Genomic DNA, 58,869 nt, shown 5'->3' with positions numbered 1-58,869 from the left:
TATGGGTAGCTATCAAGCCAGTGTTCATTTTCATCGACCTCAGCAAAAAAAAAAAAAAAAGAGGAAAAAAAAAAAAGCTTGAACTAGCTTAGAGTGACAGGACTGGGAAAACGAGAGATGGTTTCTTCAGCACACTTTGGGGGGGAAAAAGGGACCAAAAGTTATTTTAGGCTTCCTCAATAGATTGCATGTGAAGTTGCTTATTAGAGTAAGAGGCTAATAATAAATGAAATATGTATTGTCTTTACTATGGCATCTGTTTAGGAGTTGTTCAAATCACTGCAGTAGGGCTCTGCAAATAAAAATGTAACCTAACATCATGTATCTAATGTACTGTATCTTTATCAGTGATAGGTGAAATCTGGAATAACAAGTGCAAAAATGGAACAATTACCTATAATGCTTTGTAAAAAGTTTTTTCCAGTAGAAATCATTCTTGTCATTTTGTAAGACAACCCTACAGTCCACCTGTTTGTAACTTTTTTAATAAAATAGATACCTGTATTACCAAACTGGGGTGACTAGTCTGTGTTCAATTTCTTCTGAAGTGGGCTGAATAAACAAGCCTCTTATTCAGTAACTTTTTTTTTTGAGGTACTGGTTATTCCAAACACAGTAGCTACACCTGAATTGTCATGGATTACAACTTCTAGCTCAGGGAAACTGTGCAGACACCCCTGCTGGGATGGCATAAAGCGCTATCTCATGCGGTGAATAGAGAAGATGGGGTCCAAGAGCTGCAGTGGTGCTTCCGCTCGCAGGCTGGTATGGTGAGGCTTTGTTCAAAAGTATCCATGTTTGTCTTGTCCAAATCTGTAATGTCCTTATTTTTCATACAGGCTTCTGCGTTCATAAAGGTGACAATGGGTAGGCGTCCTGACATCTTACGGTGTACCTGTAGCTACTCTCCCTCACAGTAACCCTGAACCGGCATCTTTCCACCACACCATCCAATAAGCACACTTGGAGCTCTGTCTCAAGAGAGGTGGAATATTTGTCTACACAACCTTTCAGCTGAGAGTGCTATTTGATAGCCATTATCTTAAATGCTCAGTAAAAGCCTTGAATTTGCTAAGTCAGTGATTGAATCATCTAGACTCTATAACAAAAAGTGCATCTTCCTCAGAAATTAATGTCTTGGTACTGACCCTTTATATTGCTTTTGTAACTAAAGCCATGTATTAATGTGAAATGTGTTTTAAACTTCAAAAAAAATAACAACAACAAAAAAAAACCTTGCTACTTTAGCAGCACCTTTGGTTGTCTGCATTGTGTCGGCAGGCAAAATCACCTAGCACACTTAATGCTTCTCTTCCTGGTAAAAAGTGTTAGCCTTATCTTGTTGGTAGGCATCCATACTGTTCCTTCCTGCTCCTCAGACTTCCTCACTGAGACAGGGAAATAATTTCCATCTCAAGGGAAAATGATAGAGAGGAAAGGTAGGCTCCCGTTCTAAATGATCTTGGAGTAAATGTATGCTTCCCCTAACCTCCTCCTCTCAAGGAGTGTTGCTCTGACTAGCACTGATGCGTCAGCGAGTGTGTTAGCTGACAAAGGCTGATGTGCATTCAGATGTAACTAGCTGATTGCTCCTTGTCTATGTCTGTTTTCTCATGCAGTTTAAAAAAGACATAGTTGGGTGATAATATTCCTGATTCTCATGGCACTCCAGTGTAACTAAGCTGCTTCCTCTTCGCACTCAGGCCAGGAACTGATGACAAGTGCAACCAGTAAGTCCCTGGGACTTCACAGCACTGGTTTGTTTCAAGGTGACAGTAGAATCATTGGGGCTGGGGTTTTAAGGAAGTGTGGAAGATTTATGTTTAAGGCCATTATATTTCAAAAGTCTTGGAGCTGAGAGTCAGCTCAGCTACTGCTGTACAATTGTTGAGTAGCGTCCTTCATAAAACAGGTGTGAGGGCTTCATGTTGTTTTAAACCTGGGCTAGCTGGTTTAGAGGGCTGTATAGATGGGACTTCATAGGCAAAGCATTATTTTTGGTGGAACAGTTCCTGCTATAAAAGTGCCCGTGCCATGCAGAAAGCTGCCCGGTGTCCCACTTCTCCTGTGTGGCCAGGACAGGTATGGCCCCCAGTGTATTTGGAAGGCACTGGCTAACCACAGCACAGGCTAGAGGACTCTCCCACCCCGCTCCCATGTAGCAGGGTGACACGTAAACGAATTGCTAACGAGGGCAGAGCTGGCCTTGCAGCCTGGCTGGCTGCACTGGGCTGTGAACCAACAACCGCATGAACCCTGCAGTGGAGACGGCCCTAGGAGGAAGTACACACAGGGTACCCGGAGTGGGTGGGGTGCGAGCCGGCCGCCACACCTCGTGTCGGGTAGCAAGCTGTTATCTGCCCTAATAGGCTTTACTGTAATTACAGTTCTGAGCTAGGTGGAAGTGTCTAGCCTTAATTAAAATGAGATACGGGTTCTAAACCAGTGTCTATTGACCTGTTTGAGTTATCTCTGCTGAAAAGTCAGCAGTCCTGCTAGCTCGGCTTGCTGGTAGGCGCTTCAGTCGTTTGTTGGTTGAGTCACTGCTCGCTTAGCAGCTGGAGGAAGTGTGCGCACAGCTATGCGGCTGCGGGCAAGTTCAGTCAAGAGATGAGGTGGCTGTGGCCCTGTGCTCTGCACAGTGTGAAAGTGAAATAATAAAGGGTGCTTCACTTTTAGCTCTGCCTGGTCAGTACAGCTGTGAGGAGCAGAGAAGATGGACTTTCAGCTGTAAATCAGCAACTGTGTTTTTCAATTCAAAGGTCAAATCCTACCTGTAATTATTTCTTGGCTCTGTTGAGGGCAGCATTGAGCTTACAATAGCTTTGCTGGCAGCACTGATACAGTTCAACTACAAGATCGTGGGGGATAATTTTTTTTCTTTATGGAGCCAGTGTATTTAGCATGGAATCAATCTTAAAAGATCACCCCTCGAAGCTGTGGTTCTCCTCATGTCCCTTCAAAAAGTCCAGAGTTAACTGCAGAAACTGATGGGGAAGAGTCTCTTGTGTTGCAGGAACCAAAAAATACTCAATGAAGGGAAGCATTTGCTGTTTATGTTTGTTTTCTGATGTGTCTGTGCTCTTTGGCGTTCTGCAGGTTCTGTTTGAATGTGCTTTCTAACAGTGACTTACTTCCTCCAAATCATATTTTCAGTGATGAAGCTTACATGGCATTTGAGGCTCTGAGACATTGCTGGCTACTGGGTAACCTCAGATCTTAATTAGAAGAAAAATGTTAATTTTGGGGGCATAAAGTGAAGACTGCATTAAGGCTACGAGGTGCTCAGGCTTACCTGGAATCAGATGCACTGGCGTAGTAGAATAATTTTCATATTGCATAGTAGAATAATTTTGACGTTTCATTTCTTGAATGTAAATAAAAAAGTGGGCTAGATCTAAAAATCAAAATGATTTTTTTTCAGATTTATGAGAAGTCTTTCATACTTTCGTAATACCACGATAGAAGTGATTTAGACTTCTTATGCTTATACGAAATAGAGTAATAACAATTGACAAAATAAATAAGTGAACACAGTAATTCAGATAGTCAGCTTTCTGGGAAATTTCTGGCTCTTCAAGTTTCTTTTTTTTTTTCTTCTGCCTCTAGGCTGACTATTTTCTCCATTTTTCTGTCCTTAGAAGATCTGCCTTGACATTAGATTTAAATTATCTGGTCAGCCCAGAAAAGAGAAGATATATTTGCTGTTTGTAACATTCCTTAAGGGCTACTTGTCCCTTTGGGAACTGGCAGATAGGATCGTTAATTGTCAGCCTGGGATTCATCCTACCACTGTAAAAGAACTTAGACAATTAAAAGCAAATTAGGAATGTCCATGTAATCATCCGTAGCATGACCACTCTGGGAAAGCAAGAAGAAATAAACAGAATTTTCAGCAAAGCTGATTTATGTTGGAAATCAGAGAAAAACCTCTCACTGGATGGCTGACGTGCTGGAGCAAGCTGCATTTGGAGGTGATGGAGAATTTTTGAAGTCAACACTGGATAACCATTTGCTGAAGGAAGGAGCATGTGTGGTATGTGTGGCTCCTGCCTCAGTATGCTGGGTTGTCATGTGGGATCTCCTGAAGTCCCTTGCAGCCCTGTATTTCTATGACCTCAGTCCCATTACTGATCCTGGCACTGTTTTCCATTTGATGTTCCAGGAATTAGCACAGACTTGCCAAATGCCTTATGTTTAATCTCAGTAATGCAAATGTATTTTCTAATAGGTTTGAATAAAGATTTTAGCTTCAGGGCCTGTCCTAGGGTCAAGCTGTGGTTGGAAGTACTTTGGAGTCTGGCTGTGAGTGGTTTCTTTTGGGGAAAATCTGTTAGTTACCTCTCTGAACAAACATTTTAACTATGTAGGCCATTTCTCTATTAACTGTCAGCACGCTATCTCGGGCCATCTGAATTGTTTTATCTTGTGGCCAAAATTAATGATTTAGAAAGATTTTATGAATGTACCCCTGAAACTTTTTGCCAGTCATGGTGTAGGAATGTTTCCTGTTCTTTGAAACACGTCTGTCTTTCAGCTTCCACCCTCTGCCAGAAGGCCCTGGAAGAGGAACTGTAAAACAGGGATTGCCTTTGATCACTACAAGATTACCAAGTTCCCAACTTCAGATGGATGCTGCTCTATTGTCCTCTGCTTCCTGCTGTGAAGAATGGCTTTGACTCAACTTCAGCTCTGCTTTGAGCTATATACTTGGAATTTGGTGGGCCTTAATAGGACTGAAGTGTGATAAGGGTTTTTAAAGGAAGAACAAAAGCACAGGAAGTGAGTGGGAGAAGAGAGACTACCTGGGAGGGAAACATGTTAACAAAATGCAGGATCAAGATCTATATGGTGAGATGGGTCTGATCCATTAGCCTGGAGGCACCTTGAGAACACGTGCGTTTCTTTGCCTAGATGTAATCAAGGCTTACTCAACCAGAGTTAGTTGTCTCCAGCCAAGAGGGAAACCACATCTGTCATGAAAATAAGCAATATAGTTCCTTAGAAGTCCATCCTTTTCTCTAGAGTTCAGTGTCTTCATCTGGTACTGCAGACTTAATTTGACAGCTTCCTCAGAGTCAGCCTTTAGCTGTAGGATCCTTCCTGATGATGATCAGCAAAGGAAGCTGCCTTTATTACCTGATCACCTTTCATTCCCTTCTGAAGAGTTGCTGCTGTTTATAGTCTCCTAACTCTCGATCGCCAGAGCTGCGTGAGCAGAAGAGCAGACACTACCCACCTGTTATTCAGGTTTCTGCAGCGTAGTGCGTATGTTGAAATCGATATTCATTCCTAGCTGGGGTCTGATGTTTTCTCCCTTTGGGGCGTAAGTTGGGAAAGATCTGCATGCTACCCTTGGAGAGCCCGAGGGGGAGGATTGCTTGGTTTGTCATCCTGACAACACTCACAAGGACAGAGAGCCTAGGCATCCTGAGACCTTGTCACAGGACCGCTGCATTACAGGTAAATTTACCTTGTTGACGTGGAGACATGCAAGTGGACCGTGAAGTATTCATGCTTGAAGCACATTAAGGATAGTACATCCTTGGCCGACTTTTTGTACTACTACATAGATGTAGGGAGATGCATCTCCCCAGCCAGAAATGACTGAAAGCTGAAACACTGAGTCTATGGAGGAATCAGTGCTCCTTTGACTTGATATGTTCACGAGGCTTTCTTTTTCTGTATAAATTGCTTCCTTGTGTCTTGGAAGCGATCTGCTAGAATTAAACATCACTGAGTGCTTTTTATCTAGCTGTGCCGACAATGGAGCACAACGGACGCATTAAAAATGAGATAACGTCGTATTCTGGATAATACCAGAGTTGTACCATTATTTAAGTTTCTTACACAGCATTAGCATAAAGCAAGCTGCCTTCTTCACTGCCTGATAATAGTTTTTACATAGCATCTGAAAACCGAAGAAAAGCTAGCAGTATACATCAATGCATGGTAGGTAGTGTCATTACTGCGCTGAATCGCTCACCTGTGCACACCGAGTTGTCACCTGTGCTGTCTGGTTGTTGGGCACAACAACCACGAGGGGGAGCTTGGAAGCGAGGATCGGTTTCCTCCCGGCAATGGTCTTTATAGCGCGGGGCTGTGCTCTGTCCCCGGAGAGCAAACGCGGTTGTGTACAGGTTGAGAGCAGAAGAATAACTGAGATAAATTTAGATTTCAGGACTTTGGTAGCATGGTCAGAGTATATCCTAATAAGACTTCCAAGAAAGTTTTGCACTTAAAGTTAATTTGTCTATTGGGTGTCTGGAATTGCAGATCACACTCGGAGACTTTTTGTGCGTGATTAAGGGTTATTTTTCTTTTCCTATTCTATTATTACGTCTTGGTAAAAAGAGTTATTTACCTCAGCTGCTGAGACAGAAGCAAAAATGTGATCAGGAGAATAAGATCTGATATGACTGCTTCCTTGGATATCAGAAATTGTCAGTGGAAAAAAAAAAAAAACAAAAGCAGGAGGAGCAGGGTGATTGACTCTTAATTTGACTTAGTGCTTAAATAAAGCTGAACCTACTTTTTCTGGTTCTGTTTGTTTGTTTTTTTAATTGCAACCTGGTCCAACAGCTGAAACGTCAACATGCTTCTTACCACGTCAGGGTCACCCTCTGCTCCCACGCAGACAGACGCCTGCAGGTTGTGATGAACACAGGTCTGCTGGTTTGGCTGGGATGCCTGCCTGCAGGAGAGCTGCCTGCACAGAAGCTGGACCACTCCGAAAAGTCCTGTCCCTTGTTTATCTTGCAATACTTCCCAGCTGAACACTGATGCAAATAATTCATACAGCTAGTGCGTAATTGTGTCATCACCTGCCCTGGCACCGCCTGGTGAGAGACTGGCAGACGGCACAATTCTTCCTTATACTTGTCTTCATTTCCAGCCTAACGCCAGGGGTGTTGAACATCAGTCCTCTCGTCAGAGTTCAGGCATCGAGGCTGGTCCCCTCCTGCCAGCCTCATCAAGTTTTGCAGACAGAATATATTAACGTTGATGAACACCGGGGTGTCTGTGGAGCTTCTTTCAGTGAGTAATTTGTGATGTTGCGTTGCCATAAGTACAGCTCTCAGTGGGAATTTTAGCAAGAAGAGCAGTCACCAAGCATCTGAAATACTACACAACCTTTTCTTGGGTAGGACTGGGGCAAACCGGGGGCAAATTACACTGCTGCATAATGTCACCTTCTGGTGTCAAAGCAAAGCGTGGCCTGATCCTGCTGTTGGAAGCTAATGGGCAAAACCTACCTAAAACGCAAAATTAAAAATGCAACCGTTTCTACTTTCCCAGCAATTACTTATGAGTAATAAGTTACAGCAGAGTGATGTCAGACTGTTTAACTGATGTTTGGCAAGAAAATTTGATGGAAATGCAAATGTATCATTGTTTATTATATTCAATAAATAGAATGGTTCTGGTGCAGAAGTTTCTGGAAGGGCAGGACTTGGCTGGTCAATTGTAACTGTTGAGATATGCTCAAAATATAATGACTTGTGAAATCAATGAAAAATAATAGTCATTGTTAAAACTTTAGGGAACTTTTTTTGTTTTGGACCAATCACTGATATATTTCTGAGAATAGTCCTGTTTGAGAAATGTCAATGAATACCGCTTTGGCAGATGTCCTTATGATCTTTTCTCAACAACAAATTAACGAAGTATTTATGTACAACCTTCTTAATCCAGGGATGGGCCTGTACTTTGACAGTGTGAGGTTGCAGGGTGGCGGTGCGCTTGCTGGCAGCCTCCCACTGAACTAGCAACATAAACGCTTTCCTTTTCCTTCCAGTTGCTTCCCCTGCCCACACAGGTCTCCAGTTGTCATCATCAGCAACAGGCATTCCAGGAATGGTTGCATCAATTGGGAAGTCTCCTTACTAATGCAAGACTGCAAGCAGGAGGCATCTGTGCTCATGCATGGAGTCAGAGACGAGGCTGGCTGAAAGGACGCAGCTCATCCTTTCCTCGGACCCGTGGCAGGGCCCAGTTTGCTTGGACTGTCTGCTCTAGTATTTCCCCTGCCTCACAGTTTACAGGTCTTTCTTAGCACCTAACTCAGATCTTTTCTGCAGTTTCAAATTATTTCTTTGTTTCCCTCATAGCTCAGGAGCCCAGCCGGCTGGTCATCCTGGCATGGTTCCGCATATATCAAGAAATAGACCATTGCTGTTTCCTCTCTCTTCTCTTTTTATTTTTTATTTTTTAAAAACAAGTTTAGTTCTTTCAGACTTTAGTTTTTGAAGTTACTTTTTTTTTTTTTTTTTGGGGGGTGGGGGTGGGGGTGGCGAGGTAAGACATTAAAATAAATAAATAAAGCAGCTCGTACCTAAGCCAAGACCCCAGCATAGAGAGCAGGAACATTGCAGGAATCCTGTTCCAGAAAGAAACTTAACTGTTTTGCAGTATCCGTGCCCTACCTCAGGCTTTTTAACCAGCTGGTTAATGAACTGTGCTCCTTGTGCCTCACGCTGTTCAGCCAAGACTTCAGCTTCACCTGAGCCTGTGGCCAGAGGCGGCAGCCAAGCCACTGTGCTGCTTCCTCAAGGAGCTCCCTGCCTGGGTGGAAGGTCTCCGGCAGCTCCGTCTGGCACGGTCATGCTGAGGAAGAGGCGATCGGTCCTCTTTGGGAGGTCTGCACGTGACACTGCCCCCTTCCAGTGACACAACGAGCATGAATCCTGGGCCGAGGCAAGCACTAGACATTCAGTCCCGCAAGGCAGTGACCAGACACTTGGCACAGCCAGCCCCTTTCCCTCGCCACTGGCAGAAGATTACTTCACCTGCTTTGCAGAGCAGAGTCACATGGAAAAGCAGATTAACGTCAATGTACATATATTTATTTATTTATTTATTTATTTTGTCCCAGTCAGTAGAATACTAACAAGAAGTTGGTTCTGTAGGTTTTTCCTCTCTGCAGCCCAGAGAGCAAGCTGAGCATGTGCCCTGACAGGCTCCGTCCCACCATTGCCAGGAATATTTGGGAAGTGTAAGAGGGACCACAGCAAATGGCCCAGCTGCCTGGAGTCACTGACAGTGGATATTTCAGTGGAAATTGAGAAGAAAGCAACAAGCAAAATCTCAGCAGCACTTACTGTGGCTTTTTAGCTTTGCTTTGAGTCCCCCAGCACTGGGAGTGGTTGGGGCTTTTTCCGGGAGCAGCAATAGTGATCCCCTGTGACAGACCAGTGGCTGCCTTTTGGTGCATTCATGTACTCACTGCCTCTTCTTTCTGTGAGCGGGGGCTCCCATGCTGCCGTCATCCAAGCACTCAGGGAAGGGGACAAGGGGCAGTCAGAGGAACAGGGCAGAGAATAGGGTGGAGGAGGGCACGCCCCAGGCCCTCCTCTGCCTCCCCAAGAAGGGCTCCCACGGCATTTTGGTTCAGCAGGAAACATTTCTGGGGTCTCTGGTGAAGTCCATCAGCCCTCCTACCAGCTTCACATGCATCTGCTGGGCGGATAGGGCCTGACCTACCAAGAGGCTCGCCGCACCAGCCAAACACAAGACTGCTGGCGAGCCAATGTTTCAATGCAACTTAACCAGAGCAAAGCGCAGGTGATGCTCGCTGCTCCGTGACTTCTGCAGGAGAGCTGCTCCCTGACCCTGCTGTGTAAAACCTGGGCTCGCTTTGCCCTCACATTTCTCACCAGGAGCTGTAAAACTGCATGTTTATCTGACACTGTCTCTTCCCCATTGTTGTGACGCTTGCAAAGCTGGTGCACAGCCTTCTCCCCTAGCGACAGAAGCATCATTCACAGGGGGCAAGTATCCTGCAGTGTAGTGGTGATGTTCAGACCAGGGGAGGCATCAGTAATTTTTTGACTTGGTTTTAGACATTCCTTTCCTTTGCTGCAACCTCCACTCCACATCCGTGACTGCAGCCTTCTGCATCCAGCTGAGAAGGAAATTATTTATGAGCGAGGAGTCGGGGCTCCCTGCTCACAGCACTAGGACGCCGCGCCTGCTGCACACTCAGCCACATGCTTGAGGATGCTGCATCTGAAAGTCCAGTTCCTGGATGACGCCCAGAAGATCTTTGTAGTTGATGTAAGTGGGTATGATATTATTGGTTTTGTGCTAATTAATGAAGTCATTTCTACTCTGCAGGATTGCATAGCTCTCTAATGTTCTCTGCTAGCTTCTGGTTTTCAGCTTTGCAAAGCAAAAAGACAAAACAAGCAAAACAACCAACAAACAAAAAGCTTAAAAAAAGCTCACAGTGCTGATTGCTAAGTGTCTTTCAGCACCAACACACTCACTCTCTCCTCTTATTGGAATTACTTATAAAGAAGGAGGAATGGCTTTTATTTATCTGGTGTTATCTTTTGGAAATCAGCTAATATGAAGTGATGTTCTTGACAAGTGCGGAGTTCTCTTATTTGTCTGGCTGCCAGCATGAGCATTCAACAAGGAAGAAAAATCTGAGAACAGAATAAAAATAGCAGTAGTTAAATAAACTACACTACCTGTGGTGAGAAACATCTGTATGCTCTCTTCTTGGGCATTCTGTTGAAAAAGAAAACTGGTTTGGGGGATAACTGAGGGAAAAAACTCACTGTGTCTTGTTTTCTGTATGACAGTGTCCCAAAACACACTGTCATTAATAATTCTTATTTAACAAATACTAGCTTTGAATATTGACTGCTGGGATGTATTTTAAATGTCAGGCATCAGTATCTATGGTATTAGATTTATATATATGTGTGTGTGTGTATAGATAACTAAAACTAAATGTAATGGATGTCCTGTCTATGTGTTAGAATTACAAGTGTCATTGAGCAATTGCTGTTGGTTAGGATTTGATAATCACAGTAGCTAAACAAATTAGATAACTCAGGTAGATCAGTTCTAGTCCTTACCTACATATCTTATGGGACCAGTGTGTTTTATAGATAACCATTTTTTTCAAGTTCTTTTACGTTTCTTAGACATTCCTGTCCTTTTTTATAGCATAGCCTAAGAACTACTTGGTCTCAACGTACTGTTCAGTTTCTTTGCAATGGCAATTTTGCACAAAAGAGGATTGCAAAGGAATTTCATCTCTTGGACTGGTATGGAAGTTGTCTGATTTAGTTTAATTAATGTATCGTAGACCTGGAGTCTGCTTAAAAATCAGACTAGTCTTATTTTATTTTTATTATTATTATTATTACTATTATTATTATTACTATTACTATTATTATTATTATTATTTTGTATCAATTAGATCAGGGCACAGTAAAAGACAATTTGAAAGATGCTGCTGTTACAACATTGCTGCATTTTATCCATCTCTGCTTTCTTATTTCCCAAAACACTTACAGTCCTACAGCTCAACACAACATGTTATTGCAGCAAATGGCTTCCATTAGAGGGACTCGGAGCTGATTCCTTTTTTAGCAAGGAAGGGTTGTGGAAACCCCTTTTAGGCATTCTATGCGTTTCATGCTGCGTGGTTGCGATAAATGAGTAGCTGAATTAGTGAGGTCTCCATTATAACAGGACCGCTTTGGGCTAAGTCTTGAGCATACATTTCAAGCAACTCTTCCTAAACCTGACTTTGGAAAGCTCTTTTCAATGGCTAGTACTTCAGTATAACGGCTGGGAGAAAGACAGCAGAGAGAAAACACGGTGGGCCTGATGCCTTGCGCTCACCGTGTGCATTTGTACCTGCCTTGCATGGGTATGGCAGCTGCCAGCACGTGTGGCCAGACTTTTGCAGGTGGCCAGGACTGGTACCCTCCCTGTGGCCACACACCAGGGCCAGCTCTGCTAGAGGGCACTGCGGCTGCACTCCCCAGCTGGCAAGTTAAAATCTGCTGGGGGTGTAACGAGGTGATCCCAAGGCAGGGGAAGGCATTAGCCTGGTGCTGGCACATCCCTGCATGCTCCAGTGGGCCCAGCACCTTGCACTTGGGAGGACACTGGGATGCCCTGCCCCAGTGCCCTGGCACCCAGACAGCCCCGCGTCCGCATTCACTGGCCTCTGGCACTGAGAGGAGACCTTGCAAAGCTGCCTCCCTACTTCTGTCCCCAGCCCCAGATATCTAAAGCTATGAACTGGCACGTGCTCTTGCTTATAAAGCCACTCTTCTCTCTGGAAAGGGTTTAAACAAAGCAGCCCTGAGCCCCTGGAGCCTTGAGAGAAGCACAGAAAGAGCATGATCCACTTCGCAGCTTCACAAAGGCTGGGTGTTCGCAGGGTTCGCATCTTTGCAAGCAGACTTTGCTACAGGGCAAGATTCATTGGGAAGGAAAAAAAAAAAAAAGAAAGAAAAGGGAAACCAAACAAGCCAGGGAAACTAATTGCTGGAACTGAGTGAAGGACAAGGTCTCCCTTGGTCTCATGTCCCTTCTAATGAGAAAAGACTGGAATTTTTGAAAGGAGGTGCATAGAGCTGGCTGCACGCAAGCTGGTTCAGCAAGGGGGGGTGGGGAGCACCGGGGCTGGTGGCTTTTGGTCGATGGTGTTGCACACCAACTGCAGCCACACAGAAGACACCAGCATGGCCAGCGTGGGGGGGGGGGCATCTCCCAAGGTGGTGGGGTATGGTCACAGCAATTCACCCCCCCAAAACACATTGCTGGGTGCAGCGACAGGAAAAGCCACTGAAATGTGGCTTTGCCCTTGGAGCACGTGTGCTGCCAGGAGGTCCTTTGGAGAAGGCTGCGCATGTCCCTGTGCATCACACGTGCAGCTGTCTGTTTCTGGACATGCCTCTCCATTTCATACCCTGCTTACAGCCCCATCTGCTCCCAACATGTAGAGGAAGGGTGCGTGCAGCCCCTCCTTTCTATCGGCCTCACTCCTGAGGTTTCTGCCTGTGGGTGCTGCCCTGGCCCTGCAGCATCATTGTACGCACCACCAGTGGCACATTTAGGCTGGGACGTAGGTTCCAGTCCCGCACGTCGCACGCCTGCTTTGCAGTGCAGCACTGCCCCGTCTGCACGCGCCAAGGAGAGCGGCTCGCTGCCCGCAGACGTGGTGGCTAATAACCTGGTAGGAAATGCTTGTCTTCCCTGGATGCCTGACAAAGGCCAAGGCCTTTCATGCTGGAAAATTCTAGCTTGGAAATCAACAATTATAATTGTTTTAATTACCTCTGTGATCTAGTAATTTTGAGGAGAACCGGGAGTGCTGCGGAGCGAATGCTGTTATTACGCTATCACTTTTCAGCAGCCTTACAGCACGGAGCTAGCAATTTCACCCAGGGAGAAGCTGTGAAAGGCGGTTATTAGCATGCAGCCCCGCCAGCACCCTGTCCCCTCCCACCCCTGCGCAGGCCGTGCAGCACGACTCCCCTACCCCACTCCTAGCCCAGCTGGCCTTTGCACTGGCCACTGCTCATTTCTGGGCTGCTTTTCCTGGGTTAATGATTTAGGAACATGGATTTTTGCTGGGTTTGGTCTTTTCCGTGGTCATCTTTGGGGTTTTCTGGCCTGCCAGGTCATTCCCCAGCTGAGTCAGGCAGTGTGGTGACAACGCCAAATGCCCTCCAAGTGTTTCTGTTTCTTGGGTGTACATAAACCTGGCCTCCCTTATCAGTGTGTAGTGCCACTTAATTAACATCGCTGAAGTTCACAGATGACCCAGGGCCCAATGCACAGGATCTCTGCAAGGTCCAGTTGCTGTTAATTACCATTAATGGCAGCTCATCCTGGTCATCCGCCTGCGGGCTGGCCGCACTGGTGGCGTGCCCCGGTTTGCAGTTACCTGTGCACCTTTGCCTGCCTGTCCCTGGTCCAGGCAGTGTGTCTGTCCACAGGCTCCAGCCAGGGACAGAGCTGTCCCAACGGCTGCAACAGGCAAGGTGAGACTGAGATTTCTTTCCTCTTCCTTCCCCTCCTGATTTATTAAGTTCCTTAATAAAGGTGAGAAGTGGTGGGAAGGAATCTGACTTCCAAGAGCTGACGTAAATGTCATACAGCTGCTATCATCCTGCCCCACATACCAAAGCCATCAGCATTTACTGAGTAAGGTTTTGCTGTGGCACAATTTGGAAAAATCCCACAGCCTATCTCAGCTGAAGGGAGGGGGCTAAATCGTCTTCCCAATCTCCCTGAAATCCTCTCACCACTGCTGTCAGCATTGCCTAACCTGCTGCTTCCCTGGTGTGTTTGCTCACTAGCAAAAATCCTGTGGAAAAGGGCTGTTTAACCTCACCTGCAGCCACCTCAACCTGGCGGAGAAGGAGTACTTCGGGCTGGAGTTTCGCAGCCAGGCCGGGAACCACGTGAGTGCAGTTGCAGCACGGCCCCATTGCAGTGCCCACAGCCAGGCAGAGACAGCCCGCACTGCTGCAGGTGCTGGAGCCTCCACGAAATACTGGGTGGAAAATCAAAATTGGAAAGGCTTGCCATAATGCTAAAAAAAAAATTGGAAATGGGAGTCACAAGCCATGACCTGGTCGGCAAAACCGTGGCGACAGCCACAGCCCATAGGGTTTATCCGTAACTGTCTGTGGCAAGCAGCGCAGCCCCAGCAGGACAGTTTGTGGCAGTCCCCAAGCTAGCCAGTGTTCCTTTGTGGTGTTCCAGCACGATGCTCCTGCTTTTATTCCCACTGCCCTTGTGCTGTTCATTCACCCAGTTCATTGCCTTATTTCAGGTCTGGCTGGAGCCACTAAAACCCATAACAAAGCAAGTCAAAAGTAAGTATTTCAAAAATAAAATTCATCTTAGTCGCTACCAGTGGGGGCAGATTTGTGTAGTTTCTTGTGCTTGAGGACGGGAGCTCGGGTTTTCGGCATTTACCTGAGCTATCCATATGGTGTGAAGCTGGGCAGAATTGTTTGCAAAAACAGCATTGTCCACATAAAATCCTGCAGAAACACCACTGCCTTTGCAATCTGCTTTTTGCACCATTTTAGGCCTGAGCTGTTAATACCCTGACAGCTTGGCGGAGGGGCAGGGGCGGCTGTGTGCATGCGCGCGTGCATGTGTGTGGATGTCGCTGTGCTGGCAGAGCAGTAGGAATTGCTCTCTGAGTGTCCTCCTTTCCCCTTTGCAGCTCTTAGCAGCCCAGATGCCCACACAGCGCGAGCCCTGTGTAGAGCAGTGTTAACCGTGTGCCTCGCAGGTGTGCGGCGACCCCGCTCCCCCGCAGCCTCCAGACCCCCACGCCGCTGCACAGTGATGCAGCGCAGCCTTACCTGAATCCATGGCCCGTGTTAACACAGCACCTCTATCAGCCCATTTCCACCCCCATAATGAACTAAACGGTATTTTCCCCAAATACATGATGACTAGCAAGTGGTCAAGAGCACGAGGCCATGACCCGTGTGTTTACAAGGGGGAGTCCCGGTGCCATCCCGCGGTGGCCTGGGATGGTTGGTGCCTACACAATCGCCTCCCTGCACTTTGCCTGGGGTTTGGCTGCTTGCTCTCGCCCATCCCACAAACCAGCTTTGCCCAAATGGCCTCCCCTGAAGCTGTTGCATCCCAAGTGCTTGCAGGGCTGGGTAAAGCCCAGGGCTTTTGCTGAGGGTTTAACGTACAGCTTCTGATGGCTGCTACAGTGGGGCTCTGGTCACACTTCAGAGCAGCACCCACAGCGCTGCTCCAGTGGGGACCCATGTGGCAATCCCGCTCCTGGCGGGGGCCTTTACAATTTAAAGAAATGCTGGGGCATTTTTTCTGGAATAATTTTGAGGTGTCCGACTCCCCGTTTGCTTCCATCCTGGATGCCAGGGGTTGGGGCATGCTGGTCCTTCCAGGCAGGATGGAGATCCTGACGCTCAGGGCTTCCAGCCCTGGTTTGTAAGTGACCAGGGTAAGTTGCTCTGTAAGGAGACAGCATGTGTGAAAAGAGTTGTAAATGTTCTCAATAGGCACATAAAAGAAAACTTATGTAGATGTTGTGTTTTAAGATCCTAAGGAGGTTCTTTTCAAATTTATGGTGAAATTTTTCCCAGTGGACCCTGGACATCTGAGAGAAGAGCTGACCAGGTACTGTGTTTGTTCTGGTCCTTCCTTATTGCACAGTCCTATGTTTTTGCAGTTGCAATGCATGTGTATAAAAATCCTCATCTTCATCCAACCAAACCTGTCTGTTAGCAATGGTAATTCTAAGTATTGCCAGAGCTCTGTGCTTTACAAAACAAAACTGCAAATAGTATCTTGGTGCTCTATTTTTATATAAAACCCACTTGAAAATCAGCCATCTTAAGAGGCTGCAGTGTGTTTACTGCCAAACGTTTTAGCAGTTGAGCACCAAGTCTGACTTTGCTCAGTCTAGCTCCTGCCTCAAGCTGTGTTCTGAAAGAAAAACCTTAATTTTATTTTTAAAAATGACATTGCTAGCTCTTACATTTCAGAGAATGCATTGCAAACAGGAACTAAGAATAAAACCAATACAGTGCTTCTGCAGAACATTAGCCCTGAGAGGAGACACAAATGCCCTCTGAAGCATAAAGGAATGTTAGCTCTGAAACCTATTAATGGCCTTTTAAACGGCAGGGGCATGCTGCTCATGGTGGTGCCCAGCTGTACCCTCGTGGAGGGGCCGCACACTCCTCCTATGACCCCCCCCCCCCCGACCTGCATCCCTTGTGTTGGGGCACAGGCGAGCACTGGGACGGGCATGGGGGCAGCCTGGCTGTGCTGAGCTGGGGCCTGAGAAGAGTCCCCTCTCAGGACAGCTCCTGTCCCCTGCACAGGTATCTCTTCACGCTCCAGATCAAGAAGGACCTGGCGCTGGGGCGGCTGCCCTGCAGTGACAAGAGCGCGGCGCTGCTCGTCTCCCACCTGCTGCAGTGTAAGGGCAGGCACATGCCTGCAGCAGGGGGCACCAGGGCTTTGCTTTGACTGCATGGCAAGGGCTGCTCCTAACCCCACTCTCCCTTGTGCCCCCCACAGCTGAGCTGGGTGACTTCCACGAGGAGACAGACCAGCAGCACCTGGCCACCCACAGGTACCTGCCCAACCAGGAGTACCTGGACAACAAGATCATGCACTACCACCGAAGGCACGGGTAAGGGCTGCTGTGCACGGGTTCCTTTCCATCAGCACACAGGGCCAGCAGTGGCATGGGTGCTCAGCACCCTGGCATGCACACATCCAAAATGGTGTCTTTTCAGCCCATTTCAGCAGTTGCTTTTTCATTCTTGTCACTTCCCAGTGTGTTTGTGTCTCCAGGGGGAAGACGCCAGCTGAGTCGGACGTCCAGCTGCTGGACGTGGCCAGGAAACTGGAGATGTATGGGATTCGCCCGCACCCTGCCAGCGACGGCGAGGGGACGCAGATCAACCTGGCCGTGACACACATGGGGGTGCTGGTCCTGCGGGTAAGCTGGGGGCTCAGGGTGGGCTCTGCAAGGACATAACCTCCCGTTCTCAGCCTTCTCCCCTCACCTGCTCTAACCCCTCCCAAATCCCTCGGAGCAAGTGCACCCTAGCAAACCTCGGGCAGGGAGGTGATGCTTTGGGATATCACCCTGGGATCAGCCCCAGCACCTCTGCCAGCACTGGCTGCACACTGCTGTGCCTGCCTGGGCTCTGGCAGAGCCCTGCTGGCCCTTGTCATTGCAGGCACAGCCGTGTAAGCACCACAGGTTACATGGCTGCGTCACATGCATTCACCGTATAATCTTCCAGCAAAAATAGCCACCTAATGTCTGTGCAATTACATAACGTTGTAATCACAGCATAGCTGAGGAATAAATACAGACTTCCTCGCAGCCGGCGTGAAACAGTGCTTGCCTCCCACACTGACTAATTTCAACCTGGGAACATCTTGCCAGAGCAGAAAAAAATCCTAACTGTGGGTCTGCTGTTCATAATTAGTGCTGCCAGACCCAGTTATTTATTCAGAGCCATAAACACCCCTCGTGTGCATGCATGATTAGAGCATCTGTGAGCCCATGAGAATCTGGGCTCTCCCAGAGAGCTGAGAGGGTCTCAGTGCCATAGCACGGGGTAGCACAATTTTATCTGTTCCTGCTGTGATACGAGTGTTGCATGGCTGCATCCAAATTGATGCATAGCAGTAATGAAGGTAAGGTATGCTTGCAGTCTGCTTAAGAAGGCGTTAAAGGGTGTGGAAATGAGCTGAGCTCTGCTGCGCTTCCCATCTCACTTCTTTTGGGAGGCAGATTCTGCATTAACACCTCACCTGCCCTGTGAGCTGGGAAGGATGGGACACTCTGCCTTGACCTCCGAGAGTTTTCTCTTGGACTACTGCTGTTTTACAGTTAGCTTCATTAGGCAGAGTTCAGCCCTGAGCCTTAATTCCTGCTCTTGGGATCAACTGATAGCGAACTGAGGGTCAAATGCTAAATCCCCATTGCCTCTTCCCCAGGCCCAGGGGCAGTGAGAGCTGTAGAAATGGCTCATGTGGTGTCCTGAGAGCCCAGGTCTCGGCCAGTCATATTTCTGCATCTTGCCCCATCCCGGTATAACTGCTGTGTCCGTCCTTGCAGGGCAATACAAAGATCAACACATTCAACTGGTCCAAAATTCGCAAACTGAGTTTCAAGAGGAAGCATTTTCTCATCAAGCTCCATGCAAACATTTCTGTAAGTAGGTCTCTGTAAGCTGCTAAGGCAGCTGCCCAGCTCAGGACTGCGAGGGCACGTGGCAGAGCCTGGCCCAGCGTGCCCCTGACACCCGCGTGCTTGTCCCTGGCCACACAGGCACTGTGCAAGGACACGCTGGAGTTCACCATGGCGAGCAGGGATGCCTGCAAGGCTTTCTGGAAGACGTGTGTGGAGTACCACGCATTCTTCCGGCTGTCTGAAGAGCCCAAGTCAAAGCCCAAAGCCCTTCTGTGCAGCAAGGGCTCGAGTTTCCGCTACAGGTAAAGTCCCAGAGGAAAAGCCCTGGTGTGCAGAGGCTCTGAGCCTCCCCTTCACATCTGTCCTGGCTGGGTGCGAGAGGCTGACGCCTGACAGCTGCTTCCCTGGCCCTGCTGATGCCACCCCGGTCCTGTCACGTCCCCTCACCTCCCCCAGGGTGCGGGGCCGCCCAGGGCTGGGCCGATGGTGCTGCTCACACCTTTTCCTCCTTGCTGCTGCAGTGGGAGGACACAGAGACAGCTGCTGGAGCACGGGAGGAAGGCGAAGATGAAGAGCCTGCCTTTTGAGAGGTACTGATGGCAGGGAGGGGGGCAGGACTGAGGGGTGTGTGGGGGGGCATCCTGGCCCTGCATCCACCCATGCACTCGGCCTTGCAGGAAGCACCACGCATCCCGCTATGACGAGAGGCAGTGCCGTTCTTCCCCGGACCTCCTGACAGATGTGTCCAAGCAGGTACGTCCCCGCAATGTGCACAAGAGGCAGCCAGAGTCCAAGCCACAACCCTGGCTCTTCATCCTGCTGCCGGCCCTGCTCTGCTCCCCCTGCCCGCCTGGGGCTGAGCAGGATGCCCACACACCCTTTTATTCCGCCAGGTGGAGGAGCTGCGCCTGGCCTATGGCAGCCGGGGCTCCTTCCGCGCTGCCAACGGGGTGCACACCTCGGAGCCCACGCTGGACAGCCGCTGCTGTAGCTCCACCACAGAGGTGACATTCGCCGCCGAGCTGGAGCGCTCCAAGCCTGAAGCAGCCCCCGTCTTCCTGCCCCACTCCAAGAGCAGCTCCGCCTTCCCCCTGCTCTACGCGGAGCTGGAGCTGGAGCGGGCGTGGGAGCCCGCCGACCTCTTTGGCTCCAGGAACCCCTTGACATCCTTTCGGCCCCACCACAAGTTTGCCGGGAACAGTAAGAGCACCTCGGTGGGCAACATGCGGGAGGTCAGCACGAGGCCGCTGGTGTACACAGACGTGCCATGCCCCCAGCCACTGGCCACCCCGGCCCCGCAGGTCCTCTTTTACGTAGACAGGCCACCACAGCCCCTGTGCCACGTGCAAACGCCCAGCCAGGAGGCAGAAGGAGCAGCCGGTGGTTGCATCCCCACGGCCACAAAAACACCCAAGTGGAGCCCAAGCACTGCCTGGACGGGGGAATTACAGCACGAGGCTTCACACAGGGCTGTGGGCACCAGCGCAGCCCCAGAAGGGGGGAGCAGGTCGCTGGCTCGCTCCTTTGATTATGGCCTTCAAGAGCAGCCTCCCAAACGGTCCTGGAGCCAGTCGGACATGAAAACCATCCGCTTCCCCCACAGCTCGGAGTTCAGGCCCCTGGGCCCACGCCCTGCCCTGAGCAGCCGGAAGGCAGGAATCCTACGGCACGCGCTGGCCCAGCAAGGGCTCACGCCACGGCCGCGGCACCCCGCCGAGCGCTACGTGGGCAGCAGCACTGAGTCCAGCGACTCCGACTCCGACCTCCTGGCCGCTGAATACTGCTCCCTGTACGGCCGGGTGCTGCGGTCGCCCATGGCTCGGGTGCGGCTGTCCTCTGGCAGCCTCCAGCTGGAAGAAGAGGATGAAGAGGTGTCCTGCGCGACCGGCGCTGCTGAAGAGAGGACTTCCAGGGGGGCCTCCAGGTACTTCACTTAGGTGCCTCACACCGGCTGAAAGGAGCCACAGGTGGCCAGGACTGATCCGGACCCACAGAATGGTCACAGTCCTGCTTGCAGGGCTGCTTACTGCTTGCGAAACGTTGCGATGGACTCATGTTGTGTGAGTGCTCTTAGCTGTAGAGGAAGTGTTAAGGGACAGCTGGGGAATGTTCAGAGGTACCCATCTCCTGCATCACACCTCGAAACTGGTGCATCTCTGCCACCAGGCTTTTCACATGCAGGGGTCCAGCTTTAGCCAGATGGGCAGGGACTCTCTCTTAAGCCCTGCACAGACACTGCATCCAGTCCAAGCAGGCCACGCTCAGAGCTCAGCCACTCAAGTCTTCATCAGTGAGGTGGAAGAAAAGAAAAAAAAAAAAAAGAAGATATTTTATGGAAGATCTTAAACATTAGTTTTTCACAACTCCAGGGAAGCCTGATGGTGGGAAGAGTGTTTGACGCCCATTGGGAGAGGAGCAGGATGGTCAGGGGAAGCTGAGCAGAGATGTCTGCTCTTGGAGCTGTCAATGGCCCAGCACAGAGCCTCCTACCTCTCCTTGCGCCACTGCTGCAGGAACACCCAGTCCTCAGGACAGGGTGCCACACATGGGGTACTCTTTGTGCTGCTTGGAGCCATGTAGGAAGTGAGCAGCTCTGTCTTGTCCCTGGCCAGTTTAGGGCATTATCCTTCCCAGGAAATATATCAGCACTCGTAAATCATTAAGCAGCATCTCACTCTGAGCTGTAGTAAGTGGGTTAATGAATGATGATGTATAGCTCCACTCTTCTTAGGCCTATTAGCTGTTATTTTCTGTCAACAGCCCCACAGCCCAGGCACCTCAGTGTCCTGCTTAAATCTGGGGGGAGTGAGGCATGCAGAGGATGGTCTTGCTCCCCCAGATCAGGCCTCCACCAAGCAGCATGGGTAAAAAGCTCTCAGGAAGGGGGCAGGAAAGAGAGGCAGCTGGTGCTTACCCTTTTGGCACTAGGAAGGCTGCTGTAACCATGGTGCTTCTAAACGTTCCTGTTTGCTACATGAATGCAATGTTATTTTTACCAGGGCCGTTTCTAGTTATAGAAGAGCAGGAGAGGGAGCTTCTCACCACCCATAGGGCAGCAGGAGGGAGATTACTTCTTTATGCATTGCTCCCTGAAGTGAAAAGGCATAGATACTTCCTAGACGTGTTTTTATTACAAAGAACTTATTACCCTAAAAACACAGGCAATCTACTCTGGAAACAGGAGAATGATGCTACTTCTCTAAGATGTTTAGAGAAGTTCTTACTACTTTTCTTTAAGAACAACTCTCTAAAACTGCAGGACATGACTATGAGGAGAGGAACAGCTCTGTAATACCTATGGTTGAGAAAGCAGTGCAAACCACTTGAAGGGATTTCAGGAACAAGGAAGCTGGGGCAGGGATGGAAAATAAGTGTGAAAAAAACTAGGTTCATGGTTACTGCCTCACTCTGTGCGTTGTTGTCTTTTGTTTTAGAAGCTGGACAATAAAATAATAATAAAAAAAAACAGTTGTTCACACTAGAGTTTTCGTTTCCTCCATTTGGATGGGGCCCAAGCTGCTGCAGCTAAGGCAATCTGCACCTCAACCCACCTTCCCCTACAGCTCACAGCCCCCAGTCAGCCCTCATTGCTCCACAGAGCTGCCAGGCTGCTTTCCCTCTGTGCGTTCATTGTCTTAGAGGCAGCTGAGACTCACTGAATGCTGCTGAAAACAACCACATTCTTGGTCAGCTGCCCAAAGAAATGTGTTAGATCAACAAGAGAGCACAGTTTGCTTTTGCTCCAGGTTATTCTGGGCTGAAGAAGTTGTGAACTACCTGGACCCCACATGCTGCTCTGGGACTGGCACACGTTCTGGTGAATGAAAAAAAGGAAAAAAACTCTGCATAAATAGAAAGTTTACTTTCTCCATGCTCTGTATCTTGGAAACAGCAAGAACTGCCATTCAATGCAGCATTTAAGTATGGCAATCTACATGCATGGTGTGGTAAGGGGAAAAAATAGCTGTAGTGATTCAACTACAGAATTTACACATAGTCCCCAGAGAACATCCCTTAAAGGGTTATTATACCTTAAGCACACAGGCAAACCTACAATCACTGTTAGGTCCTGAAATCATGTGGAGACATGGAAGGCTGGCCCAGGTCAGCTTTACCTTGAGCATAGCCCAGAACAGACAAGCAGCCTTACTGGGAGGGATCAACGTAAAACTACAGTGCGCAAACCTCCAGGAGTTCCTAACTCCAGCATTCGAGACTGCTGGGGACACTGCAATGAGATGGAGAAACAAGGACTTGGGAACTATTTTTGGATTTTTCCATTGACTAGAGAGTACTGGGGCACAGCATGTACGCTGTGACTTAGCGCATCATACATAATGGTCAACAATAGCAGAGGAACAAAGCAGTCCTGAGTAAGCAACAGAAATTAAGCTAAAATCATTGCATAAGCCAGCTTTGCTGGGACTGACTAGAATAAAGGAACAATCTCAGTAAGCAGCGGCACACATGCAAAGGAACAACCAAAATAACCCTTGCATCAGTCCTTCCCTGTGGTACCTGTATAGTCCCTTCTCAGCCCTGTTCACCAAGAGGCAAGAATATTGAGTGTGTTTCACTAGTAAAACGAACAAAAAATACTGAGGATAGAGAGATGACATGGACTGCTGATGGTGAAAGACATATCAGTACCTGGGAAAATGCAAACTTACATCCCTCAAGCAAGCAAGCAGTATTAATTGGGTGGGGGCACAGAAGCATTATAGCATCAAAACATTAAGCTACTCAGTGCATTTGGACTGATGTAGCTGGGGCTCATAAAATGCATCACTTATAGATAAAAGCTAACCTTGAGATTTACATGCAAGATATTCAGTTGTTTCTTTAACATATAGGTGTATGTATTAAGTTACAAAAGCATCAAAATGTACACAGTATATAAAGAACATTAGTTTGGAGCAGTTCTAAGGTTCCAGCAAATTTAACTAATTTCTATATTAAGTGTAACTTCATTTATTGGAAAGATGTGAAATAAGGCAAGCCGACATACATACCATTAAAACTTTGTAAAGAATAAAATAATTTTATTCCAGTGTTAAGTCATAAAACAGTGTTATAAAAATGAGACCTTTAACAATTGCTAAGCCTTGTGCAAACACATCAAGAATCTATGTACTTTCCTATTCAACTAGAGACATTCAATTGAATGCAAGAACAGGTTTTTACAATACTACAATGCTTACTGTACAGAAGTGTGCTAGAGGAATCAAGAGACCAGGGGTTTTAAGAATGATTACATTGATAAAGGACTCATCTACCCAAGAACAAATACATTTCTCTACTCTGTGATTCAGACTACTTTGATAAGACTACTTCAATATCAATTCTTCTCCATCTACGGTGGGAAACCTAACAAACCAAACACACAAGAAGATGATTCCTAAATGAATATCTTGATATCTCTTCCCATTATCTATCTGCCAGCAACAGAATACTGCTGATTAAGTTACACAGTTCATCAATATCTAACAAGTCATGGGGAAAAAGGAACTGTTCTCTGGAAACCAGTAATACAGACATCCATTCTTAAGAGTTACAGTCATACAATGCACAGAGACCTTAGGTGCAAAAATGCCATGTGCAGTACAATAAAGCAGTCTTTAAATGGACTGTTCTTACAAGAGAATGAAGCTGTTTTATGCATACATGGATGATTTTTTCCCCCCATACTGTCCTGTGAGGTAGGCATACGACCCACCCGTTTCACAGGAAGAGGCACCATAGTTCAGTAACTTGCTACAGTCTTACCACATAAATAGGACAGATTAATTAATTCACTAACCCTGGCTACCCAGAACAGGATATGGAGTTGCATAGATTAAAGACTCTGTCAACAGGGTATAACCACCAATTACAAAATTCAGGAGAAATTCTTATCACCTCTCCCCTTGGTCTCATTAAAAAAACAAAAACAAAAACCATACCACACGTTAAAGGAAGTGACATAGAAGTAAAAACATGATTTTAATTCTGAGAAATGAATATGGAGGTCTTTACAATAAGATTTGGGATGAGACTGGTGAAGTAAAAGCTGAGGTAACTGTGGCCCTGGCCTTTTTGTACCTTCACTTTACAATGCCAAGTTCACAATTAAGTCCGTAGAGATATTAGGCCACGCTACGTTGTCACAGGCCATGCACATTCGTTTGAGCACATGGATCCTGAACACACCTCTATGGGACTGAAACCAAAACTGAGCCCTGGAATTGCTCTGTCTCTCTAGCATTCCCTGTTGCATAGCAGCTGGTAGGTATCTTCCAGACAAGAACAGCATGGGGGGGAGGGGAGAACGACCCAAAACCTATTCAAAGCAACCATGCAACTCTGTGCAAGGAACACCTTTGCTAAACCATAACACAAGATAGGAGGTATATGCACGCCTCTGCACATTTATTAAAATCCAGAATAAAATGCACAACAGAAAGAGCTCATGAAAGTTTACAGAACTTAAATATTTATTTTTAAACCATTTAAAACCCCCCAAAACATTGAAATAAGCTTCATCTATAAACAGATTTACAAGACTAACAACTACAGAAGCTAGAGAAGCACTACAATTTGTTTGTGATGCAGTTATTTTGTAAAGCTTCAGATCAACTGTATTTACAACTTTTGCTGCTTTTACATTTATAAAAATATTTATTTAATCCATAACATTATTGTTTTCAAAAACTATTTCCAGACTTTTTCTCAGATATAAATTCTAATCGAATTTCAGTTATATAGCAGATGAAAGTTTTAAACAGAAACACTTCTTTAAAATTAAAACAAAGGTTTTTTTTCTTTTTTTTTTTTTTTTCCTTTTTTAAATTTTTTACAGTGTAGGCACCATTGAAAATAATTGTCCTTGGCATATCTAACCACCATCTCTCACAAGTGTCCTTTATATAAAAACGATGTAATGGCAACATTTGACTAAAAATGCAGTATTTACTTGCACACCATTACTTTTTCAATATTTGGCAGATATATTTCAGATTTTTAAAATGACTTTTGTGCAAAAACAAAATGTGCAGGTCTGAACCATAAAATAAACACACCCAACCTTTATCAAAAATAAATTTACACCAACAGTTCCACAGCTAAGTACTGAAAAAAAAAATCCCAGTTCAAAATTTCAGCATAATATACATACTGGGTTGAAAAAGAAAGAAAAACAAATAATAACAAAAAAATAATATAAAACCAGAAGAGATTACCCAGTTAGCAGTACCATAAATATATAACTGAAAGCAACTTTATAATCTTACCTACTTTTTATGAAAAAAATCACTCCATACTGCACAGTACTACTTTTTTGTGAAAGAATATCTATAACTCAGTTATTTGCATATTAACTGGTAAATACATATTTAAAATACACTTTCAGAAAATTATAAACAAATTATGTTGATGTACTGTATTTAATGTATTTAAGAACAAAAATGTGTATAAATATCTTACAGGAGAAACAACACCACCACAAAGAACGCTGGTGTTACACTTATACCTGCTTGTGAGGTATGTATCATGCGACGCTCGGCTTCTCTGGCTCCCTTCCACCCAGGTATGTATACTCAGAGGAAAAAAATTAAGTTAAATAAAATTGGACTTCAGTTTTTGTCCATTATTGCCAAAAGCCCCACCCCCTCAACTGTATTGCTTTAATTTTCCTACCATGATGATGTAAGATTGAATTACTACTTGTTCTAAAAGGTAATACATATACTGTACATCAGGATATACCTGTTGCTACATATCACCTGCAAACTATTGACATATTGCTCTCAAATATATTTAATCATAGAGCTGCCTAAAATACTGTACCAATTTAGAATTATAATAGATACTGTTGCAGGTTTATTCTTCAGGGCACGATAACTATATGCTGGTTGAAGCAGGTGCTACAGCAATACCCTTGCCACTACAATACATGTTTTGAATATGCTTGTGAAAAAGCTATTTTCTCTGAAGCTTGTTAGTGATTTACAAAAGTTTAACTCATGAATACAAAAGACCTGTACATCCCTGTGTACAGGAACAAAATAGCATCAAAACATACTGTACTTGCACTTTCTATCAACTAAAGTAATGGTTATTTCTAAAAGCAAAACTGCACCTCAACATTTATCAGATTAAACTGGTGAAACTACAATATTAAAAGTTGTTCTTTACAAAATAATTTCCTGAAAATATAAAACCATGTGCACTGCCACAAAATAGTTGAGTAGGTTCTTTCAAATCCTCAAATCACCATCAATATGTTGCAAAGATCCAAAAGGCACAAGGAGCTCATGAGCTAAGCACTGCCAAGCTTGAAGTAGTTTTGGTGGGTTTCACTGGGTCCATATGAAACAGCAGTCAATTATGTGAAGTTTCTTAGGATGAGTCATTAACAGAAAATCTACGGATATAAAGTAAGTAAAGACACAATAATTAACAAAAACTTATCTTGGCAGACAGCAAGTAACTATCTACGCATCATTAAACTAGTAAGAATTCTCCTGCTCCCTTCCTTGCTATAAATATGCTTGAGATAAAACTGCAGGTTAAATTAAAGGAAGCAAAATATAACAACTACAGTAAAATTGCAGAGCGTAAAGACCAAGCTAAAAAAGTTACTGTTAGCATTAGTTTTTCTTTCAATAACCAGAAGTGTTATATATAACTACTGAAGCTAAGAATGTAGAGCCCTGGATGTAACAGATCTATCACTTATCAAAATACTGTACTCAAACTTCCCTAGCATATGAAATGCTTGAAATCAACTAGCTTTTCCTTAATGGAAGTACTTCATTTTTTTTTTCCCCCATAAAAACATATATTTTTTTTAAATGCATGCAAAACTTTCTTCACTTACTTCTGAAATTTCTCCATAAGTTTCTTCACCATCTTATCTGTGATCCCTGGACATGTTGCTTCTGCCATATTGATGCTTTTCTCAAGTTCCTCAATTGCTTTCTTTCTGCTAGCATTATTTGTGTCCTGCTGTTTGAGCTGAGTAGCAAACCGAAGCAGATAAAGCTTACAGAATTCATCAGGTGCTTGGGCAATAACTTAAAAAGTTCTTTGAAGGTAAAACTTACCTCAGCAAAGACAGGGGTGATTATCATAGTTAAACAACTCAGGGTTTTAACAAGATCTTGATCCTAAAAATTAACAAATAAGGATATCAGTATATTCCTATACCATACGTATGCCATGTTAAATGCAGCTTACAAGATTTTGAAAGTTCAGCTGAATTCAGCACAGCCCTTGTAACATATCACAAAACAATGAAGGTACAGTACATCAAAAAATGTTAGGAAATATGGAAATAGATGCCTGATGACAAGTCATTGTCACACTTCAATTTCTCTTCTCTAATATTATATAACAGTTTAAAATTCATATATCTTTGAACAGATACTGTTCTATTAGTATGTGGTATCTTTTGCAATTAATGCTGACACAGGCATAGGAAATGTCACTAACAAGCATTATCTGCTGAACTACAAAAAAAGTAGTCAGTTCTTAAGAAAACTGAATAAATACAAAGTTTTAACACTACCTTACGATGGCTTCAAAACCGGCTCTTAAAGAAGAACTCTTTAGACTACATACCGTCCCATTCTGCAGCTTCTTTGCATCTGGTTTCTTTCGAACTGTAGTAAAGCTCCACTCAGGATGAGAGTTGTTTTCTTTGTTACTTGACTCCCTAAGAAAAAGGATATGATGTACATAATACTAGCCACGGCATAATGCTAGCAACCATAGGTAACCCAAATACATAGTAAATCTATATGGATTATTTCTGTATGCCTTAAAACATAGGAAAAAAAACATGTGTTGAAACGTTAAATGAACTTCAGAAAAACAACTTCAGAGACCATCTTGAAATACAATCAAAGCAACCAGAAGATGCCTACTTATAAAGCTTACCTTCTCCTATGACATCCCATTTAAAAGTTATCTGATGTCCAGAAAATCAAGACACTTACAGAAGGCATGTTGTTCCACCCACATTATGCAAACCTCTTTGTACACCTCAGCCTTGCTCTGTGGTATTTCTAATTGTAATTCATTGTTTTTGGTATAACCACTAGCCCCAAACTAGGAGATACACAGCACTTAAACAGCACTGAAACAGAGTTTAGATTTAAAAAAAATTAAAGAGAATGAGTGCATAGCTTGACTTATACATTAGTCTTCAGTTTCAAACAGAGGATTTCCTTCAAAGAAGCCAATGCAAAACAGAAAAAGTCAGATAGAGACTAAATTGTGAAAATTAACTTACGAATCAGAACCATCGGAATCAGTTTCATCGCTACTATGTCCCTCTGCTTTCCATCTCTTAAACCTATCAATTAGTTCTGTCAGGTATGAAGTCTTCTTGGCATTTTTCATAATGAATTTGTGCTTCAGAAGTTCTTTTGCTGTAGGGCGCTATAAGAAACACTTAAGTATTTAATGTTATGCTAACATTTTGTGACTTTAAATGTTAGTAAGGGAGATTTAGTATGACAACTGACTTAGCTCATACAGCATCAGGAAATTAGTAGAAACAGGAAGTTGAGAAAAGCCAGTAATCCACATTTACAAGCACTCTAAAAATATGATCAAGTAACACACAGACTATTGCTTACCCTTCTATGCTAGAAAGTACACACCCAGGAAAATGACTAATCAAATTTCTCCACTGCAACATTTCCTTGTAAGCAGAATTCAGGCAGACAACAAAAGTTCTGCTAGGGAAGAGATTTAGGATTCCCTCCTCTTTCAAAGCTTCTCTTCTGACCTTAACCTAGGTTCACATGCGTTGTAGGAAGTTGCCTCTGCCATCATCAATTCTTCTGCCCGCCCCCCCCCATAATTTTAAACAAAAGAGGCTGGGGTGAAGAGACATCTGTTAAGAAGTACCATTAATATTTACAGTCAAAAGTATAGTCTCCAAAATTATTAAAATCAACTAGGATGTACCGTACCAGCAGAATACTTCACAAACATGTATTAAAAAATATAATTATACATCTCTACACACACACTTATCTACTCACAAATGTTGGATCCTTATTCAGACATGCATCGATGAATTCTTTAAAAGGTTTACTGAATTCTCCTAACAAAGTTGGAGGATTGTTTTTTGGAATGAGAAACAGAACTCTCATTGGATGCATATCAGAGTTGGGTGGCTCCCCTTTGGCTAGTTCAATAGCAGTGATTCCCAATGACCAGATGTCAGCCTGAGAAAGGAAAAAGTTACTTATAGCATAAAGTTAAATGATATCACAACAAAGCATTTAATAACTGAAATCTGCATCCATATAATAAAGTTAACTTTGGTCTCAGTAGAAAATGCATAAAGATTCTTTTTTAATACTCAAAGGCTATAATTTACAAAGACCTAAGTGATTTAATCAGTCTTGAATAACTTTGACCGATGTATACAACATCGGTATTGTTGCATTGTCTATTTCTTTCCTAACAGCTTTATGAAGTTTGCTGGAAAATGATCAACAACTCTGGTTAGATATGAGACACCAAGTTGGCAGTAAAAGTTTCTGAAGATTCAAGTGATACTGTTTTTACCTAGAAATAAGCCTTATTGATACAGAGACAAATTTTATTCGTGAAACTATGAAATCTTCCAACTTAGAGATTTCTCCCAAGTGAAATATTTCTCCCAAGTGAAATATACATCATTTACATCTTTTTAGATTAGTTACAAGAGCCATTCAAGTCACTATAGGTGTTTCTCATTAAAAATGGGAATGATTGACTACACTTGGCAAATTAGTCATAACCCAAAGCTGCCCATATAGTAAAGAAGGGTTACAAGTTGTATCACTCCAATACTCCTTTCCTATTCATAAGAAGAACTAAAATATCTGTACTTTAATATTGAAGAAATAAGCTAGCTCGTAACTGGAACAAAACATTTTGAAAGAGGTGGGGCTTGTAAGTCTGTTACTATAAAAGTGTATTAATTTATTTCATTTTCTACTATTCTGAAGAAGGGAACAGAGAAAAGTTAAAATTCAGTCCAGATGCCAAAATGCTTTTCAGTATTAGACTAGAAATCAGTGTATCCTGTTCAAAACCTTTTCATCTGTCCTACCCGAAGGCCTGCCTCTTTCATACTTTCCCACTAGACTTCTGGCTAAGAAAGAAAGGAGAAAGGGCATTGCTCTTGCAACAATAGTGAGGAGATATGGAAAGCAGGAGATTAGGTTGCTGGCAGAATGTAAATGAAGGGGTGGTACAGCTGATTTACACACAGGGCAAACAGAAGAGGAATTATTTTCACTTGGACAGGACAACATGCATTTTTAAAACAAGCTAGAGAAAAAAGCCCTAGAAAGAGTATTACAGTTGTACCACTGGAACTCTACACATGAAAATTAGAGGTGAATGTATATGCTCCTTATTATCAGCAAGAACCCCTGATATGTACAAAATTTCTTCAAACTTGAATGATTCTGGGAAAAATCTGTGGATTTTTAGTACATCTCAGATACTCAAAAGGCTTTTATGTTAAGTAAAACTGCACATTACAAGTATGGTTAAATGCCTACTATTTGAGAAAAACAGTATGAAAGTTACTTTGCACTACCAAGACTTTCAGATTTCTTGTTCCTACTTGAGGATGTATCTAAACAGTGTAGAAAATCCAGTGCCAGCACCAAAATATACTGTCATTTCACTAACCACATGCTCTAGACCATTTTGTGGGTATAGACACAGGAGTAAAGGGGATTGTTCCTTCCTTATAGTGATTTTTAGCAGCAGCTCCAAACCCGCAGAAAACATGGCAGGGATACAGTGTCTGCTTTTTTACTGTTTGTTCACATTGAGAAACTCTCCCTTCTAATTCGTCTGCAATTAGTTGAAATCTTCAGAATTACACAGAAATACCTGACAGCGAGTTGTAGAAATGCAATCACGTATTAAGAGTCCAATGTTTACTGACAAAACACAGATGAATACTAAAGCTAAACTTGGTCTCACACAAGTCACCCTTCTGTAGATAATGGAAAGACAGGCAACCCATTCAATTCCTTTTCCTTTGACAGTAAGAGGAAGCCTAGAGACCAACTTAAATACCTGCATCTAAAGAGATTAAGTTCAAATGGTAAGATTCATGTCATATAAAAGAGTGAGAATAGAGTAAAATTTCAGCCCTGATCTCAGGTTTAAAATAAGGTGATAAATTCTGGTAGTATTCTGATTTGAAAGCTTTATTACTGCTTGAATAAAATGGGAAATACTGAATTTAAATTAAACAAAAATAAACCCACAACACAAAGTATCCAGGGAGTTTCTCTAAAAGAATGTTAACATGAAAGCATCAAGTTTACTTGCTGAGTTTTCATGGATCTTGCATGGGAGTACAGTGACATCCAATTACTGTAATAACAGTTTAATTGTTCTTTTGTTACTTAAAATCCCGTAATTTGAAATAAACCTTTTTTCAGTATTGATAAAGCTAGAAAGACAAAAAAACAGTGCCTTCTGTTAGATCTGCAGATACAAAGAAAAGATATTCTACTCTCATACTTACTTTTGAATCATACGCTGACTGCTGAATAACTTCAGGGGCCATCCAAAATGGAGTTCCAACAAAGGTATTCCTCTTAATTTGCGTGTCTGTCAGCTGCCCAGCAACTCCAAAATCAGCAAGCTTAACATCACCTTGCTCTGATAACAAGACATTGGCAGCTGCCAAATGGAAATAATATAACACCTAATTTAGAACACTGCTCCCATGATTTTTAAGGGCTTTAACAAAGTTACATTTTAAATGCACCTTTTATATCCCTGTGAATTTTTTTCTCTGAATGTAGGTAGTCAAGACCTTTCAAGATTTCCTTTAGCATGGTAGCGATCTGGAACTCATCAAATGGGCCAGCACGCAGCTTTAGAGAAAAGACACAGTAAAATAGTTTTATTCTTGTATCTAATTTCTGCCTTGTTATTGATTTAATTAAATATTAACTTGAAACATTTTTAATGTAAACAGCTAAAAGAATTCATGAAATGAAGATTTGATTAAGTAACTCAATATTCTATCACAAATAGGTGCCATTAGAACGATCATCTTCACATCTCCTCTACTGATAATACATGCAAAGTGCTGCTACTTTTCTTTTATGTACAGTACAGTCCCCTCAGCATGCAACACACACGAAAAGCTAGAACTTCCTAAGAAGTTTTAGTTTTCTATCAAACACAGTAGACTGAATTTTGCATTTTAAAATGTGTATGAAGAAACAGTTTATTTCAGAATAAATGTCTATTGAATGCTGTTTATAAAGTTAATGATACTTTTTTCCTTGTTCCAATATTTTTGATTCCATGCTTGCCTTTGCAACAACAACATAATGCACTACCATAAAGCTGCTTGTATGGGGTAAGTTTTGCACATTGGAAAGCTATGTAACTAAAACAGAAGTATTAAGGTGTGTGATCCTACTACAAAAACAAGAATCAAAAAACCCACACAAAACTGTAGTGAAAGAGAAAACTGTAACATTACAAAAAATTGAAGCAAAATGAAATAAGCCAAAAATTAAGGTTTTATCCTTCTAAAGAACAAGTGAAACCACTGAACACTACTACAAAAACCTACTTCATTATTTCCTGACAATCCACAAAAGACTATAAATTATGTGAAAGTGTTAAAGAAGAATTATCTCAGTCTCTCTCTCAAAAAGACTAAGTTCCAAAGCTACAAAGTACTATACACTATACATAATTACTATGCTTTTGCATTCCTAGACTTGAGCTGATGTGATGTAATTCCATAAAGTTTAAACAGATCTGTAAAGTTAAGCACAGACTTAAACCTTTGCAGAAAGGAGAACTGGTAGCAAATATATAATTAACACCATGTTGTAATACTGAAGACATGATATTTTTCCCTTCAGAATCACACAAAGACTGAGTTATATTATCTTGCAGGAAAGGGTGGGTCTTGAAGCTTTACAGTTGAGGCGGAGCTGTACTGAAAGTATGGGGAAACCACATCCACATGAAGTGGACTGTGCACTTGTTCTGTCTAAGCTACATCCTTCATGAATGCTACACAATCTTAAATAAAAGGTACTTCCATGTTTAACAGAAAATGGAAAAATTAACACCGTCTAACCAGTTAAAATTAATTATACTCTGTAGGCACACACAATATTAATTCCTGAGACCTGATCATAAAGGAAACATTTTGTATGCAACTGTAATGAATACCCTGATTTGGGGGGGACTGGACACCAACAAAAAAAAACTCCACACTCAAGACAAGTCACCCACCCTCCTACCCCCTCTATGGGGCAAACAGTACTTCTCATACTAAAAAAGAAAAACACCACAATTTGCCTTCTATTTGACTGAGAACAAGAGTTTCCTAATGCTTAGAGACAAACAGTAAAACAAACAAACAAAAAAATTAACACCAACATGTAACAGAACTACCATGCAAATCAACAATTTTGGAGCACTATAATGTAGCAGTGATGCAACATTAACAGCCTCCAGGGAATTGATTTCATTAAGTGATATGAAAACACAATTAAGTAGGTTTTACTCATAATGCAAATATTATATACTTACAAGATCCAAAGCTGACCCTCCACCCAAGTATTCCATTATTATCCATAGTTTTGTGCCCTGTAAAAGAATGCATGAGCTGTTAGAAGTTCAAGGGTGCCACAAAAAAAGTCCTTCAATGAACTACCAGTATACTGTTGGGAGAATACAAATATAGAAACCCATTAATCATTAAGATGCATCTAATTACTTCCTGCAGAATGATCACATAGCTCCTGTGCAAGATGCCTACATATCAATTAAAGTTTGACTTCCATATAAGAACAAAAACAACACCAGAAGTGATACACATCACCACCTTCCTCCTCCCCCCAAAATCACTTTCCTCTAAGCTGATCTAAAATAATTCCACCTAAAGAAACGGAACTTAAGAGGAAAAAAAAAAAGATTTTGGTGGGTGTTTAAGTCTAAAGCCAGGATTTTAATTTAAGTCTTCTGCAAGAACTACAATCTATCTTTGCACTGAAGTTATTACTTCCAGCTATTTGCTGTACAAAATCAATAACATTTTAACAAAAAACTTGCAACATCACCACAATTCTCATCTGAGGAAAATACTCAGAACTTAGAACTGCTTTTGGGCAAGTGCGAGAACACAAACCTCTCTTCAGACAACAGAAATTTAAAGACTAAATGGACATAGATGCTAGCTGTCCCTCCATCCACATGTTAATCGCGCAAGTGCGTATCTATCATGTCTACAAGTTCCAACTTAAGTTGTGGGAAACAATAAATAAATGAAAATTCACAGCTCTTGTATCTATCATGAAACATGCCTGCTATCAGATAGGCAGCTCCAATTTTGAGATTGTAAGCAGCACTGTAAGCACCAACCAGGAGAAACTGCACTGTTAGACCTGGAAGCCTACAAAAACATTCATTATTTCCTAGTTTTTCAGACCAGACATTCTAAATCAACCACTAAAAAAGGTTGGTAAGACCAATATAATATGACTTAAGGAACCTAACTTATAGTTTGTTTTTAAGTTGCTAGTAACACTGCAAAGTTCACGTATTCCTTCACTATGTACCATTTGAATCTTCACTTCTGTGAGCTGCTGTACTTTCTTTGTTGAGATGTCTCAGCTACAGTACTAGATTTGACATTCTTCTAACGATTTTATAGGTGCTGAGTTCATCCTTAGCATGCAATTGCAAGGAGCAGCTGATTCATACAAACAAAAAATTGAGAGATTTGTTATGAGATCTACAGAGCGTATATTTCAAAACTGGGATCTGCTACTTGCCACAGCCCCCTCAGAAGCAGAAACACAGATATTAACCTACGGGCTACGACTTTAAGGAATTCTGGGAGTAAAAACATTTCATTGAAATCAATACCACAGCTATTAAAAAAATACTAAAATAGAGCATAAACGATGAAGTACCATGCAGTGTTTAAGCAGCAAGTATTTACTAGCACTAGTTCCTGATAGCAGAACACAAGCTTATTGCTGAAGTACTTTTTAAAGCCTCTTGCTAGGTTGTATTCTGTCCTACCCTGTTTCCTGACTAGTGACAGAAATCTACAGGATACAACAAGCAAATAAAGGTGCAGTTTCTGAAAGTAACACATCCAATTACGTTAACAAAGTGTACTCTGTTAGATTTATCCTGAATTTAAGAAACACGCCATTTATGAGAGTCTATTCCAATATTATGAGATCAGCAGGGAAGGGCTGGCTAATTTTAGCCGTTTTTATAAAGCCCTACTTTGTCAGTTGAGAAGACCTGCAAGGAACTCCAGTTTAAGGCAAACATTGTGGTTACCAGACATGTTTGGAGGGTTTGACTATTAGCTGAAAACACTGTAAGGTGAAAATGAATAAGTACTGTGTTTCTGAAATAATGTCTCAAAGAAACTGCTACTATCCAGCCTAACCGGGTGTGGATATTTTCTAGCCAAGCATGTACAACCTTTTTCCTAGCTATTTTAGGTCGACCAAGTATAAATAGACAATGTAGAACAAACAATATCTTTAGACGGACTCAAAACTTTGCTGCACTAACTTCTGTACAGCTTTGATGGAAGTCTCTGGATGCTAGTATGAGTTTTCCATACTGAAATCCAAAGAACTAAGTAACTTCAGGTTTGTTTAATTGCAAAAGAAAAGAACAATTCTAGGCAGCTATGCTAGTTACAAGGACAGATACTTAATTCCCTACTCCAAAGGCTACATAGCACAAATACAGAAAACAATCATGGTATTTCAGTCACCAAGAGAAGATTGCTCTCTATTGGATCAAGCAAAAAAGACAGTACAATTATTTTATTAAGCTTCACAATTTGGCATAACCAAAACATACGAGAAGTGGAGTAACCTTTAATACCTTTAATCTTTTTTTTTTTTCATAAGGTAGTAATACCAACATTTTGGCAAGCCATAGAGTTGAAGAAGATACTCACTTTAGCAGTCTCGCTTATCTTACACTGCTACATTGCTATGTTTTATCACTTTGAAGGGTACTTAACATAACCTGTTTCATTTACTGAGGTATGATGTTAAATGCAATACTGGATGACAAGAGGAATTTAGACCTTTACCTACCACAGACATTAACATCTACAAACAGATACATCAGGATTTCAGTTATCTTACCTACAAAAGTTCCATTAATACAGCTGTACGCTTGCACAATACTACACACATTTGTGAAAGACATTATACAAAAGGTGAATGCTTTTCCTACCTACACGAGTGTTTACTGTGGTGCATTCTTTGACTATATACTTGTACTTCACCTACCAATGTTTAGAAAATACTGGTGATCTTGCCAGACACCCAAAGAAAAACTAAGAAAAAATAGTAACAATAGCAAAACTCTAAAATTAAATCAGTGGGAAACTCCCGTTTGAACTCCAAAATTCAAGATACACAGGTGTCCCAAATTACAAAGATGTGTCTTGTTTTGTGGGGTAGGTTTTTTTTTTTTTGCACCTTTTTTGCATCACAATAATGGAAAACTGGCATCAGCTTTATCTCAAGAAGCTCTAAAAAAGCAAGCCTTACTACCTTTTATCAATGATAAGTTTTTTGAAGTATCTAATAACAGATAAATAACTTCACATTGTTAGGTAAAAATATTCAGGGACTGTCCATATTTTTAAAACCACATTTAAAAGTCAGATGTAAACATTGTAGCTAAAGAGCAGCTAGGCTGCAGAGCAGTAGAGTATCTTAATGGCATCTGCTGAGCTGACTAAGTTACAAATTAGTTAAGTCAAGTAATCAAGATAAAAACACTCTTTCCTCCCCACTTCCAGTTCCTGCTTTAGCTGGAGGAGCATCTGGAAGAGCCTGCATGTTGCTGACAAGTCCCAAGGCCCAAGATTGGGTCAGTCCATTCCTGTCAGTCACAAAGCTGCTTCTGCATCAGGAACTGTAGGAAACTAAACAAACTGTAAAGCTACAGAATACTTAAAATAGACCACACAAAACAAAAATCACTTACCTGAAAAGCTTGCCATTAGAAAACCCTCACAGTTAACATCTCTAATTTCAAGTTTTAATCATAAATAACATTCAATTATCAGCTATGGTATCTTACAGAAGAAAAGTTGAGACTGACTAAACCTTGATGTCAGTAATCATCCGCTTGTTCAAAGTTTACTTAAAAATCAGTCAATTAACGAGAATAAGTTACAACAGAAGATGTTCAGTTACAGTTCAATTGGATGAACACACAAGAAAAATCTGAAGTCAAGACATGGTTTCAAGTGTAGTTTCTTCAAAGTAAAACCCATCAAATCGTGTAGGCTTCATTAACAGCAGCTTGCAAACAGTATTTTAAAAGTGATCAGGATTATTCAACTAAAATATATTAATAAGCACTGAAAGCAATTTGACCATCTGCACTGATGGTTTGCTTTGGTACAGACAGGAAAAGTCTCTTTAAGCAGTGCAAAACTGCAAAAACATTTCTAACACCATTCCTAGAGCTTCAGAGAAAGCTACACACATAATTATTATATTTCAGTAAACTATTTATATTCCATAAGCATTATCTAGAAGAGGTCAATCGAGCTCAACCCGTTTGTTTTCTGGCAAATAAAAGATGCAAACAGAAGAAGAGTACTATCTTTTATGTTTTGAAATGTCTTCTATTTAGTGTATACTAATGCTCTTTTAGCCACTACCTTAAAGTATTTCTAGGAGTTAGTTATATATATATAAAAATCAGTGAAAATAAGTATTCACCAACAAACCTATTTGACTGCTTTGAATGTGATCGTGGTACCAGTCACATCCATAGCAAACTGCTATTACTCTCAACAGCCTAGGACTTTGCTTTCTAAGAAATAACGTCTTAATTTTCAGAATTTAGCCTCAGTGTTCTTTAACCCTTAATTATAAAGTCATTTGGAACAAAATCGCACATACTTCTGTTTCCAAAAGAAGTCTACAGTGTATGTAGAAATTAAATCCAGAATTAAATACTACAGAGTTGAATACTTAGGCTGACAGCCATTCTCAGAATAATAGTTAACAGAAAGTTAAAAGTTATAGCAATTAAATTCTAAAAAGTAGACAGATACTACTCTCAAAATACCTGTTATTACCAAAATTAAAGTCAGCATAAAAGATTCTTTGCACATTTATAGCAAAGCTAATACACTCTTTCCACTGAGGAATCTCAAGTTGAAAGCTCTAGTATTAGCAACCAAGAATAAACCTAACCTTAGAAAAATTTGGAGCCAAGATACTACTTAAGCAGGGAACAGCAAGCAATAGAATTACCTACCAGGCTAGTCTGGGATGAAAAACATTCCTGTGGACTTTTTTTTTTAAATGAATTTCTTAAAGGAATGGAAGAGTAACCAAAATTCCACAAACACCTCCCTAAACTTCACAGAAGTTTTCCTTCCCCAAAAATATTAGAAGTGCGAAAAGTAAGCAGGAGATCAGCATTAATCTTTCAGAATTTATCCATCTAGAACAGAAATGGAAAGAACTCAAACAGTGGTGAGGAAAGTAACGAAGCATAATATACGCCCATATTTGCCAGGAAATTTTAAAGAGTAAAAAGCCCTAACCAAGAGTTGGAAGTTTTATAGCACTGACAAAATAGCTACATATATGTATTTGAGAAAAGGGGAAAAAAAGAAGACTTGCACAAGAATGGCAAAGACACTATTGTTAAGCACAGGTACTTATTTAGATTTGGAATACCCTTTTAGCACCTATGTTACTGTAATAATAAAACGACAATTTTCTTTCCCTGTTCAACTCATGGCTTACGAAGCTTCCTCCATCCACTACCCCTCAAACAATGTCTCCTCCCCCCCACTAACCAAGTCAAGGTTTCATTTCCCCATTTACAGCTGTTGAAATCCCTGTCTAATTCTGAACTAATTCCAAGCAAAAACACTTCCAAGACATACCTTGACACATTTGTACTTCAGGGCAAAGGTTTAGGTTTTATAACTCAAAGTAAAAATGATGAACAACCAGGAGGATAACATTTAGGACCTAACTCAGAGAACACTATTATATAGATTCTGCAAATAATTCTATAGTATCACTCAAGTGTGACAACTTATCAGAGATATCTTTGGAATAACATTAAAAACAGTATACCTTAACCCTCAAAAAACAAACCCCACACCAAACATTTTAAATACCAACTACGGTTAATGCTTTTAGCTTTTTTAGAATGGTTTTAGTTTTAAAAAGTCACCCAAAGCATATGCACTGCAGATACTTTAAGGGATATTTTAGATGATTACACCTGGAGAGTTTCAGAAGTTGAAAAGACTTTCTCAACATTTTGGATTTCTGTAGGGTTGTGGTGTTTGTGTTTTTTTTTTTTATGTTGTAGATTTTTTTTTTAAAAAAACATTTTTACAAATATAACATTTTACAAAGTGGTTACATAACGCTGATGTCAGCTCTACTGTCTCAGGCCTACTATATTTCATAATCACAAAGGTATCTCTATAAGGTGCACGATTTCTTTCCATATCAGAGAAAGGTTTTTGTTAGTATAGCTATGAACGTATTTTTCCTTCCCCAGAAAGGCCACAAAATTGTGCTAGAGATTGTAGGGGAAGAAAGAAAACTATGGTCCAAAAGCAATAGCAATGGCAATCCCCTATCCGCAGTACATGTAGCCATTTTATGCAAATTCTAGACTCAAAGAATACGCAGCAAAAAAAGCAAAACAAAGTGAAAAGAACTGTTCAAAGAAAAACAAAAAAAACAACTAAAAAAGTAAAGTTGGCATAACAACATATCCTCAAATTCAGATTTTTTTTCCTAGCAGCATTTGAAACTGGGTGACATACTGCCAGCAAATATCTGTGCAATACTATACACTACCTTTAAATATGATCCATAGTATTTCGTTACATAAGGACTATCACACTGACTTAAAACAGTTATCTCTTGCTGTATATCTTCTATTTCATCTTCTGCTTCCTCAAGGTCTATGATTTTTATAGCAACCACTTGCTGCGTCCGATTATCAATTCCTTTAAAGACTTCACCAAAGGAGCCTTTCCCAATGCGTTCCAGTTTTGTGAATAGCTCTTCTGGGTCTGCTCTATGGTTCTGGAAAAAGAAAGAAAAAAAGGGGAAAAAAAGATATGAGTTATCTTAATTTACTTCCAATTTATTAGCCCTTATTACTTTCCAAAAAGCACATCATCCAGATTTATTATTAGAAAGATCATATCAGATAAATTTGTCTCCCATACACTAACTTCTAATTCAGCTGTTAGTTACAGAATATACATTACACAATTATATTAAAGGTACATGAGTCTCACCAAGGAGAGAGTCAGGTACAAATCTCATTTCATTTCCCCACATAACACTTTAAAAGGAAAGAACAGAGCCATCCTTAATACTAATCCTACCCGTGCATAACTCAGAAGACTGGGGAACGCAATTACTGGCACAGAAGCACAAACATCATTACTCGGGCAAAAAAGGCTGGGCTTCCTACCTGGCCAACAGCCTGGGGCAGACAAAGCACTACATCAAACAACACAGTACAGAGTCAGTTGTGAGAGGACCGCAATACCAGTGTTCACCAGCAGCCTCCAACAAGCACACCGGGCTTCTGGTAAGGTTGTACATGTTCAGGTTAGCTGACAGTGCTGACAGGTAGTTGAGCAAAAGGGATCGAGAGAAGTTTGAAGGAATAAGAATGCTGAAGTGAAACTGAAGCACTGATCTGAACGTGCTGAGAGCACCCAAGCATGCCTTAGAAGGGGGAGCAGAGCACCAGACAGCAAAGCACTGCTGAGGACATCTGATCTAGTCCCTGGAGGTTAACTGCTCTAACATCAGCAAAGAGTGATATCATATAAAGATTTTTTTTTAAGACTTCTCAGCTTCGTTCAAGTAGACAGGAGGGAAAACAAACAAACACCCAGCAAATTCTCATTTTTCTTTCAAGACAAAGCATAACACAACTGCTGAGAGAACCTTGCTTACCCAAAAGCTGCAGCAGTGACTTAGGAAGGATATGGATAATTTGACCCACGGTTTAAGTACATAAAACTTCAGAACACAAAGTGTTCTGAAAAAGGTGTTTTGAAGAGGTAAAACAGACATGTTAACACAACAGCCCATGCTTTGCAGAGTAAGCAAGCTAAATATATTACAATCTACTGAAAAATACAACAGGATTTTGAGAACAATGACCCCTAACACTTCACCGCAACTTTGCTACTGTTCATTTGCTAATGCTGTCAGAACTGGGCAATTCATTGCACAGATGAAGCCTCAAACGAGAGGACTTTGCCAAAAAGCCCTCTGATTCAAAAATCAGCTTTTGAAAATATAAAACCAAGATAATTTGAGATCTTTCTCATACCCCTAAACTTCTTGCTCACTGGTCAGAACAAGTGAGCTGTCATGAAAGAACCTATCTAGCAAAAGCAGATATTTAAGCCAGTGCACAGATTACCTTGCATAACAAAATACTCCAATACCAACATGAAACTCCAGAAAAAATCTTCACATCAATCCTTTTGCAAACAGATGCAAAACCTTTACCAGGAAAACAAAAACATTGCTATTTTGTTCCTTTTGGACTGAACTAATCTCATTTCCTTACTGGCCCCTTATTATTGTTCCGTTCCTTCGATCAAGACCAGAATTTATTCCACAATATGGTGAGATGAATCCGAACAGATTACCAAGGATTTAACCATATGATTCTGCTGAAAATAAACCTGACAAATCAATTCACTGCTCATATATACCAAGCTGTCATTTGTGCTATCACAAGAGGAGGGAACATGAAGTAGTATGGCAGGTTCATGCTGATCTGTGTAGCTAGATTTTAGATTTTGCAAATATACAGGACACGTTGTTCCTGGGTAGCACATTAAAGCGAAAAGAATAAGGAATTTCTCCTTTGTCTACAAAGAGCCCTTTACTACTTTGCTCCATTAGAACACCACGAAACAACAACAACACAAAACACACCTTCAGAGAAATAATTAAGCAAAAAAAATGTGTATTTTCATCTGTTGATAGATCTGAAGGACTTGAAAGATAAGCAAATACACAATCAAAGCAAGTGGAAAAAAAGATAAGTACTATTGTGACCTGAAATCTGAGATAATTAATATTGTTTTAAAAGGAAAGAAAATGACTGTAGGCCTCAGATGCTTGGGAAGTTTTCAGTTAGATGAAAGAACGGTAAATCTTCAAATTACCCAAAGACAGTCACATTGATGGCAGGAGTTGACGCAGTAGTGTATGGCATTTTATTATTAAGACTATAAAAATAATCTGAATTCAAAGTTCATTTTTAGAGCTGTTTCAAAAAATATTTTGGGGACAAGTATGGCAAAAGCAGCAGCAACTGCCACCCGGCCTTCTCCTGCTGCTAGTTAAGCTGCAGAACTGTTACTTAGCTAGCAAACTAATGTGTTTCTGAACTACGACCCCAGTTGGGATAAGAATGATTAACCAATAGTTCTCTGTTGACATAAGCAAAAATCCCCCAGAAAGAGTGAAGAGAGAGGATTGGCAACACTTTCCATTAACCCCTAAACAGTCATCTTCAGAAATACCAGCTTCACTTTGAGATGCTTAAGAGCCTGGGATGCCCATTCGAGTTAATTAGTGCTGTTGGATTGGATAGAAAACCTGCTGAACTCTTCCATATAGGTAAAACAAAAGGGACCTAATCCCACACACAGGCAGCTGATCTAACCTTTACAAGCATTTGATGAACTCAAAGAGCTGCTCTTGGATTTTGCTTGGGGAGAAACCTTACGTAGAAGATTCCTCTGGGATCCTCATTGGAAATGCACACCACTCAGCCTTATACAACCAATTAACGGTTGGTCATCAACAAAACGAGACAGGCCTCACAATTCCCCCAAGCTACTTCAGGTGAATCACAGCTTTAAAAGCTATTTTAACTTCCGGCAATTCCTAATGCCATCACGTGGGAGTGCTGGAGTACAGGCAAAAGATGGCACCACAGAACTGTGCACACCCAGGGGAGAGAGAGGTGGAACAAAGGCAGCTCAGAGCCGAACAAATAGTGCAGAATTACTAAAGGGAGAAGCCGAATCTTTGTTCTGAGCAAATCCCTTTACCGCAAGCAAAGTCAGTTTTACAGCTTCTGTTACAGCTTCTGAGGCTGACAAGCATCTGTAGGATGCTCCAGGACGAAAACAAGTATTTCTGAACAACTATGGCTAATGTTGAGATAATTTCTTTTGGAAAGGCTTCAAACTAAGAACCCTTACATTACTTAAAACACAGGCTTAGAACAAAGACTGCATCTTGAAACATATTTGCTTTTACCTTTCTTTAATTACCTTGTCTTTAAGGTTGTTCTACATGAGTATTTCTTTACATCTGATAAAACAAACAAAAACTAAAGACTACTACTTTCTAATCAAAGGCAAAATTAAAAGATGCAGCAATGCCTATTCTCTTCCTCCTAGTACAGAGAAGGGTGGAGATTTATGTAAATAAAAGTGTGTGTATATACACCCCCAATACAGATCACTGAAATTTTGCAGTAGAGATGCCAGCTAAGCTTCTAATATGGTAGAAATTGAAATGCAACACTATTAATACTCCTGACCAAAACTGTTACTCTATATTCTTTCACAGATATTTCATTGCATAGCAAAAAGGATTAGAAGCTTTGCAAGTTGCCAGCATGAATAACAGCACTTTTTTTTTTTTTAACAGGTTCCTATGGAGAGCCATATCTGCTGAAGAGCAGGTGGTATCAATAGGCAGTGTGTGAACTCCATCATCACCTCTGGTAAGATAACAACTGTAAGTGGACAGGTCAGGAAGAGAATTTATGGCTCTTCTACTCCCTAAATCTGTTACCACAGACAAAAGCAGCAACAAATATGACAAGCACAGGCATATATACATGCCAACTTCAATCTATCCAGCATGAGTAACAATAGTACCAGCACGAGCATGACGATACAAGCCCTCTGCATAGCTTAGGAAGTCCACCATTTCACCAGTGCAGCACAACTACACTGCTTGCGCTAGTGTTTAGCAAAATCTCTGCCGTCCTCGTATCCAAATATGTGCCATTACTGAGTTCATACACATATGCATCTACACACAAGGAGTCACGGGATCATACCACATTTTGTCTTGGAAGAGACCTCAAGAGGTCACCTAGTCCAGCCTGTAAGACCTGAATTGGGTCTTCCTGTAAGAAGGTTCATTAATGTATTTCATTAACGGGTACTGAGTACAACTGCATGAAAAAAGAGAAGCTTCCAAGTACCTCAGACAGAAACTGAATTAATGCCTTGCATCTAACTAAATCAAAACCAGCATCCTCCAAGTCTCCCAAAGCAAGTAATTTAACATAGTCACATTAGATTCCTATGTAGTCCATCCTTGTGAGAACATAAAGACTGTTGTCTTAACAGTATTTCTAAAACCTCACCCATAAATGGTGTTACATTAGCTGGATTTTTCAAGCACCTCCCAGGCTTTATTTGGAACGGAAGTTCTCTTAAAATTGTAGGAATAATACAGAATAGTTCACCTACATTGTGAAACATTGCAGAAATACACAGTTAAAAGATCATTTATAAAAATATAATTAGCTCAGATTTTCTAAGAGGCTAGTATGAGAAGACTTGAGTATCTACTGTCATATTTTTCATGTATCTGCTTCAATGACACCCTAACATATAGTGGTATCTTTGGAAGTCATCAGATTAGCCATGTGTTTAAACGACATTTCAAACAACTGCTACAATAAAGGCCTGACCTTTAGTCAGGTACAAGTCAAAGGCAAACTTTAAGGAAAAGAGTCATCTTAAAGAAAGCTTCCAGAAAAGATTACGTTATGGCAAAACATTAAAAGCAAACCAAACCAAACAAAAAACATCCCTGTAATTAATTTGCTGGGCAGCCCCACAGCCATGTTAGCATTAAAATGCCAGATCAAGAACATGTGCCAACTTTGTTGCTGAAGCCCGCAGATACTGCACTAGGATTTCTCTGAATTCCCAATACCTGAGTTATTGCTGACAATAAAATTAAGCTAGGCTTAATAATTACTGTTATCTGTAAAATCTCCAAGATACCACTTATTGTCTTAAGAATTCATACCTGAAATACAATGAAAAGACACTTGAAAGTCAGTAAAAAGAAAACCAGATTAAAAATTAAGTCACTTAATCTAGTCTCAGCATTTATCAGGCTCTTACAAAACACTGGATCTGGGTCAAGCACATTGAAATCATAGGCTGTCCATCCACTCATAGATATTTATCTATTCTCAGAGAAAAAGTTACCTCTACATTTTTATTCTATTCAAATTCCAAATAAAAATGAAATTAAGAGGGGAATAGGCATGGTGAAACTAACAGGGTACAGGACAACTTCAGAATAATGTTTTACTCAATAGATATAGTAAACATATCTTGACTGAATTTCTTTTCATACATTATCTACATGCAGTTTCAGATATGAAATTAACTGTACACTATGCGTATTCTAACATATACGTGGATATATATATAGAGATAAGTTTCTGTATTTTATCTGCACAGGGAATATTCTACTTCTTTACAATAAAGCCACCACAGGTAGAGAGAGTTTTTTTATACTTCCTAGAGTTCCTCCCCCCTCCACCCCTTCCATTTTCCTTTAAAATCCTATTACGATTAAAGTTACTCATACACACAGTGCCATATGCTTGTATATATATATTATTAAAATACCTTGAAGTCAATAAAAGCACAGGTGCAAATCCATTATCACTTACAAAGAGTCAGAAAAAAATTAACCTGCAGACATTCAATACAAGGGCGGAACCTGTAGCCATGTTTTTTCCTCCATCTTGTACATACTCTGGCTTCTCACTGACTTTTGCATGGACCTGAACTCTGATGTTACCCCACAGTCCTTTCTCAGACTCAATCATCAAGATAATAGATACTTTATTATATTTACCACAACTGATAATTGCTGAAGGAAAAAGTGCTTTTTTTTGATTGCAACAAAATAATTTCATTATATAAAGTATCAAACCTTTACACTAACTTTTCTGTACCACAGGTAATAAAAACTAGATCTGAGCTCTACTCTCCTTAGATGGGACCTGACCTGTTACACCCTTTACAAAGCATCTCCCTTATCTGACAAGGCCAAGACTCATTGCCATTTTTAGTAAAAACCTGAGAACATTATTATAAAACAATGTTCTTTAAAAAGCAAGCAGAGAAAAATCCATATGGCTTTGTTTTCATCACGTTAGCTATACGGCCAGCTGCTTAAAAATTCTTATGACTATCAAATTTTAAAGTCTGGGCGAGAATGAAAGCATTCTCAGATTTTTAAGGAAGGAATCACCTTCATCCTCCAACCCATCCTCTGACCCATGGCAGATGCACGCTGTCAATTGCACACTGCACTGAAAACGGAAACAAACAAACTCACTTCCTCTGTTCTTAGCTATTCTTCCACTTTGGTAACACAGCACAAGAAGCTTAAGGAATAGGATAAGTAAGCCAAAAGCAGGAATTACAACACGTTTTTCCAAAGATTAGCTCTTTGACACTGGCAATTAAAAAATTACACCAAATTGTTTATGTTGAGTATTCTGCATAGTGGAAAAAGACAAAAAGAAAGTCCTCATGCCAGTGAGCTTCTCTGTAACTGAAAATCCTTACAGATACATTTTAACTATCCAGTATTGTAAAATATTTAAATAAAAAGTCCTCAAACCTCTGCATACTGCTTCATATCTTTCTGTTTGCTTTCATCAGTGAGCATGGCCTAGCAAGTCAGGGGAATGTAAAGGGGAGGAAAGCCACAAATAACGTGACTAGATCCTTACTGTGATTTGGAAAAGAAAAAAGCCTCAAGTGACAGCACTCCATAGCTAAGATGGATGGGTGTGCTTTGATGGAGACAGAAGTCAGTCAGAATTCAACAGATTCCCGTATCCCAAAATGTTCAAATTCCATTCTGCATTTATTATGGAGTTCAACAAGCTGATCTTTCAAAACAAATTTAATCTCCTTTGTTGAACAGCGCAGGACAAATGACTGTTGAATGGGTAATTAACCCACCTCAATGAACTGCCTGTACATCTGAATTACAAGTCAGAAGACTACTACAGCTTCTTGTTGCTGAAGAATATTTGTATTCTCCTAATTTTACAAACTGCTTTGAAATACCCAATATGCAGAGAGATTACAAAAGCCACGTCTAACAGGAACACGGAAAAATAGCCATTTATGGGCTGCAGTCTGCTTTTAGCACTATGCCTTTCCTTTCAGCTAGCAGCCTGCTTATCAGTACATAAACAATTTTTTTTTTTCAATTTTTGCCACACCCATTTAAAGGAACATCTACGTCAGCACTCTACCAGCAATAAATTATATCGTTTCGGCATTTGGGCTATTTTCCCAATATTTGGAGGTTTAGTACCTGCAACAAGATACAAGATGGCACCTGCTACACAAATTTCAAAGGCCTCTTACTGCTTTTAGAAGCCATTTTAGGACTCCTTCTGTGCAAGTTGGAACCTGGTAACACTGATTTCCCTCCTGTAAGTAAGGCTAAACTCATACAATAATCCAGATAGGACAAAAACAACAAACTCCACCTTTTTAACATGCTAGTTCCTAAACTAGAAAGCAGCAACAAGACCAAGTTTAATGCACATATAAGTATCCTTGTTAAATCTCTCTAGAGAAGCAGTCACTACTTACTTTTGGGCTAAACAACATTAAAACACGGCAGGAAAACACTGGCTGGAAAAAAAAAAAAGATGGCTCCAAAACATGACACGGGGAGAAGACCAGGCCACAACTTTATTTACCACTGATAGCTCTCTAGGAATAACCACTGCCTGCAATAACCCCAAATGGGAACCCACAGTTCAAGGATATCATACTATTCCTTTAGTTTTGGAGGGGACAGTTTTGAGAAAGGACAAATAATACACCAGTCTACTGGATTCCTAGATTCCTGTCCTCTCTCCGAGGCTACGTGACCACTGGCCCAAAAGCTGTGGTCTGCTCTTGGACGCTGGCCCTTGATCCTATCAATCACACTGGACCTGAAGCTACCAGACACATGGAATCATGGAATATCCCGAGTTGGAAGGCATCCACAAGGATCATCGAGTCCAACTCCTGATACCACACAGGTGCCCATTTACCACAACCCTTTGAGCCCTGCCCGTCAGCCAATTGCTCACCCACCGTATGATGGTTTTGTTTAGCTGCATGCTGGACGTTTTGTCCAGTAGGATCCTATGGGAAACTGCATAAAAAGCTTTGCTGAAATCCAAGAAGATCACATCAGCTGGTTTCCCTTGACACACACAATGGAGGAGGGGAGAAAAAAAATAAAAAAAGAGAACTCCAAAATGAGCTACAAAGGAAGTGAAAAACCTACCCTACCAGAACCAACCTGGCCATTTCAGGAAACTCCTTTTTCCAATTACTCTGCAGCTCATTCATAGCAATGGCAAAGCATCTTGTTACATAAAAGGCAAAGGGAGGTGGAGGGGAGGAAGAGAAACACTCTCCCCCCGCCCAAAAAAAAAGATTCTTCTTGACATCTATGCTGGAATAAAGCTGAGCAGGAATGTAAAACTGTTCTTGTTGTGACCGGTTGCCAGAAAACACCTTCCTAGGTGAGAGATCAATGGCAATGATCTCCCTGCCAGTCTGCCCCACCACACCCAACTTCTGCTGGGGGGCAGGTCCAGCCAGCAGAAGTCTCTGCCGACAATGGCAATGCACTTACATCCCTCCTCCCCTCCCAGTTTCTCTATATGCTTTTAAGTCAATTTACATCAGTGGAATTTCAACCTTTTTCGCTCAGCACTTTACATTCAGGCACTTTACAATAATATTAGTCATTCTGAGGTACGCAGTATTTTTGGTTTTGATTTTTTATTATTTACTCTGTGTTCAGCTCCTGAAGCTGAAGCCTGCACTGAAATACAACTTGACATCTAGCAGGCATATAGCCTCTGACAGCCCCCCAGTAAACATTATTCCAACATTCAGGACCTAACAGTATCCAGTTGAATGAAACGCCTGCAGAAGATGAGGAGGGAGGGAATACTAACATTGAACTGAACAGATGGTTCTTGACTTCTGGTCCATGAAAACGGGGAAGCCACCCTGGGCTCTCAGATTCCCATAGCTCAAGAGTTACACCTGCAGATAACATTTCTCATTCAAGAGAACATATAGAATTCACGCAGATCTGAGCTACAACACTCCATGAAGCTTCTCCAGATACACTGCCTCAACCAAGACCATTCAAATCCAGACTTGAGTAAGATAAACTTTGCTTCACACTTCTAACACTGAACTATGAATAAAGCTTTAAAGAACTGCAATCAAGAAAGATCTAAGCTGAAACTCCTTCCTGAGCTACGGACCTAATCACATACACAGTATATAGCATCTCCCTGCAAAACCACATGCACAAGGTATGATGAAGAACAAGACCAGCAAGCTACTGTTACCTTGTCAGACCCTTTATTAATAGCTTAGCTTCTCTGATGGAGGTTCTTTCGTCCTATTTATTTAGGTAGCAATCCCTCTGGGAGAATAGTTTTCAGTGACTATCACTAGATGGGCACCCTTCTCATGAGATTTAAGTCTCCTTCAGAACTGAGTGTGCTCAGTGATCCTCACCTAATCAGCAGAACAGACTTATTCTAGAAGAACTGCCGAAAGTTTAAAGAACAAATGACAGTTCTTTAAATAGAGTTTAAAAACACCAAGAAACCTAGTGAGACAGTATTAGGAAGGGATTTGATTTTCAGCAATTTTAAGTTAGAAAGAAATAGCAGGACTTGCAACAGCAGCTCACCTCATCTACTCTTTATTTCTGCAAAGAGAGCATACATGTAGCCACTAATTACAGCGTGCAAGAAAATTATTTGTTTCACAACCAATCTTGTGCTGTTTATCCCCCAACCCATCCTCCCCCAAAACCCACCCCTGAACTCCGAGTGCCTGGCAATTATTAAACTCAGTTCCTAAGGCTGGAAAAAAGAAAAACAAATGATAGCCTCTTATCACTTTTCACAGTTGGTGACCCTTTCTTAAATCTGAAGTTAATCACCAAAGAGTAAATGAGTGATGCAACCACTAACGGGTTTAAAATTCATCCTTTCACTTTTGGAGAAGATCAAAAACCGTGTTTTCGGGGCACTAAAACCAATGAAAACTGAGGATAATATGCTTGCCCATCCTTACTAAGATGTTTCACAGGCCTCACGTTACAAACATTACTGCAGTGGCACAAGTAGCCATATACTCTCAATGGCATGCCACGAAGTAACCATGCATCTTCACCGAGAGGGTGGTCAGGCGCTCCCTGGGGAAGTGGGAATGGCACCGAGCCTGCCAAAGTTCAAGGAGCACTTGGACAACGCTATCAGACACAGGGTTTGGTTTTGCGGTGGTCCTGCGTGGAGCCAGGAGTTGGACTCGATGATCTTTGTTGGTCCCTTCCAACTCGGGATATTTTATCATATAAAGAAAGAATCCTCCCCTCAAAATAAACATCTAAATGAGATTTATTTTTTTAAACAAAGTGCAATACAGCACTGAGCTACGAATGTATTTTCTTCTTCTTGAGAAAAGGAAGAAAAAACAACCTTTCATCAGGACTTGTAAAACCATAACAGCAAGATGTTGGAGTTCAAAAAAAAAGCCCATATGAATCTTTTCAATGTTAAATTCAATAGAACAACCACTACCGAATAAAATAAGAATTATATATTTTTAAGTTGAATTACCCTCTGCTCAAAACTGATAGCATCAGATGGTGCAGAAGAGCAAAGCAATTAAGGTGAGAAGAGTTGAGTTTGTTTTATGTATTCTCTGCAGCTTCAGCAGATTTGCTGAATTCCAGGTCAGTGCACTTAACAAGTGTATAAAACTGTAAAATCTGCACAAAAAAAATAACAGGAAAAGACTGCTGAGGATTTTTCTCTCCTGACTGATAAAAGCATCTGCTGAATTCCAGTTGGTTATACCTAATATAACTTCCATGCAGCAAACACTTTCCAAAGCTCACTCTATCCTCCTTTAATAACACTACGACAGTACAAGTATGACTGAGCCCTACTTTTCTTTGTCATCAGAATAACTTATCACAGTGCACGAGACAGAAGGACCAAGCTCAGCTAATGAAGCCCGACCAGACTTAGCAGACTGTTACATTCAATGCAGCTTGTACATCAAGTACAACCAGGAAAAGAACAACTGCAGTGCTGAATTCCACAAATACTTTTATGTGAATCTACTACAAGTAGCAAAGAGGCATGCTCTGCACAAGTCATAAATGCTATCTTCCTGCAGTCTGCCTGCACTGTGGGTCAAAGCACAAATCAAGGAACTGAAATAGCACCAAGGTATTTATCAGAGTCCATTCGTGATCAATCACGAGGAATGCCAGTTTTCTAGGCACTGTGTAAGTTTTCCGGTGACCTTCAAGCGCTAAACTTTCCACTTTCCTCTAGGTAAGTCACATTTCTGAGTGTAAAGCCTTTTCAAACTCGCTGTGGAACTATCTGGATGCCAATTCAGATCTGTGGACAGTAATATATTAACAGATCCTTGAACGGATCCTTTTTCAAAGGTTTAAGTTCCTCTAATGCACACCCTCTAAACATGTAAGTACCTGACAGTAACAAATTACTTGCTCTTAGCATAAGTCTCACCCTTGTAACCATAATAAATAAGGTTTACTAGCAATCTGACACACCTCCAGTGCTTATCTTTAGGCACTGCGCATAAAGAGTCTGTTTCTACAAATTCACCAGTTTAAGAGAAAGTGTATTTTTCTCCCCCCTCAGTCTATGAAGTCTACCACTTCCAAATCTAAGCACTACTACTCCTGTCATCTTCCTATATCCATCCAATAACTAGACTGTAACTGATCTGCCCCTGAGCACCCCGTAGGGATAGAATCTCCAGCTGCCAAGCTCAGGTTGTTCAGCGAGCAGCACCTTACAGTCAGTCTGTTCACTGGCAGCACAGAGAGCAAAGCTCACCTGTACATCTGAGTTTGCATTTAATCAAGCAATCCCTCAACTATGAATCAGAGTACACTGGCTGACAGGTCACGTTTCTAGCTGCTCTGCTTTTAGAGGAAGGTAGGTTCCTTATTGCAAGATAATCTGGATGCCAAGGAAAGCAGATCAGGTCTAAATAACCTTGCTGGCTGCCCTGAAGACTACTGCCATGCAGCATCAGGAGATGAAGCCATTAGAAAAAAAGAAAGAAGTGTTTAGAAGGATAGCATAGCATAGATACAGAGGTAACAAAGCCCCAAAGCAAGTTCCAGAGACGTGCATACTGACAGGAAGAAGAGAGCAAAGAATCAACATTTCCATGAGTTAATGAATGAGTATTTCAGACTTATTTTGCAGAACAAGTTAGAATAGGAAACGTTTATACATAAAAAACTGTAACAACTAAAAGTATTACTTGAGTGAAGTTCCATTGTTGAAGTCTACGAACTAGTTTGGAAATTCAGGATGCTAATAGCAAAGTTTCCTCACTGTCCACCTTAGAAAGGTTAACCGTCACTTATTTGTAAGCTTACAAGAGAGGCTGGAAGTGTTCAAGTAATTTATAAGATGCTGTCAATAACATAAGCTCATCAGAAGATACATCAATCTGAAGTGACTAACATACTTTAAACTTTCTGATCATTTGAAACAAACATAATCCTTTGTACTATGCATCTTGCCAGCTGGAAAGGAGAAATGCCAAAGTGTATGGCTACCAATAAAGGGTCCAACACCCTCACTCCAGCAACACTGTCATTTTCAGTATAATCCCCGGGTTGGTAGAAATACACAGGTAGGCTCAGCTCTAATATCTCATCTGTCTTGCATTACCTGTCCAAAAATGCTCTGTACCAGTTCAATTGGATTCCTCCAAGATACTGCCACAGTCAACAAGATGCTCACTTCACTGTGAGATTTCAAAGTATTTCAGCCTAAAAAATATTTTCAGTATTTTATCTCATTAGAAAGAGGAACCAACTTACAATGGCATCACTGAATAAAAACTCCAACCTGACTTTCATAGCAAAGTGTACCTTGTGTAATCAGGGCACATTAGTTGTGCTCACATAGATCCATCAAACTTGTTTTTCCTTTTAATCTTGCTTTATGTATAAAATACCATAACCTGGAGTATCACACTCAGCTTCAAAGCACTCATTTTGTACATTCACTAAGCACTCTGACTATATTAAACAGTCTTAGAAGTTTGATAGCTGGGTTAAGTTAACATCATACAAGTGGTCCAAATGGAGCCTTTCCAAAAAGCTGAGGGGGGAGAAAAACATCTTTAGGAAGTTGTTTGCGCAGGCATGAATTGTTAGGTATAATACTTGGTTTTGTTAGGGACACAAGACAGGATAAACGGAATGCCACCACTATATAAACAAATGATTCTGTAACTACTCACAAGGGCAACAGATAATACTACCTCTGGGTCTTCCACCGTTCTCATGGCACTCAAAGTGAGACTCCAACTTCACCAGAATAACCCTATGTGACCTTCAGTAATTTTCTATGTTTGGATTTATTTATTTTTTTAAAGGGAATCTGACACTTTATTAGATGAAAGATCTTAGAACAGTCAAAAGAGTTTCTGTAAAACTCCAAAAAGAAGAGTCTGACAGTTTATCACCAGTCTGAGTTTTGTTTTTTAAATAATGAAATGGGATGTAAATCATAGGATTACCATAAAATCGAAGGGTTCGCACCTGTAACACATTCTCTGGCAAATTCAGTTTCCAGCTGTTATATTCAGTAAGTTATTTCCCTCAACACAGACTACAAAATAAGGGGTTTGACATCACATGCGCTTTCACACAGTGCTAGTTTTAAGGCAACTAATAGATTTTCCTCCATCACAGATGAACCTATTTATTCCTTCTTCAGTCACCATGCACTCATTTTAATGTTGGGCAGAAGCAGGGATGCTTTTATAATCCCTTAGATGATCCTGACTGAATATTTCAAATAAGTTTAAAAAAAAAAAAAAGCAGTCCCTATACTTCAGACTACCACCCTCTTCCAGAGCTTTTTTTTTTCCCCATAAACTACTCTTCCTTAAGAGCAGCGAACAGAGTAATTTTGCACCAAAGCCTATCCCTTTTTTACTTTAAGACTGTCAGAACTTGTGTAATAGTTTTCATTAAAAAAAAGTCACCTTGATAAAGATTTCTTAATTCTATGCAGCTGTACATACCTAACAGTTAAAAAAAGGTTTTGCTTTAAACCTACAGATATAGGTTAAGAAACTTGGGTTAAGCTAAAAACACTCGTGGAACTAAGTGCAGTATTACATAAAGTTTATTTGTTTAACAATGGAAAACAGGACCTTAAATAATTTCAAGGTCCTTTTGTGATGACAGGGCAGCTACGGGAAATTGGACAGCAATACATTAAGCAAATACAAAAATAAAGAATTGACAAACTTGGATTTTGAAATACAAGTCTCCCAAATATGAAAATACTAACAAAGGCAGAGGATATAAATAAAGAAGCTCAGGCTAAAGCTTGTAAATCTTTATCACAAAGTTTCTTTAGCTTCCCATTGTTGAGGATGTACCAACCCAACAGTAACCTTGACATATCAATAGAACAGGGAGGCTGAGTGTAGTTTATGTCCTTTTATATAAACAAAAAGTCAGCGGATGACCAAAATTTAACTGATTTTAAAAGGCCTGCAAGCTATTTGAAATCAAAAAAATTAAAGCAAACCTTGGTATTGTAACCAACATAAATTAATACATAAATACTCTTTATACCTCAATTCTACACTTTCTAAAGACATGGAAGATACTTGACCAAAAGAAGTTTTAAATATCTGTTCTGAAACCTCCTAAATTATTAACTGTACATCTCACATATATAGAGATGTATCATAAAGGCTTCTGTGTTACTGGAACAACAACAAAAAATTAAAAAAAAAAACTTGGCTGTTATACAGGCATGACTATCCTAACAAGCTGAGAGAAAGCTGAAAATGCTGACTGGGCTGCCAGTCTTTGACAAGCAAAGCCAATGCTGAAATGAGCATAGCTTCTCTTTGCTTGATAAAGATCTCTGACCAAACTTGTATTAAATTGTCCAATAGAGTAAGAATGAAGAATCAGAGGTATTCCCACCTTCCTATGAAAAATCAGCTATATACTAGCTCATTTTTTTTTAAGCAAGTGCCACAAACATATAAATGACACAAAGCCTCATTCCCAGCCACAGAGAGGTGGAAGTTTCTCACAGATGATGGCTCCCAACAGCAAGGTGGCTGCTACGCTGCGTGAACACCGGCCCTCACTTTTCCACCGAGCGCAAGGTCCTCTGAGACTCTGCACTACAGGCCCAGCGCCAAGTGCACGTCGGTGGGGAAGTCCTGCAGGAGGTACGCCTGCCAGCGAGGCCGATATGTCATTTACAGCGCACCCGCACGCCCTGCGATTAACTTCACTGCGCCTTTAATCAGTTTTAGAAGCTCTTACGTGCTCCTGGATGCCTGAACAAAGGGGGGAGGGAGAGAAACCCTTCGCCCGCCAGGGGCCGGCTGCCGGGACGCGGCCGCCGCAGCGCTCCCTCCCCCAAGCGGCTCGCCGAGGCGCGGCCCCCCCCCGGCCTCCCGTTACCTCGCGGCACCCCGTCCCGCGGGGCCAGGGCTCCGGCCCGCCGCCTTCCCCCGCTCCTCCACAGGCCGGGCGCGGCCTTTCCGCGGCCAGGCCGCTTCGCCCACCCCGCTTCGCCCGCCCGCGGTCCCCCGCACCCGGCGCCCCAGCGGCGGCCTCCGCCCGGCGGGGCCGCGAGCGCCGCTTCCGGAGCCGGGGCCGAGCCCGGGCCCGGCGCCTCCATTTTGGGGCCGGCGCTGCGCGGAGCTCACCTGCATGCCGGGCACTTGCACCGCCACGGGCGAGTGGGCCATGGCGGGCTGCGGCGGCCGGGCGCCGCCGGCTGCTCCCCTCTCTCGGCCTCCCTGCTCCTGGGCGGCGGCGGCGGGGCCTGGAAGGACAAAGCGGCGGGGAGCGGCTTCAGCGCGGGCCGTGCTCCCTCCTTCCCTCCCCGCGCGGCCCGCCCTGCCCGGCGCCCCCGCCCGCTCGCCCGCCGCCGACTCACCTCGCGGCCGCGGGGCTGGGGCCGAGCTGCGAGGCGGGCGGGACGGCGACCCTAGCGCCGCTCTCCTCCCATGCCTGCCGGGCTCCTAGCAGCGGCCCTGCCCATGCCCCGCTTCCCGGTGCCGGCGCGGGGGCGGCTGCTCGGAGCCCCCCGGAGAGGCGCGCGGGGTGGCGGCTCTCGGCGCGGCCGGGGCTGGGCTCAGAGCGCCATGTCGGGCTCCGGCAGGAGGTGGCGGCTGCTGTGCGGCGGCGGCGGCGGCTTCTTCCGTCTCGGCTCCGGCCTCGCGGGGCGGAGCCGCCGCCGCCGCCGCCGCACGGGCCCCGGCGTCAGCTGCCCCCGCCTCTGCCACCGCCCCGGGCCGGGCGGTCAGAGAGTGGCGGTCGGGCTGCGGCGGGGCCCCTCAGACCCGCTGTCACGCCGACGAGGCCGCCCGCGACGTCGCGCTGCGCCCTGGGCCCCTCGGGCTGTGTCGCACTGCCCTGGGCCCCCGGACACGCTGTCACACCGGCCTGGACCCCTCAGGCGTTGTCACCGTGCCCCGTCCCCCTCAGGCGCGCTGTCACAGTGCCCTGTCCCCCTCAAGCACACTGTCACAGGGCCGTGTCCCCCTCAAGCACACTGTCAGAGGGCCATGTCCCCTGCAGGCACGATGTCGCTGGGCCCTGTCCTACCAAACAGCGTCTGTACCTCTGGGCAAACAGTCGCTGCGCCCCGTACCCACAAACACACTGTCACAGCACCTGTACCTCGGGCTCCCGTGCCCCAGAGACACACTGGTGTAAGTAATCCAGTGGACGTTTTATGGGGTTTTGGCTTTTGTGACACACAGAGGTGGCATCTTCTTGTCTCGGGGGCACTCCTGGCAGCCAGCCTCTCTAAAGGTAGTGTGGGCAAGTCCAATATGCTGTGGAGGTGCAGCATACAGTTTGGGGTGAGTTTTGTGTCAGCAGAAGGACTTCCCACCAAGGCCAGCCCTCTGCCAGCCTGGCCCAAGCTGCTACTGGACCATCCCAATGACCACTTCTGCCTCTCACTACCATCTTCCACATCTACCCCAGATTCTGCAAGGGCCTGGAGAGGAAAATTACAGTGTTTTAAGGCGACATTTTTCTCATTCATGTGTGAGTCACCTATTTGTGTTGCATGATTCACATTCCTATACATTAAAGTTTTGCCAGTTACTCAAGTGAAGCTAAAAATGACATCCTTTATGCCGCTGGTCTTCCCCTTACCCCTCTGAGCAAGAATATAGAAATCACATGGGGCGGTCACACTCATGCTCAACTACAAATATCCTCATGGGTTCTTGAGTACTTTCCTCAAATTCACAGATCTATGGGTCTAAAAACTAAGAAAGTGTAAAGTAAACCGGAGACTTAGGATTGTTGCCGATGCTGCACCTACCCTGTTCAAAGGGTGGTTCTCTTCAGAAAGGATGTGACTGGAGGCAGTCTCTCTCCGTTACGACATGGAGAAATGTTGCACTGTGGCAAGGAACACAAAACACCTCTGTTTAAGGTGAGGTTTTGCTAAAACAGGCTAAAGCCAAGAATTTCAATGTTAGGCAGTCTTTCCATCCTCAACTCACTGTGGTTTGAATCAGAAAACAACTCACAGTGACATTAGTTAAGGACAGACTTGTGGCTCATGCTGGAATTACTTTATTTTCTGACTTGCCATTTTGTTAAGTCTTTACTGTTATTAAAATATTTAGATTATTCTGCACCTTTTAAAAATATATAGCAGTAAAAGGTTTTTAAGTGACAGTTATACATCTAAGTTACTTAAGAGCCTGTAAAGAGGTCAGTTTAATGGGTGGAATAACTAAGGTATGTATTTTCTGAAAGTTTGTGTTGTAAACTTAAATTCAAAAATATTTTTATTTAATAAAATTGAGGAAGAAAGAGGGCTTTCTATTAATGAAAAGCTTTCTAAATTGTATACAGTGGCTCAATGAATAAATGAATGAATATCCACTCATAGAACCTCTGAATCCTGCCTGGTTCATTCCACCCAGACATACTTAAATCACTTCTCATCTTACATTTTAATGACCTGTAGAACCTAATTCCTAAAAAATCCTGACAAAGGACATTGGAGGGTTTTTGTTTCAGCTGCTAATGCATTACCATTTTGGTTCCCTCTGTTCCTCCTCTGACTCTGAGGCTCTGCTTTTCTTTTTC

The 58,869-nt window shown here is 42.5% G+C and overlaps 2 protein-coding genes across 3 annotated transcripts; one reads left to right on the top strand and one right to left on the bottom strand.

Annotated features, from left to right (window-relative positions):
* Positions 1-9,713: 9,713 nt before the first annotated feature.
* Positions 9,714-20,612, top strand: FRMD7 (FERM domain containing 7). Of its 2 annotated transcripts, none has more exons than XM_035541718.2 (12): positions 9,714-10,056; positions 14,118-14,222; positions 14,597-14,639; positions 15,903-15,936; positions 16,647-16,744; positions 16,846-16,960; positions 17,125-17,272; positions 18,407-18,502; positions 18,620-18,783; positions 19,003-19,071; positions 19,159-19,234; positions 19,375-20,612. In XM_035541718.2, the coding sequence occupies exons 1-12, from the start codon at positions 10,000-10,002 to the stop codon at positions 20,416-20,418; spliced, it is 2,049 nt and encodes a 682-aa protein (XP_035397611.1). In that variant the 5' UTR covers positions 9,714-9,999; the 3' UTR covers positions 20,419-20,612. The 2 variants fall into 2 exon arrangements, with proteins under 2 accessions (XP_035397611.1, XP_035397610.1); XM_035541717.2 differs by having other exon boundaries at positions 15,858-15,936.
* A 2,888-nt stretch (positions 20,613-23,500) lies between these two features.
* STK26 (serine/threonine kinase 26) lies at positions 23,501-56,970 on the bottom strand. Its single transcript, XM_035541318.2, has 12 exons — positions 56,687-56,970; positions 56,454-56,572; positions 40,381-40,611; positions 34,064-34,120; positions 32,265-32,373; positions 32,019-32,176; positions 29,515-29,700; positions 28,755-28,903; positions 28,082-28,175; positions 27,565-27,627; positions 27,339-27,475; positions 23,501-26,882 (listed from the first exon to the last, which is right to left on the bottom strand). The coding sequence occupies exons 2-12, from the start codon at positions 56,493-56,495 to the stop codon at positions 26,858-26,860; spliced, it is 1,251 nt and encodes a 416-aa protein (XP_035397211.1). The 5' UTR covers positions 56,496-56,572; positions 56,687-56,970; the 3' UTR covers positions 23,501-26,857.
* Between the last annotated feature and the right edge of the window lie 1,899 nt (positions 56,971-58,869).

The sequence above is a fragment of the Cygnus atratus genome, chromosome 13 (assembly GCF_013377495.2).
Source record: "Cygnus atratus isolate AKBS03 ecotype Queensland, Australia chromosome 13, CAtr_DNAZoo_HiC_assembly, whole genome shotgun sequence".
Taxonomy (NCBI): domain Eukaryota; kingdom Metazoa; phylum Chordata; class Aves; order Anseriformes; family Anatidae; genus Cygnus; species Cygnus atratus.
This window is presented reverse-complemented; position numbering and strand designations above follow the sequence as displayed.

What these genes read in the sequence shown, in the direction of transcription:
- FRMD7 (XM_035541717.2), top strand. Translation starts at nt 10,000, where the DNA reads ATGCTGCATCTGAAAGTCCAGTTCCTGGATGACGCCCAGAAGATCTTT. An exon ending in TGGGGGTGCTGGTCCTGCGG is followed by an intron (nt 17,273 to 18,406) that starts GTAAGCTGGGGG and finishes CCGTCCTTGCAG; the next exon opens with GGCAATACAAAGATCAACAC. An exon ending in AAGAGCCTGCCTTTTGAGAG is followed by an intron (nt 19,072 to 19,158) that starts GTACTGATGGCA and finishes TCGGCCTTGCAG; the next exon opens with GAAGCACCACGCATCCCGCT.
- STK26 (XM_035541318.2), bottom strand. Translation starts at nt 56,495, where the DNA reads ATGGCCCACTCGCCCGTGGCGGTGCAAGTGCCCGGCATGCAG. An exon ending in TGAATAAGGATCCAACATTT is followed by an intron (nt 28,904 to 29,514) that starts GTGAGTAGATAA and finishes TGTTTCTTATAG; the next exon opens with CGCCCTACAGCAAAAGAACT. An exon ending in AGAAGCTGCAGAATGGGACG is followed by an intron (nt 27,628 to 28,081) that starts GTATGTAGTCTA and finishes GTTAATTTTTAG; the next exon opens with GATCAAGATCTTGTTAAAAC.